The sequence below is a fragment of the Trachurus trachurus genome (assembly GCF_905171665.1).
Source record: "Trachurus trachurus genome assembly, chromosome: 10".
In the NCBI taxonomy this organism is placed as follows: Eukaryota; Metazoa; Chordata; class Actinopteri; order Carangiformes; family Carangidae; genus Trachurus; species Trachurus trachurus.
In genome coordinates this window covers 2,871,146-2,943,234 of record NC_139894.1, presented here as the reverse complement: position 1 = coordinate 2,943,234, position 72,089 = coordinate 2,871,146, and the positions used below count along the sequence as shown (strand labels likewise).

Here is a 72,089-nt window from a genome sequence, read left to right as displayed (position 1 = left end):
GATTATATTTAATCTTTCTGTCTCCAAAAACCATCAATTGCCTCCTGTGAAATGTTTCTACTGTGACAGTTTCCATAGCGCCTGTCACTGAATGTTGACTGTTTGTCCGAGTGAGTGGAGGGGGCGGGGCTTAGCCATAGGTCAATTAGGAAACCAGGTTGAATTTGACTGGAAGTGTCCTTTAATTCAGGGCATAAAACCAAAAACAACAGAATAAAATGCTTTGAAGTGAATGAAATCACAGACGGCAGGTGGAGGTCGGTGCGACTGCTGTCTCTGTGTCTCTGCTCAAAGGCACTGCGGCAGCTGCTGCTGTTCACTGTGAGACAAACTCCTCAGGCTGCCGAGGCTGCACGCAGGAGGAAACTCTCCTCTCCGCTGACCTCTCAGGGTCGGCTCGAGAAAGAAAAACACACACACACACACACACACACTCCAAACGCTGAAGAAAAAAAAAAAAACATCGCCTTCCCACAATCCTCCTGGGCGAGCGGCAGGAAGAAAACAGCAGGATGGAGAGAAAGGAGAAGATGAAAGAAGAGCTGCTGCTTCGCTGCCTCATTACTGGGGGTGTTAGTGTGTGTGTGTGTGTGTGTGTGTGTGTGTGTGTGTGTGTGTGTGTGTGTGTGTGTGTGTGTGTGTGTGTGTGTGTGTGTGTGTGTGTGTGTGTGTGTGTGTCAGGTATACGCAGCTTGTTACCCAGCATGCTGCGGGGGTCAGCGAGGTCAGAGGTCGCGGGTGGTGACTTCCAGTGCATTAGCAGGAGACGGATAAAAAAGGCCCTCATCAATCACCTCACACCTGGTCGCCGCAGGCAACGGTAACTAAGAGAGGTAACCAGGACCATGTGCAACAGGCGGGCGCAACACCGGGGGTCGACCTTTGACCTCCAGAGAGGAAGATTTTACTTTAACTGGCTGTAGACATACAGTATTTATTAGGGGTGTAAGAAAATATCGATACGGCACAATATCGCGATATTTTGAACGGCGATACTGTATCGATACAAGGACGCCAAGTATCGATATTTTATTATATAAACTGAGATGAAAAAAAGGTGAATTTTTTTTTTTTTTTTTGGTACTAAAGTAGTAGTTGCTTGTTCAGCCCAGTAGATGGCGTTGTTGGAGGCATCAGAGGAAGAGATCAGGAAAGCCCCATCATTGTTTAAATCAAACATAATGCACATGTTTTATAAAGTGTAGAATGTGCCACAGTGCGACCGACACCGACTGATACTCGTCCGTAGCAAAGCAAACCCCAGTGCAGTGTGCTGGATGAGCTCGGCTTTCTACGCCGTGGAGGACCAGGAGAGACCGGGGCTGCACCTGGTGCAACCCCACTGAGGCGTCACCTCAGGCGGCTTGTCAGATCACCTAAACGGGGCAAGCCAGGCTGCGTCTGTGCCGAGCTACATGCTAATCCACACACGCTAACAGCGCCTGCACTCATGCCACCAAGCGTCCGCTCCCTCGTCAACAACACGGATTACTGCAGACTGTTCACAGCTTCTCAGCGTAGCGGAGGAGCCGCTGTGTTTACATTGTCACGGAAACCAGGTAGAACCGGAGGACCGCGAGCGCTGCAGCCCAGCTGGAGGAGCTAATGCTACAGAGCTGACCATAGACTGTAGAGCCGACAGGCTCCGCTAGCCGCTAAGCTAACGGGAGCTGGTGTTGTTGTGGTGCGAGATGCCGCGGTAGGTTCCGCTCACTGCTCAGCACACGTGGAAATCCACAGCTGTTTGTTGTGTTTGTGTGACGGACGAGTGTCTCTCACTGCCAGTGTCTGTGTGTCTGTGTGACTGCAGCCTTTATTGCCAGACAGGACGTGGAAGCGCAGGAGTGTAAATATACAGCAGGTTATGTCAGTCTCAGATAATAAGGTTATTTCATTTTCAATTTAACATTTTTATTTAAATGTAAAACTACATATTTAATTTTATTTTTACTTGTAGGAGTGCAGCAATCTACATGTTTGTATTTAATTAATTTGAACTAGTATGAAATACAAACAATTTGTCAGATGCATATATTTACCCATTTTGCATCAATACAAAAGATTGAAGTGAGGTAAACAGACTGAGAAGTTTGTCTTATTAGAAAACACAGATGTTAACAAAGTTTTCATTTGGTGATGAATTACTACTATCATTTAATGTAAATATAGGCCTACAACTCGGATTTTAAGATGCATAATACATTCTTAGTTTTTCAGCGAACTATGTAATATCGCAATATATCGCACAATTTGGATATCGCAATATATCGCAATATATCGTATCGTGACCCAAGTATCGTGATACGTATCGTATCGTGAGGTCCTTGCCAATACACACCCCTAGTATTTATATATCTTTGGTGGTGCAGCAGCTGATATTCATGTACATTGACTTAGATATTGTTTATTTCTTCCCTATGATAATTATTCTTTTATTATTATCATTTATATATTTCTGATTGTTCATTTGTATTCTGTTTTCTTATATTTCATTGTCAACTATAGGTGGAGGCATCTAATAAGCTTTTTAAAGGTCCATAGTCAGTGTGTAATAATTGTCATGGTTTATTGTTAAAATCTGAATATGCTACCCATGAATATATTTGTGTAAGTGTATAATCGGTAGAAAGTAAAATCTGTTTGGTTCTCTGAACGCTAGATATCACGGTTTTACCTCTTTAAAAAGGTATAATATGAAGGAATTACCCCCATCTAGCGGTGCGGTTGCATATCGGAACGTATTCTTGATGTTGCATTCACGTGAAATCGGGCAGACGTCAGACAGACAACAGACGCTGCATGTAACAGGATAAACAAGCGTCTATGTAAACAAGTGGTCCGTCAGCACGAGGCAAAACAATACACCTGACAATATGTTGTCATGGCGATGTCGTATTGTTTACCTGACCCACGTTTTACCGGCTTTCTCTGGACTTCTGTGACTAAAATCTGGTTTGTTACCGACGGCCGTCTGCCTGACTGCGCGTGAATGCAACGCTCCATTCCTCCTCACTGCACTGCAAATAAATCTAAATCTAAAAATTTGGAATCAGATCAGCAGCACACAGTCTAGTGTGTCAATGTCAGTGCGGAAAAGTACTCAAGGTTTCAGGAATTAGTCAGGTTCATTCAGACGCAGCAGGCGGCTCACGCACACACAGAGTTTCCTCGCGTCACGTGCACAGATTGTAAATTTGGCTTCAGGGGATGGGAAGGATTTTAATCCATCACATCACATCGAATCCACCGCACCGTCCTGTCCTTCACATCCCGCCCTCTGCTCACACACACACACACACACACACACAGGTTTCCATTTAGACTATACGTGAGATGTGAAATCATTCATACACACGTCTCTCTCCCTCTCTCTCTAACTTTTCTCTCTGCGGCTGAAATCACAGCTCAGCTCAGTCTCTGTCTTTAATTTATGTGTTTGGTGAGTGAGAACCGGAGCTTCTGGCTTTTGCTTTGCTTTGCTTTGTTTTGATGCTGCAAAAAAAAAAAAAAGAAAAAAGAAATTCCTCTGAACTGAACTGGACCAAACAGGAGCAGAGACGGTTTAATTACTGCTCACAAACAACAACAACAACAACAACACAAAGAAGAAGAAGAGAGGAGGCGAGATGATTAGCAGAAAGTGAGAGAATTAGCATACACTGTGTGTTCGTGCTCGGCGTCTTTAGTATTCACTCGCCGGCCGCTTCCCTTTTGCTCTTTGTTCGCCTCGTTAGCAGAAGTTAGAGCATATATTTAAAAAAAAAAAAAAAAAAAAAGAGAATAAAAAAGAATCACAAGCTTCTGAAAAAAGGAACTTGTTCCCGTTTAGGTCAAAGCAAAAAACGAGATTTGATTTCACAGAAAAATAAAAGTCAAACGAGTTCCCTAAGTTCTCGTTGATTCATGTTTAAAGGGACATTGTGTAACTTCTCCTGTTATCTATTCACGAAAATCGATTATTTCATTCAAAAGTCTGTTTTTCATTCACCAGTAATCCCCCCCATCAACAAAGTGAAGTGTTCCTTTCAGCTCTGAATGAGCCGTTCATATCATTCATATCTCCATGGAGCGGGTAAGCTCGGTGCTGCTGCCATGTTGCGTCGCCATGTTTTTACCTTCAGTGGCAGCGTGACGGTAGGAAACCACGGAAACTCAGCGGAGACACCGGAGCTGTCGGCTCAGGTGGAGGTGGCGTCTGTGAAAAGTCACCGCGGTAACGCAGTGAGGAGGAATGGAGCGTTACACTGATGCTGCATTCACCTGCAGTCGGGCAGACGGCCGTCACTAACAAACCAGATGTCATTTTAGTCACAGAAGTCGAGAGAAAGCCGGTAAAACAATACGACATCGCCATGACAACATATTGTCGCGTGTATTGTTTTGCCTCGTGCTGACGGACCACTTGTTTACATAGAGGCTCGTTTATGCCGTTACGTGCAGCGGCTGTCGTCCGTCTGCCATCTGCCCAATTTCACGTGAATGCAGCATGAAAAATACGGTTCAGTTGCTTGCAATATACAACCGCAACGCTAGATGGGAGGAATTCCTACACAATGTACCTTTAAACGATCTGATGTGAAGCAGCAGCAGCGGCAGCGACAGCGGCATCTCTGTCATCGCCGTAGTAACGAGGGACGATAAAGATTTATACAGCGAACGGGCAACACGAGGCTGCAGGACGATCATTAATCTGTCACACACACACACACACACACACACACACACACGGCATCCTGGGGGCTCAATTGACAACATCAAAGGTTCAATCAGATCTCGAAGCACCAGCTCTGACCTGCTACTCATTGTGTGTGTGTGTGTGTGTGTGTGTGTGTGTGTGTGTGTGTGTGTGTGTGTGTGTGTGTGTGTGTGTGTGTGTGTGTGTGTGTGTGTGTGTGTGTGTGTGTGTGTGTGTGTGTGTGTGTGCGTTTGTGTGTGTCTGTCAATATAATTGCCCCAACAACAGCAACATCACATCACACTCGGCTGTTAAACAGACACACTTCCCACCCACACCCCTCCATTAGTCTGTTGTTGATGTGTGTTATCTCCTCCTTCATCAAAACACACACAGACAGACACACAAACACACACACACACACACAGCCAGTCTCTCATCATGGATGGATAACTGTTCCAGGCCGATCGATATTCAGATCGCCCTCGGGACTCTCAAACATGTGTCACTCCTGATGAAGAGTGTTGTTCTTCTGTGTGTGTGCGTGTGTGTGTTTGTGTGTGTGTGTGTGTGTCTGTGTTCTTTGTGACTTATTGTGCGTGTGTGTGAGTGATGTGTGCTCGCTCACTAACCCAGAAACTCGTGTCCAGAGTGTGTGTCCTGGTTTACATGTTAACCCAGTTGTTCCTCCCCAATCAGAAATCAATAGCGGCGTTGGTGGGGTTGGCGGCAGTGGTGGCAGATCGCTGGTTCGATTCCCCCGTTAGATTCACAACCTCACACTGGAAATGTGCTTCAAAAATATACCAGTAGAATAATATATTTAGTTTTCTTTTTTTTTGTCTTTATGGTTTAAAACGAAGCTGCAGCCGGTTAGGTTAGCTTAGCTTAGCATAAAGACTGGAAACCAATGGAAACTGCTAGCACTGGCTGAGGCTCATTGATCTCCTGGTTATCTGATGACAAAGTGTGTAAAAACATTTAAATGCGATCGGGATGATTAAGCAAAGTTTATTTTCAGTATTGATTAATGCCAATTCCTTTCTCAGCTGACTGATGAGCCAAACCCCAAACCACCTTTAGAAGTTTGGCTTCAGATCCACTTATTGATTAATCGATCACAAGCACAAAAAAAAATGCAAATGTTCACAGTTTTTAAAAACCAGTCATTAATTTGAATAAAGGTTTGAATGAAACTGCACAGTAAGGTTATTTCAGTGACATTTCCTTATACCGGAGGCTCTGAAGCAGTGCATCATGGGAAATGTAGTACTAAGAGCGACGAAGGAGCAAAGCCAGAGAAGTAACTGTTTCAACACTGTGAATAATTTCCGTTATTTTGACCTTAAAGGAGCGTTTGGGAGCGTGACGTCGGTTCAACTAATCACCATCTGTCCCAAAACACACACACACACACACACACACACACACACACACACACACACACACACACACATTGCCCTACTTCCTGTCATCCTGACGGCATCAAATGGGACAACACTGACATGAGTCATTAATACCTGTCTGTGGGTTTAAATTAAGACGTATCAACACTCCCAGGTCACAATAGTGCAGAAACACACACATCAAAACACACAAACTACACTCACTGGGATCCTAAAAACATTATTTAAAAAAAAAAAACGAAAAAACAATAGGGCCAAATCAAAAACACGGATCAATACGTAAATCAATCAGCTGCAGAGTTCCCTCATAAAACCTCTTTAATGCAGACAGTAGGCCACCCTCACTCTGATGGATGTCAACGACCGATCAATAAAGTTGTCAGATGACGTCGTAAAACAACAGACACACACACATCAGACTCTACTACACTCTAGTTGTATTCCATCATAGTATCTGTTGTTTATATGTGCCACATGTTTTAATTATAAAGCTTTTAGTATCTTTTTTTTTTCCCAATTAAACTTCATGAAAACATTATGAGGAAAACAAAATTTTAAAAAATAAAGTCACCTCATTTAGTTGGATTTTAGTGTTTTGTTGATGCTTAATTAATTTTCTTTCTCTAAACAGAACTGCATAAATAAAAAATAATTTGCTAATAAATTATTGAATATTTAATAGATATTTTTAAATTCATAAGATGCTAAATTTTAAAATGTTGTAATATAATAAAAATGCTTGTGTTGAAGAGGTTAGGTGTGAGTCAGTTGGGTCCTGAGGTGGACATACTACATGGTTGTTAGGGCGTTACAAAGTGGTTGCTAGGGTGGTTTCCAGTCCTCAAAACATCTAATCTTAAGTTTTAACAGGATTTATTTAAGTTTGTGGAGATATTTATTCTGTAAATTTGATTTTTACACCATTTCTGAACTTTCTTCACATTTAAAAACCCTCCTGAGTAAACACACTGAGTATATTTGGCCTAAAATATCTCGAATTCAGATATGTTGAGCTCTATAAATAACTGCAGTGGTGCGGTCATGAAATATTAATCAGTATTTAGTTTTTTGCCTGAATTCACAGAGAAGCCGTCGGAGGCCACTGACCTCACTGTCCTCGATGGCTCACGCACATCGTCCTTCCACCAAACTGTACAGCTGAATTACAGTTTTTACAGCTTCATGAGGCATGCTTGCAGCCACACACACACACAAACACACACAAACACACACAAATACACAAACACACACTCTGTCCTCCCTGCAGGCAAATATTAGCATTGTAAATGTGAGTGGCCACCCAGCAGAGCAGTAACTCTACAGAGGAGCAACGAGCTGCTGCTGCTGCAGAAGCCAGAAAAAATAAAAATGAGAAAACAAAAACAACAATGTGACGCCAGGGAAACAGGAAGTACACACTCGGATGATGATGATGTCACAGCGGCGGACAGAAGTAACCACCACCTCCTCCTCCTCCTCCTCCTCCTCCGCCTCCTCCTCTCGCCTCATCAGACTCCTCATGTGGACAAATCAATGGCGACGTTTGCTCAAAGCGCTGCGGAGTTTACTCAGAGTCTGACTGATCAATGCTGCAGTTTACTGAAGAGGTTCAATATTCATACAGACGGCAGAGTTATTATTAGAGAGGACGGATGATGACGAGCGAGCGAGGAGGATATGAATTAACAGGAGGGAAAACTATAGGGCAGAATAAATACATTTTTCCACTACTGATGCACTCAGCCGATCAATAACGCAACAAGTAAACACTCAGGTGTCAGCGCATTTAAGAAATACACTCATAACAAGTTAATAAAACTCTTATTCGTCTCTGGAAATGCATCCTCGTCTCATTATCCTCATTCATTTTGGATTTAAATCTATCTCTAATTACATAGGGTTCATAATGGAATGAGATTGTGTTGTGTTATATTATCATTGTCCAGCTCAGGAATCTCTTAGATAATCATCATTAATCAAATCGATTAGGACCAGTTTCAATTATTTCAGCTGCGTTCATTAGATATTGTTTTGATATGGGGATTGGATCCAAACACAACAATACCCACAATCCTTGGCAGCTGCAACAATAAATCTAGTATTGATCTTTTAAATATGTAAAGTGACAGAATCAGCATGAAAGACAAACGCTACGCTAATTTGCTGATGCTAGGCTAGTTAGCATGATTTTACAGGCCTACTTTTACTGATTATTTTTTACAGTGTACTGCTTTTCAACTCATTTGTCATTAAACTGTATGACCTGACACCTCAATTAGTGGACTAATACACTGAAAAACCTCAATTTGTGGACTGATACACTAAAAAAACCTCAATTAGTGGACTGATACACTAAAAAAAACTCAATTTGTGGACTGATACACTGAAAAAACCTCAATTAGTGGACTGATACACTGAAAAAACCTCAATTAGTGGACTGATACACTGAAAAAAACTGAATTGGTGGACTGATAGACTGAAAAAACAAACATTTCCTTGCCAGAAATGGCGGCCATGTAGAATTTCCAAGAGGCTAACGTGTTAACCAAGGAGGATTTGTGCAAAGTTCAGCATTAGCATCCACATTTTAAAAGATTTTAACTGTAATACTTAGTCAAAATGTGGAAAAACTTCCAAAAACTCAACCACAAGTTCTCAGGGTTAATCAAGTCCAGAGTTCATCACTCGATCTGCTGTCGTCTCCGAACCTCAGCGACATGACTGACATCACACGCCTTGGACTTACAAAGACAAGTGACACTGATCGACCCCCCCATCCCATCCCATCCCATCCCATCCCATCCCACCCCCCCTACACCACCCAGAACCGGGCTGTGCGTTATTGCCATCTGGTCTTGGATACAGGACTTTAAACTGGAGCAGAGCTCTCTTTGGCAGAAGTTTTGTCCCTTCTGCCGTGGCAGCCCAAAACAAACTGTGTGGCTGTACAGATCCAGACCCATCTGTGTGTGGATAACATGAGGGTATGTGGGCCGGGATGGGATGGGACGCGAGCGGGGACTAACTGGGCGTCCGTGGCGAGTGGAAACGTGTGCAGGCTTCTGAAAACAAATCTTTCATGGGCGACGACGTTAAAGGCGGCTTATACCTATCTGAAATTAAAAGTAAACTTCAGTTTGGAGTTTTGTGAAATAAAGTTTTCTCAACTGTTCTCAACCTTTAGCTTCCAGTTGGATCAGACATTTCTCGCCCAAATGCATCCTGGGAGTCGGAGATAGCATCTAACTGAAGCTGCAACCAAGAGTTATATGTCAGGAGTGTTTTAACATTATCTACGGAGGGAAATGATGAGAACTGATAGATTCTGTGGGTTTTTTCTCATCAAAATCCTGGTGCCTACACTACCCACAATGCAAATCCACCATCTTTTCCTCTTATGCTAGCAGCAGCCACGGCTTTGTTTTAACTTCTCCAACTTGCACTGTTGAACTTTTCTGTTGATATTTAAGCCGTCTGACCTGCACTACCTGTTCTCTCTGTTCTCTCTCTCTGTTTATATTTCTTCTCCTCTCGCTGTGTTTTTTGTTATCCACCAAAACACCAAAGCAGAGTCCATTGTGGACGTTTGAAAAGAAAAAAATAAACAAAACGACTTGGCAATAAACCAGATTTTAACGAGAAGCCAACACCAGACTTCACACAGCAACCTCTGGAAACGCTACAACGCTTCGTGCTGCACCTGAACACCTGGATTCACACCTTGATGTAGAGAATGAGTGGCGCTCCCCTTTAATCTCACCTACAAAGCTCTGATTGGTTGTTTTTTGGTTGCCAACCTGCCAAACAGGTGTCATTCACTCATTCTTCACAGCTACAGAAGCAGAGAGGACGGCTGCTACTTTGATAATGTGCATTTTGAAAAATACACTGTAAAACCAAATGTTTAAGATCTGAACACATTGTTAAACACTTATCCGTAACACTTTTCAAACGCGTCACGGTGTTTAGATAATAAACACGAGAACATGTTTATTCACGGTAACACTTTTTAAACACTTTTACATGTTTATTCAGGAAAATGTGTTTAGGTTTTAAACACTTTATTTATATTATAAAATTATATTATATTGTATTGATCTATTGATTATACTGTAAAAATTGACTGAAAGGAAACATATGAACACCATGATTCCTTTGTCCTCCTTTTCCTCCTCTGCTGCCACCCCCCTTCAAAAGCTGTAAACCTATAGGGAAACACTGGAATAATGGAATAATACAGAATATTGTACTTTAAACGTCTTTATTTTAACTATTATTATTCTATGTTACATTTTATAAAATAATATACACACATAAAAATATAATATTAGCCTATATGAAGAACACATTCATACATTACAGGAACAAAAAACAAGTGAACAGGTCATCTGAGAAGTCCTCGTTCAGGCCATAATCTTTGAAAAGAATCTGAAATGGAGAAAAATGAAAAAGAGATTGTAATAATACTATACATCAGTGGGATTTTGTATAACAGTAAACTGTTGCTGTGTATGAAAATAATGACCTGTATTTGGCTGATTTCGGGCCAGTGAACGGGTCCCCAATCATGTGGTGCTGGAGGAACCTGGGAGTAGGTGGGCTACACCTTCGGATAGTTGAGATGGCTCATGTAGGACACCCCCAGGAGGACAATGTGGCATCCAGGACGGTTTCTGCCTGGGTGAAAATGAAAAAACCCTCAGTCACTTCAGTTCAACATCAGTCATATTTGCCATGATGGCAGCAAAAAGGAAACAGTACGACCTGTAAGTTTGGTTGTAAAATTAGTGAACAAACCTCAGGGGAAGTAGCAGCCTCCAAACACACGTCAAACTGCTGTCCAGCAACACAGACGTCTTCCTCTTCACCATAGCCCGCTCCTCTTCTTCCTTCTGCTCACGTGACTGTACGTGCGACCTGCAGTCCATCCATGCCTGCAGTGCGTCTGTCTGTAAAGCAAAAATAGCGTTTTACTATTTAATCTACAAGCATAAAAGACAACTTACATAAAGATAGTTTAATAGCTATTCTACAAACTTTGTAAGGTCTGTTATTTCTATTTAACAGGCCGTTGCTATGTATAACAGACTGTTGCCAGGGGCCACTCAGCCGTTACTATGGACGCATAGCAACAGCTGTTTATAACTGCTACATGCAGTTTTTCTTTCAGAGGCAATTTATAGATCAAAAAGATCGCTTTTTAATCACAATTTGTCTTAAATTATTCATTTCACCCATAAACAGCATTACAATAACCGAGTAGCCTAATGAATGAGCAGAGCAGGTTATCCTCACTTAACTAGCAGTTAGCCGTTGGTTAGCCTACCGTTGCCGGCCATTAGGGTTCATATTAGAGACGATATGGAAGAAAATAAGCGAAAAGTAAACAGTACGACCTGTAAATTTGGTTGTAAAATTAGTGAACAAACCTCAGGAGAAGTAGCTGTCTCCAAACAATCGTCAAACTGCTGTCCAGCAACTCGACGTCCTCTTCTCCCCGCTCCTCCTCTTCGTTTGGCTCAACGGCAGACTGCTCACGTCACCGCGCGTAAACGTGCCCTGCGTCACGTCTATCAGGCGAGCTACTTTACTGAATGAGTTTGACCCGTGACCTGCGCTGTGTCTGTCAGGCTGCATAACCTGTCTCACTTACTCAAATGATATTCATTTAGGCTAGCAGAAATAAATAGGGTAAACTGGGTCAAAATTTCACATAGCTAATCACCATAGACACATTTTATTTCTCATTTTTGAGGCCATGTTTTTTTATTCTGTCAGATTTGGACTCAGCACCCCTCAATACCCCTAAAATGCCAAAACTTAGCACCTACTAAGCACTTAAAAAAGTAAAAAAAGTAAAAAAAAAATCTGCCATTGATTTACCATCAAAGTTGAGCTATACATTGAACCAGGAGAAAAATACAGATATGTAGCCTAGTTATTGTGCATCGGATCAAGTTGAAATCTAAATGCCAGTCCCCATTCACTTTCACCAGTGCAATAACACATGTGTTTATAATCAGAACACTTGTTGGTTTGAGGCGTTCTCAAGGTGTTAAAAAATACAAAAGTCTTGGCTGAAACATAAAAAAAAACACCAGTGTTGAAGAAGAGAACACTTCTGTCCATAGATAAACACCTGGTGTTTAGGTCTTACACACCGGTGTTTAAGTTTTAAACGTGTCACATGTTCTACGGATTTACAGTGTAGATGTTTCAATAAAAACAAAACAAACAGAAAAACAAAAAAGTCTGGCTCTGACGGCCCGTGAGACCAAAAAAAACAGAACAAAAGATAAGAATTTTTTACATTCCAGACGTTTCTGTGACTCTCTCATGCGGGAAAAAACAAAAAAAGCTTCAAATCAACAACATCACACCTCAGCGAGAGGCGGGGGGGTCAAAGGTCGCAGGTCACAGCACCCAGACAAAAGACCATCACACATTCCCTAAAAACCCTGGGAGTGACGATGATGATGGAGGAGAGGAAGGGCTCCGTGTGTGTGTGTGTGTGTGTCGTCCTGAAACCAGAGCTCATTTAAAGTTAATCAGGCACGCTGCTAACTTCTAACTTATTTAAATGTGCTGTTCTTCTTCCTCTCTTCTCTCCTCTGTGAAAACGGTGGCGGCGGCGGGCAGAATGATGGATGTGTCACCTTGTTTCAGACTTAACTAAGACACCTGAATACAGGTTCATCCTTACACCTCCAGCCAGAACTGCCTCCGCCGCTGACAGGCCAATTTAAACATAAGAAAGGAGACGGCAACAGCCAGACTGCAGATTTACAAAAAGGCACTTTTTCCATGTATGTTCAGTTTAAATATCAAATAACTATGAGTATTTAAATCAATGCAATTCAGCAAATTAGCTATGCTTCCTAGGAAAAATACAATATATAATATATTAACTCAAATGCACAGTTCACTGGCGACAGAGAAGCATGAAATAATTTACATTAGATGAGATGATTGTCAATCATCATGCAACTAATCACTGCACTAATAGCAAGCGTGACTTTGTTTTTCAGGATCAATATATGTTAAGCAGAGGGAGCATTTTAGCTTATTTTTCTGCTAAAGAGGAGGTTTGTAAAGTTGCTTTTATTTAAAAGAAGAAAAAAGATAATATTTTAAATTCTCCTAAATAAAAAATATGTTCTTTCCTCAAGGTATAGGGTGTCAGAGAGCAAAAACTATTTTCATATCTGTATTGAAACTTGTGTGCTGTATCAACACTATAGTTTCAGGGAGGAAAAAAAGGAAGAAATTCAAACAGCCAGTGATTTATGATGATATTTTGTGGCTCGCTGTGTTTCAAAACAGAATTCTGCCTCAGGACAGATGTGACTGAAAATGTGAGAAAACAGCGTACATTGCTATTTGTCTGTTTTCAAGCCTTTCTGGCCCTGAACCATCCATCATCTTCCCCTGCTCATCACTTCCCACAGAGCTTGCACCGTCTGAGGAGGCCGGGTTAACCTGTACAGGTGTGGCCGGCGTGTCACAGTACGGCCGCTATACGACCAGTCACCATCACGACTACAGGAACCATAAATAATGGCGTTAATGGCGCTACTTTTTATCAAAAAAGTTACTGTTTCCCCCGTTACAACGCTGTCACAGTTACTTGACTCAATAAGTCCCGTCAGAAAATAATTACACAACCGTTTAAGTGAAGGACGTTATATACACATTATTTTCAGTTCATCAACTGGTCGGAAAAAAGACGTTTATCTGGAACTAACCAACTCACTCAGTATTCCTCCACGTGCTGTATCGCTCCGCCACGCGCTGCTGGATCACTCCGCCTATCAGCTGTTTGGAGCCTGTCTGTGTGGAGGAATACTGAGTGAGCTGGTTAGTAGTGCAGTAGTTAGATAAACTGGAGGCTAGGGAGGGACGTCCAAGTGATTTGACATATTTGACCATTTTATTTTCAAACAAATAACGCTATAGTTACCTTTCCTGGTAATTAGTTACGATATGACTTCATATTAAGACAAAAACTGCTTAGTAAGCAAGATCCAAATAACGAATTGATGTGGTTGGACGATGCTGAGAAGCTAAAACATCTTTTTCAGTTGAAAGTATTTGCATTTTCTTTATTTCTTGAAAAGGCCTGGGCGATGAGACGAAGAGCGATATACAGATGAGTACTGAAAGTAATCTGAAGTTGTTTATTTATGTGTCGCACTGGTGTGGCGGGTAATACCAACAGGAAGGACTGTCTAGTTTTTGGTTTGTCAGTAAATGTGTCTTGTAATCCCATATGGGATGGACACGAAAACAAATATTCATTCATTCAATTGTTGGTTAATTCAGTTACTAACTCAGTTACTTTTTGGGCAAGGTAATTAGTAACTATAACTAATGACTTTATCAAAGTAACGTGCCCAACACTGATTTTAGTACCTGCCATGATGTGGTTAGTTCCAGATAAACGGGAGGTTAGGGTTATGGTTGGGGGGCGAGTTCAAGTAATTTGACATATTTGAGCATTTCATTTTTTTGAAAAGTAACGCAATAGTTGCTTTTCCTGGTAATTAGTTACTTTTATAATGTAGAAATTCAGTCACTAACTCAGTTACTCTTCGGGGAAAGTAACCAGTATAATTATAACTAATTACTTTTTCAAAGTAACGTGCCCAACACCGGTCTTCAGTGACCTCTCCTCCGGCTTTACGAGGTCTGAAACAGCCTCCAACGGGCGTTATGGGTCGAACCATAACGCAGAGGTCAAAGGTCAAAGGTCAGAGCGAGGACGACGACTCTCTATTATCACAAACAGGAGAACGTGGAAGGTCAAGCTGCAGCTCTGGAGGGACTCAGGTGTTAAAAGCCGTCATTACATGCAGAAGCACATCAGCCTTCAGATTATTACAGAGTATAATGAGACTGTTACACTCTGCACCGCTCACCTCTAATGCAAACACACACACACACACACACACACACACACACAACCACAACACACTCACTCGCCTGAGCAGCAGTGGAGGCAGTTAAATGTTTCTCTAAGGCGTTTAGGGACTTTCTGCCTCTTCTAGCTGTCAGAACCAAAACTGAATGATGGACGATGATTGGCTGTGGCTGCCAAGCGTGCGCCGTACACAGTGACACACACACACACACACACACACACACACACACATAAACACACACTCCTGAAGCTGCTGGTGAAATATTCAGTGCTGCTCTCACTAAAGGCAGCTCATCTGCCTCAAGACATTTACACCTCATTTTGCCAATTTAGTGTGGCATCCCTCCTCAAGCCTTATACACACACACACACACACACACACACACACACACACACACACACACACACACACATGCAAAGAGATATAGAAAGAGAGAGTAAAGCTGGTTAATTCCAGCCTCAGTGTACTTTCTCCTGCACTAAATCCACTCAATAGTTCTCTAAGGCGGCACTCATATACCAAAGCAAATCGCTAGGCTAAAATACACACAGACACATACACACACACACACACACACACACATAGTAGTTTTCCATGTATTAATGTGTGAAGCACAGACAGAAAAGCAGAAGCAGCATGTTTGAGCGTATTGCGAGGCCTTGATGCCAACCAGCTCTGTTAAGAGTCAACTCACCGGTTCACTTATGTGTTAAAATCATTATAAAAACTCTTTATTTCAGTGTTCTCCTATTAGTAACAGTATTAAAAGGTATTCCAGTCATTTACCACCATTATTTTTAATGCATTTTTATTTCGTGGTTAATCAGTTGTGGTGACTAACACATTAATTCTGACAGGACAAATGTTTATTAATAATTCATTATAAAACCACTTGCCACTCTGAAGCTATTTGAGATTTAGGCAGCCATAACACAACACACCTTGTAATTTAGTACAATGTAAAGACCAAATTTGATTGAGAGAGAAAAGCCGATCTGTTCTCAGATCAGATCTAAATCCTATCAGTGCATTTATTCTGAGGTCTCCTCCAGCTTTAGGCCTACATCTAACCACCAGCAAACTATCAACCTGTTAACTACAGATTACTCACTATCTAAGCAACTAAATATAGTTAACCTGCTACACAATCATCTAGATGCTAACTAGCCAAAACAATACACACACATATCCCTTATTAATTAAACTGCTAGATGTCAGAACCTGTTCAATTAGCAAGATAACCGGCCAGACCATCAGTTGCCTCACTTTACTAACCAGTTAGCATGTTAAAAGCCAACTGGCAGCTAACAAAACCACCAACTCACCTGCTAACTAACCAAACTGTCACCAAACAACCATCTTTTTAACCAACTTATAACAATCAACCTCAACCTGGAGCACAAACACATACTAACTAAACCAAATAACCTGCTAACCAACCTGTTAAACCACAAACTAAACACAGAGACAAACAACAAACCGATATGCTAATTAACATGCTAACTACCCATAGATATGCTAACTACCTAGCACGAAGCTAACGGTGTTAGCACTCACCTGTAGACAGGAACTCCCTCTGTAAAAGTCTCCATGTTTACACTTTGCAGCTGTACGACGGGAACCGGGTCCGAATCCGAGTCGGAACCGGACGGATAACTTCGTATGTTTACATGTTTGTTACACTCTGACAGCTCAGTGGCGCATTTTTTGGTTTGTTTATGTTGTACTTTTTTTTTTTAATCGGCGCAGTTTCCCGCCGTCCGTTGCGGCGCTGATCACGTGACGCCACTCAGCCAATCACCGTCACTCACTGAGATAAACAAATGACGTAGGAAACGGCGTACAATGGAAACGTTAGAAGAGAAAAGAAAGAAGCAAAGAGGAGAAAAACTGTAGTTAAATTACTTTTTTTTAACCCTCAAAAGAGCCTAGAGCCTAGTACTTGTAAAATTAAGCACTTTATCTGTCTGTTGATCAGATTTGAGGGGATAATAATAATCATATATTCTTGGTTGGTTATGACATGAAATATATAAAACATGTCATTTACAAACTATATGTTTAATTATTGATTGATGAGCTTTAATTAGGCCTATTTTAAATCAATTTTAATTATTGTTAATTATGCTGTTTAAGTCTTGGATACAATGACTTTTCTTCTCTTCTTTTTTTTTAAGTAGCCTGTATTTTTTTGGCTTTTCAGACTCTTACTGTAATCATGGATAGTAGAGAGACAAGAAATGGGGAGAGGGGGAATGAGATGCATTAAAGGGCCACCGATGGAATCAAACCGGGCAGCTGCTCTACCCACTGTGCTACACAACGCCCTGGATACAGTGACTTTTATGGGTGAAAATGCTCATTAAAGTAGGATTCCCTGGTTTTGGAACCTATCACGGTATAAATGAATCATCTTATACAACTTAAATTAGCCTAAAAGATCTTTAAGGGCTGCAACTTGTCATTGTATGCACCATTATTGTTACAGTAATCTCTTCATTAACTGCTTGTTTCTGGAGTCTGTACAGTGTTACACAGCAGAGAGACGCTCACAGCGGAGAGAAACAGGAGGATATTTGGCCGTTTTCCTCAGTAAATGACTAAAAATGTGAGTTGAACCTGTTTCACTGGCACAAAAAAACAACAACCCCCGAACAAAAACAGGATTCTGTGATTTCAGGCAGACAAACAAACACGCTGTGAAGATCAGCAGTCAGGCCGCACAGCGGATCAGTCAGACCAAACTACCCAGCAGCCCCCGGCCGCAGCGGCACGCTAACTCTCCATGTGTTTATTTATTAGTTTGAAGGGGGGGGGGGGGATTGCTCCATCGGCTGCTTGGCCACCCACAACATCACAGAGCGAGAAGGGGAGCCGGCGGGCAGACCGAACCGAACGGACACCACGCCATGATGGAGGACATGGACGAGTCCGGAGAGGGCAACACAGATTTCACCACACACACACACACACACACACACACACACATGGTTGTCACGGAAACACACGGCTTCACAGCATGACCTCAGGCGGTATGCAAAGTGTAATGCAAACACTGGTAAGAGGAGAGCAGCGTGTGTGTGTGTGTGTGTGTGTGTGTGTGTGTCCTGCCTGCCTGAACACGTTTCCCAACTCCCTGCACAGAAACTAAAGGGCCTCCTCCTCTTTTCTATTCCCCTATCTGGGGCTGGCGGCGCTGTCACCGTCACCACGACGACGGCGCTGACGAGCAGCAGTGACAGACAGTTTAAGTGCTGTTTGAGTTTTCCAACGTGGCTTCCAGATGTGTCGTCACTCCATTCATCTCTCCGTCGTCACCTGTTGTCTGCACACAGTTTCCCTCCTATTCCTCCTCATCCCTCCATCACTTTATCTGTTTTCAGCTGGAAATGACAGCAGCGAGGTGTGGTCTTGAAACATGAAACAACACACATATATATCCCTTCTCTTGTGTTAGGGTCACAGGTCCCGTTTTCAGGTTTTGAATGCAAAAAAGTACCACATAGATTTGTTTATAGCATCAAGGCTTTTTGACTTTGTCAGGAAAATAAAACCAAGGGTTAGGGTCAATTATGACCTGGTTATAACGATAAGAACAATAATGAGAGTTAAAACTCATAAATCATAAGTGCAAAACCAACCTTTTCATGTATAAGGAAGCCTAGCAATGTAACCAAGAGATGAGAAACAAATGGGATGATAAATAATTGTTTTAACTGTACCATAGATGGTAGCTGAAAGCTGACAAGAGGAAGGTTCAATTGAAGCCAAAGGGTATAGGCTACTGACAAAAAAAAGGCCAAGGGGCCGGACCAAAAAAATTAAAACCAACATTTTCATGGATAATGAAGCCTAACAATGTAACCAAGAGAAGAAAAACAAATACGATGAAAAAGAAAAGTTTTTGTGTATTTTACAGCTGATTTAAAACACAGGTCAAAACTGACCAGAAGACCATAGATGGTAGCAGAAAGCTGACACAAGACGAAGGATATACAAATGCACACACATACAGTGAGTCGATTCTTGAATCCCTCCAATCTTATTAACAAACCTTCAGCGCAGCAGTTGTGGATTAAAAATGGATCAAACTTCAGCAGCTGCTCGGCCTCTTTTCTCCGCTCTGATCATTTCGGTGTGAAGGTCTTTGGTGGAGGAAGTTCTCCGACTCCACCGGGGACATTTTAAACAGAATTATTAAACCAAATGATAGAACTTTTTCTTTTTTCTTACTTAGCACAAAAACTGAAAGTGCTTTTAACCTCTTCTCAAACAACCTGAGTCTGTTTTTATTTTCACTTTTGAGGCTTTTTTTGTGCATAAAACCATGTAAATTTTCCCTTTTTCACTTGCAAATGACTAAACTGACTCAGAATAAGACATATTGCTGTTTAATTTCACTTTGCAAACTGTATTTTATCCATTTTGGACTATTTTCAGCAACAGATTGGAGCTCTATTGAGTCTCATGTATTGAAATGTTTTCAAACTTTACTTTCAGCGTTTTTAAAACCAACAATCAATCTAATGATGTTCCGCAGAACTCGCAGACTTCCTGTTTGTTTGCTGTAACAGCTCGGATGGATATTGATTATTACAGCTTGTAACAGATGATTGATGCTGCCGATTGGTGTTTTGTTTTTCTTTCAGTGTGTGTGAGTGGATAAAGTGTCTGCTGTCTTCTTTGTGAAATGAACATTAAGAAGCGGCGGCTCAGCTCGTTTGCTCTCTGACAGCAGCTGAGGAGCGGAGATGAGCGCTGCTGTCCGACAAACATCCACGCAGAACAGATTTGTTATTTTCCGTTTCCAGGCTTCTGCAGCGGCTTTAACAGGATTCACACACACAAACCTTCAGGGAAATTTTCAGCTCCCGGACAAAAAAAGGAGAAAAAGGAAGTAGCAAAAAAGAAAAAGCAAAGAAGTAGAAAAAGAAGAAGTCACAGATGTGGAGCTGTGTGTTAACATCCGACCTCAATCCTCTAATTTAACCTCCAGAGATTAGGACAAACCACTAATCCAGACAGAGAGAGACAGAGAGTCCTGGTTTCTGATGCATTAGTTATGTATTTTTGTCTTTTTTTTATTAAAATATATTGTTATTGTTGTTTTTTCCCCCAACAGTGGGATCTCTTGTTTCTGTCAATAAAACAGATTGAAGTGAAATTACAATAAAGAAAAGATGAAATGGAAGATGACGAGCCGAGGTCAGCCGGAGGATTAGAGGGAAAGAGAGAGAAACAGCTGTTCACCCAGGGCGCACACACACACACACACACACACACACACACACACACATACAGACACACACACACACACATACATACAGACACACACTGGGCTAAAGTGCTGCATTTGAGGACCTGAGTGAAGATCTGCACGACAATCTGAACTCACTGATCCCACACATGTCCAGAGGGTGGGGACCTCTTCTCATCGCCATGGTGACACGTCATTATGACGTCACCAATATCAAAATCAGCGTTGGCCCACTTCTGGAAAAGTTACTGCTTCATATTTCTCTTCCGTTCTCTAATCAATGTTAATATAGGCTACAGGCTTTTATTTTGACATTTCCTGTGTCAAAGTTCATGTATCACATATAGTTCCCTTTATCAGTGGAGCAATAAAAACACAATAGATTCATTTAGGAACTCCTGCTAGTCGCCACAGTGTATTTGTCTTTTATCTCCAAGAGGCATAACATCTGTATTTCCGTGACAGTAAACTTGACTTTGAACGCCTCGCCATTGTGTGGGCTGGTTGTGTTTAGTATTGTGGCCTGGAAGATCAATGATCATTAAAACCAGTGATCGTTTGAAGTTATCTACGACGGAGTATTAGGGCCACATCGAGAGAAAAAAAAAAACACAGACTTCGAGAATAAAGTCGTAAATTTACGAGAATAAAGTCGTAAATTTATGAGAATAAAGTCGTAAATTTATGAGAATAAAGCAGTAAATTCACAAGAATAAAGTTGTACCTTTCATACGAGAAAAAAAGTCATATTACAAGAATAAAGTCGTACATTTACAAGAATAAAGTCGTACATTTCATACGAGAAAAAAGTCATAACATTACGAGAATAAAGTCGTATATTTACAAGATAAAGTTGTAAATTTACGAGAATAAAGTTGTAATTTACGACTTTATTCTCGTAGTTTGTGATTTTTTTCTTTGTCAATGTGGCCCTAATACTCCGTCGTAGTCATCTACTGTTTTGACTTGCAGTAAAGAAGAAACGAGCCCTTAGTTTTACAATAGCACAGTTGTGTTACGCTGATGGCTGTGGTTAAACAACCTGGTTGTAATGATTAACAGATTATTGATGTGGCCTCAGGTGAGTTTATCACATGAAACATGAGCCAGAAACAACACGTCCGTCTCCACAAAGTCACAATGTGGTTTAACTCTCGTCATCCTCAATAATTAATGTTTAAACTTTTCTCCTGGAAACTGTCAACTTAAAAAAAAAAAAACACTCCAGAAACGCGGAGTCACAGCTGCTGTTGAACCACGAACCAAAACAAACTGACAGAGGAAGATAAAGAACATGGTCGTATAAAATAAACTCATATATGATTAAAATAAACAGGAAGCTCCAGAAGAGGAAACTTTGAGAGTCTGGGACAAAAACAGAACAGCTGCAGAGCGAATAACAACAACCAGGAAGAGGAAGAGGAGGAAGAGAGGAAGAGGACAGGAGAGGAGAGGAGAGGAGAGGAGAGCAAGAGGATGAGGGATGTGGGAGGAGGAGGTGAAGGCAGAGGGGCGATGAGAGAGAGATAAAGGGAAGGAGAGAGGAGACGAGTGTTTCCCATCCAAACAGACACTTCAGATGATACGGAGAGAAAATGTCTCGTACAACATCTCTCCCTCTCTCTCCCTCTCTCCCTTTCTCTTATCTCCTCTCCACAGTCTGAGCAGAGGAAGGAGAGGTGGCTCAAGGTGAAGAACGACGCAGCCGTGTTAAATAAAAATGAGGCGAGAGAACAAGAGCAGGGAGGAGGAGGAGGAGGAAGAGAAGGAAGGGGAGGTTAGAGGAGAAAGGAAAGAGAAAAGGAGGGATAGGAGTGTGGAAAGGATGAGAAAGTAGGAAGGAAAGGAGGAAGGAAGGAAAGAAAGAAAGGAGGAAGGAAAGGAGAGGATGGGGAGGTTAGAGGAGAAGGGGAGGGAAAAGGAGGGATAGAAGTCCAGAAAGGTGGAGAAAGTGGGAATGAAAGGACGAAGGAAGGACGGAAGGAAGGAAGGGAGGAAGGAAAGAAAGGAGGAAGGAAGGGAAGAAGGAAGGAAGGAAGGAGGAAATAGGTTATATGGAAGGAAGGAATTCCTCTTGCTCTATAAACTCTCTCAGAGCGCTCAGCTGACCACTGCATCGTTTTCTGCCTCAGCGCTGAAGCAGTTAACCAACACACACACACACACACACACACATGCACATGCAAACACGCACACATGCACACACGCACACACACACACACACACACACACTCACAGAAACACACACACATCTCTGCCAGTCATAAAATCCTCGGACCTTGCAGCGCAGAGCGTGACGAGGGCAGAGGCCGTCCCTGTGAGAGAGTGTGTGTGTGTGCCTGTGTGTGTGCGTGCATGTGTGTGTGTGTGCGTGGATGTGTGTGTGTGCGTGTGTGTGTGTGTGTGCATGTGTGTGTGTGCGTGTGTGTGGAGCAGACAGAGACATATAAAGTAGCAGAGGTAAAACCAGTCTTTATGGTCGAAGTCTGCAGAGTGTGAAATCCTGTCAGGGCCGAGGAGGAAGAGGAGGAGGAAGAGGAAGAGGAGGAAGCTGATGTTGATGAGGATGAGGATGAGGATGAAGATTAGCAAGGTGAAGAAGATAAAGATGATGAAGGTGAGAAAGATGAAGAGGCGGTTGTCACTACAAATCAGAGGTTTATGATCGACTGATGATGATGAAGGTTGGTGAAACGATTCCAGCTCAAGGTCGAAGCTTTTTTTTTTTTTAAATGTATTTTACATTAATGATGAAGTTGAGGAAGATGAAGATGACGAAGAGTGAATGATATGATGGTTTAAATTAGAGTGAGACTCAGGAGGATGAGGCTGATGATGAAGATGAAGATGAAGATGATGCAACTCTATATTGATTTTTTTTTATTCCTAATAGTTTTAATAGTTTTATCTCTTTCTCTTTTCCCTTTAAACGTTTTTCATTTTATTGATTCCTCTTCACTGCTGCCGTCCTTATAAGCACTTTTTTTCTTCCTAATGCAGGTTTCATCGAATGCTGCTCTATAAATAAAGATCTTTATTGATATTATTTTATATCATTACATCTTATAAAAACCACAGCGAATGAAAACGACGAGTTTTTATCAGTAAAAATGTTCCAGTGACCAAGTTTCATAAGGAGTTAATGAAGGAAGACGACAGCGTCCCTGATGGGTTTTTATTGTTTAGTTTTTTATTGCAGATCTGGTGTTTCTGTCTCACTGGTGGAAAAAAGAAGAACCAACTTGTTTGTTGTGGTCGTATCCCTGCGCCACGTAAAAACTAGTTCCAGGTCACATCACTGTTTATCCAGAGCCATAGAAAACCAGCTATAAGGAAAAGTTTTTAGTCTTTCGTGATGGCAAAAAATGTGTTTTATGAGGTCACTGTGGCCTTGACCTTTAACTTTTAGCCACCAAATTTTAACCAGTTAATCCCTGAGTCTGAATGAATGTTTCCGCCAAATTTGAAGAAGTTCCCACAAAAGTTACTGAGATACATGTCCACAACAACGGGACGGACAGACCGCCTTCAGACCAATACACCACAGTGAACTTGATTCATTTTTATCAATAGAAGTGTTAATAAACAAGAATTAAGGGTGTTTTAACGTCACTGCTTCTTCCTCTTATTATTATATTTCTGTCCAGGTGGAAGTCTTAAAGCTCCTTGTGGTTGTATCCCTCCGCAATGTCAACTAGTTCCAGGTTACATCCCTATTTATCTCGAGTCAAATAAAATATGAAACATTTGAGGAATTGAATTGCTTTGTGAAGTTTTCACTTGTGGCTCAGTTCATCCCTGAGTGTGAACGAATGTTTATGCCAAAGTTTCTTGAAGATGTTGCTGAGATACACGTCCATTAAGAGGAGACGGACGACCTGGAAACAACGTGTCTGCTGCTCTGACCACTGAGTCATAAAACTGAAGGAAGATAAACTGATTATTTAACTGTCATACAAAACATTTGCCCTTATTGAGTTTTATTGATGTTGTAATGTAGTGGTTTTTGCATACAGGCCTGAGTCTGGAGAACAGAATATGCTCTGTTCACCGAATCTTCTTCCTGTTAATTTCTGAATTAACGAGCTGCAGGAAGTCAACACCAAACAGGAAGTTGGGAAGGAGACAACGTCAACAAACCGTAGTCTCCATTATATGATCAATTATTGTTCCCTGATGTCGTTATAATCAGATCAGAGGAGGAAGGAAAAGAGCTGCTGGTGATTCTGCTTTATTTTCTGAAGGACAAAGTCGTCTCTCTCTTTCTCTCTCTCTCTCTCTGTCTCTTCTTCTTCTCTCTCTCTCCGGTAGCTGTCACTTCTCTCGCCGTCACCTGTCAGTCAGGATGCAGATGGAGGCGGTTGCCGCGGCGACTTCCAGTAACTGTACAGTTGGCAGAGGGTCCTGAAGTCGCTCTGTCTCTCTCTCCAGAGACTCTGCTGACTGTCACTGACTGTCACTTAGCATCTGCTGCTAATTACTGCACTTAATACTACAAATACACCACCAAGTACTCCAGTATACTACTGATAGCCTACTGTTGGTGCAAGTATGGCAGATACTGTGACTGTTGCTACTGGAAACACTACTGCATCTACCACACTACTGGTACTATGACTGTTAGTAGAACTACTACTGTCAGTACTAATGCCGCTACGACTGCTAGTAAAATTACTACCTGCTACACTAGTATTAGCCTACTACTATTGCTAAAGATGGTTAAGAAACAAGACGCTCCACTACGAGTCAGTGTCCTGTCTCTGTGTCCCGTGGGTTTCTCCATGACTCCACCCCCTTTAGGAGGCCAGCAGACCATGACTCCGCCCCCCTTTAGGAGACCAGCAGACCATGACTCCGCCCCCTTTAGGGGACCAGCAGATCGTGACTCCGCCCCCTTTAGGAGACCAGCAGACCGTGACTCCGCCCCCTTTAGGGGACCAGCAGATCGTGACTCCGCCCCCTTTAGGAGACCAGCAGACCGTGACTCCGCCCCCCTTTAGGAGACCAGCAGACCATGACTCCGCCCCCTTTAGGAGACCAGCAGACCGTGACTCCGCCCCCTTTAGGAGACCAGCAGCAGCAGGTCTTGAGTCTATTAACTCCAATGGGAGAAGTGAACATGAGCTCAGATTATGGTCGATTATTTCGCTCCAGAGTCACTGAAGTAAATATTGGACTCATTTTTCACAAGGCACATCTCTTATAAACATTTAGACACGAAAATGGACAAATTTCAGATGGACACATCAGGAGAAAATGAACAGATCTCCTAGATAACGTCAAAAAACGTTTGCGAACGTAACGTTAAATATAACTGTTGTTAGCTGTGTGGACATGTTTAATGTTATCATAAGAAAATATAAACAGTTCACTTTCCTCTACTGATAACTTTTATGAATCCACACGCACGTTCACAACAGGAGGTGGAAATACGGGTGACCACGCCCACTTTAGGAGACAGGAAGTGTAGCTATAACAATCATTGGTGCAGCTTGTAATGAGCCATCTTGTTATATAGTAGAGTGTCTTTCCTACTACTACTAATACTAATGCCAATACCATGACCATTACTGCTGCTGCTACTAGTTGAATTGCTATTGCTCCACTAGCATCATTACTACTGACACTACGACTACTACTACTACTCTTTCAGCAGCTCAGCCTGGAAAACTACTTCTACTTTTTATTGTCATGTATAAAGAATATTCATATGAATCAGAACCAGGATCAATAAACAGAATCTCAATAAATAAAATATAATATATCAGACTATCTTCATATTTTCTACATTTCTATACTGTTACTGTGTGTGTGCATGAATACTGGCAGCATGAGCACTGATGCCACAGAAAACAACATGCAGTGTGTGTTTGTGTGTGTGTTTTCCCGCAGACAGGGAGTTCAGCAGCCTGGTGCACAGAGCAGCTGTACACAATCTGACCTCTGATCCCGCCTACAGGTGTTTGTGTGTGTGTGTGTGTGTGTGTGTGTGTGTGTGTGTGCGTGTCTGTGTGTCCATGTGTGTGTGTTGGAGGCCAGCAACCTCATCCTCTCTCTCTGAGTCACACCACCTGCTACCAGCCTTGTTTGAAACGCACACACACACACAGAGACTCACTACAGTAACATACATGCTGATATGTGGCGTGTGTGTATTTGTGTGTGTCTGTGTGGGTGTTTGTGGTGTTTTGTACCCTTCATCCTCCTCCTAATTTTTTCCTCTTCACCAAACCCACACTCCTCCTCCTCCTCCTCTCTCTCTCCATGCTGCATTTAATGTCGCCTGTTTTCTTCTTGTTTGTGTGTGTGTGTCTATGTGTGTGTGTGTGTTTGTGTGTCTGTGTGTGTGTGTGTGAAGCCTCAGGCAGGATTCCGTTCTACTTCGCTTGTGTTGTTGGAGCAGGTGGCAAGACAACACACACACAAACACACACTGAACATACAATGACACACTGACAAAATTATGTTTCTTGTGTTTTTATGTGAATTCTGGCTCCACATAAAACGCACACACACATATACACACACACACACACTGATCTTTGTATTGAGTAATCTCAGTGGCTCAAACACAATCGCGGCCCTGAGGGGGCGGCCGAGATAGACGGAGACAGACAGAGATGGAGAGAGAGGCTGAATAGGAGACTGAAGGAGTGTCTTCACGGTCCTCAAGGTTCTCAAAGCGCCGGTTAAAATAAAACTGAGACGTGTGGAGAAGAAGAGCCGAGGCTTCAGGAGGAGGTTTCAGCTCTTACACTGATTTTCTTCCTCTTCTTCTTCTTCTTCTGCTTCTGCTTCGTCGTCTCTGAGGATGTGGATGTTACAGCGTGTTCTGGTGCCAGTCCTACCATCACAACCCTGCGGTGGTCACGGTTCTGGTTCTTAACACATCTGTAGCAGCTCTTACATAAGACATGAGATTCTTTCTTCCTGTCTGAATAAATTAATAAGAGTGAAGGGCTGGCTTTTTTTTTCTCTTTAGCCAAAAATGACAAATTTACATGCAGTTTTTAAATGTAGAAGCTCGATTCTCAGAACGTTAAATCAGCTCAGGAACCTTTAAAGGTCGAGATTTATTCTTTTTTCGATCTTATTTTGAAGTCTTGATCCATCAGAAGATAAGAAACAGTTTTATATCTCCTCCCTCCAGTAAAATAGAGCAGATTTCAGAATAAAACACTCAGATAATCCAAATCCTGCAAGTTGTTGTTGGTGGATCCAGGTGGTGGTGGGCGGGGCTTTGTTGTGACATCACAAAGTGACAGGAAGTCCTGACGGCTGGTTTTAAGGCTCAGTTTCTGAATACAGGCTGTGTGCATTTCTCTGTGGACTGAGGCTTTGATACTTTCACAGTATTAATATAGAACCTAGAGCTGCTTTATAATCACACTACACATGGACATCTACCTTTATACTGTATGGAGCTTTAATACAAACATCTACCTTTATACTGTATGGAGCTTTAACACAAACATCTACCTTTATACCGTATGGAGCTTTAACACAAACATCTACCTTTATACCGTATGGAGCTTTAACACAAACATCTACCTTTATACCGTATGGAGCTTTAACACAAACATCTACCTTTATACCGTATGGAGCTTTAACACAAACATCTACCTTTATACCGTATGGAGCTTTAACACAAACATCTACCTTTATACCGTATGGAGCTTTAATACAAACATCTACCTTTATACTGTATGGAGCTTTATCCACAACTGAAATCCTATTTTTTATTCATAGATGTCAGTATGTTTTTATCACTAAAGGAACTAAAAAAGACTTTTGAGCGCCTGACTCAACCCTTGGGGTCATTTTTATGTTTTTATCCCATTTGTTCATAGCTCTGTGAAGAACTTTCCAACTATTTTTTTTTGTTTTTTTGCTTTAAAACTTCAGTGCGAACTTATTACTGAAACTGGTGCCGTTTGTTTCCTCTGCAGCTCGGAGCATCACACTGAGCCCTCCTCATTATCTGATATCTCCACCCGTCACACTGACATCCAGAGCCGAGCTGGTGGTGGTTCGGTTTTTTCGCGCACATGAAAGAAGTCTAAAGGCAGGGATGTGGTTTTAGTGGAGAACTAACTCAAATATGTTTTTTAAAACAGAGTCAGGACGTTTTATAGCAACTACACTAATATGTGTATCTTATAGCTGCCGGGTGTTAGCGACCGACCGGCCTCTCTAATGAGACGCGACAGTTAAGAGGATCAGGACTGAGGGAAAAGTCACAGAATAAAAGGTGGAAATGTGTCGAGCTGGAGTTTCCACAAATATTATTTTTATTTATTTATTTTTAAGAAATGATGAAGTGCTAACAAACTTCCTAGTTTTAGGACGAGCTTGAGTTACCACACATAAAAAATGAACAAAAAAAACACACGGAGAAAGTGCTAAAGTGCTAACTCACTTCCTGGTTTGGAGTCATGAGATATGTGGCTACGGTGGCCCTGAGAGGTCAACTCATTGGAGCTTAAAAAAACAACTTCATCAGTTTGACTAAAACACAAGAGCTCAATTAAGTCTGTTGTGTTGAGGGTTTTTGCCTCAACACAACAGACTTAATTGAGACGGACTCAGATAAAGGCTAACGCTACGCTAACAGTATAAATTATCAATAATATTTAATTCAGATGATAGCCTACTGATGTTAAAGCAAACCAATTACAATCTGCACAACTTGTTATGATTATACTATCAGCTTAGCATTAGTCTTTAGCCTGGTCCGTCTCTTTTTTGTGTCCCCAGAAACACTTAGCCTATAACTCGAATTTATCAGCTAGGCCTAAATAGTCTTAATTTGCAGTTTATATTGAGCTCTCAGGGCCACCGTAGATATGAAATTTGAATTTCACATCTGTCAATATCCGGTTCAGAGCCGAAACCAGGATCTTCAGGTCAATTATCTTGATTATATTTGAATTTACAGTCAGAGAATTGACGTCCGTCTCGAGAAGCTCCACCCCACTTCTTTATTGAACTGTTATGATGGAGGTTTTCATTGGTTTACAGCTGAACTTTGGACACTTTTTATCTATATAACACTCCTGCTCTGTTTAAATCACCTGCTGCTTCATGCAAACACCTGACCTGCACCGTTTGACTCAGCTCAGGTGAGCGTGACGACAGGCGCGACGCCGCTCTGACTCATCAAACAGGAAGTCTGACATATCTGAAGGTACAAAAATGAAAACATCTTTCATCTGCACGTGGATGTATAGAGCCGTACCTGTGTGACAACTAGCCCCGCCCACCTGTGTATATAACACACACACACAGAGCGGGAGAGATTACGCTGTGCTGAGTGATGTCCATGTTCAGGAATGTGTGTGTTTTTAGGAAAAATAATGTGGGCTTGTGTGTTCGTGTTACAAAGGGCCTCTTTGTGACCACAAGCCCCTCCCCCCTCCCTCCTCCTCCTGCACCTTCGTCACTGTAGATACAAAGATGCACACAGACTATCTGCATCTCCTTATCATACCTGTTCCAACCTGTGAACACACACACTAACACACACACAAACACACTCTAACACACACATGACCTGAGTATAAACTATCATGTATCAAACCTCTGTCACAGCCACAACAGCCTCAGGTTATTTACTCTCTCATCATCATGAACGACTTTACAGGTCGTTCTAGTTTTGACCTCGTGAGTCACTGACGAGACAAAAAAAAAAAAAAACAGTGAAACAACGACAACAAAGCCTCTAAAAAAAAACAGGATGTGAAAGTCTTTTTTGTTTTCCTTTGAGGTGCAAATCTATGAAAATTAAGCCGATTACAAGGAGTGTTCTGTCTTTTTGATGGAAAGTTTGCAGTAGAAACTTCCCTCAATAAACAGATACACTGCACTCACAGCACTAAAAAACACCTGTAACACAACTTCACTGCAACACGGGTAAACTAAACATCACAAAAGTACAAATAAAAATAGATAATGGACAGAAAATAAGCGTGTAATTAAAGTATATGTGGTAATATAGCGTATTATACGTGCTGCTACACTTCAGACTCACTCTGAGCTAATTAGCAGATGAAGCTAAAGTTTAATTTCTCTCTTTATCTTTATTCATTGCAGCCTCGGTCTCATGGAGGAAAAACACTTGTGTAAATTGTCTGTTAAACTGTTAAAGTGTCTATAAAACGACTGAGGAGTCCAGCTAAGTGCTAACACATGTGAGTGTGTGTGTTCGTGTTTTGCCATTGCCAACACCAGCACACTAACACACTCAACACAATGATGATGATGTTTTACCAATTACCGGCCGTAATCATCCGCTAATTAGAGCCAAACACAAAGACGACGTCATTAATTTAGTGAAAATATACAAAACATTCGACAAATTACTGATGTTGACTCAAAAAAAACATCAAACAGGCAGGAATGTGTGTTTTTTTTTTTTTTTTTTTGGAGGGGGGGTCTTGGCTCTGCCTGCACCTGTTTACATAAAACAGACACAGGTGACCGGTTCAGTCCAGAAAAACCAGCAGCACCTGAAGCAGCCGAGTCCATCTCATCTCATCTGCTCCTCCATCTCTCTCTCTGTGTGTGTGTGTGTGTGTGTGTGTGTGTGTGTGTGTGTGTGTGTGTGTGGTGTGTGTGTGTGTGTGTGTGTGTGTGTGTGTGTGTGTGTGTGTGTGTGTGTGTGTGTGTGTGTGTGTGTCTGACTGATGACAGACACCGTCCCTGCCCGACCACATTTTTAGCCGCCGCTGTGAAATTACTGTAATTTTCTAGGGGGGAGAAAAAGCCGCTAGCTGCTCGACTAATGGCTGCCATTACTGTTTCTCTTTCTCTCTCTCTCTCTCTCTCTCCTTTTATATTTATTTATTTATTTTTGTCCTGACAGCGAGCCACACCATAAAGAAAACAGGAAGTCCTCTGTCTGTCTGTCTGTCTGTCAATCGGTGCTGGACACATGTTGTTGATTTAAAACCACCTGTTTTAAATGGCTGATGAGTCAATGGGCCGTGGCTGCAGCTCGGCGCTCTGATTACCAGTGTTTAGTGTGAACATTAACAGGTCCAGTCAGATGGAAAGAACCTTTTTGGACGGTGCTACCTCACTGTTCGACCTTTTTTTTTTTTTTTTTTAACCAATAAGAGCCACAGTGACTGAGCTGGTTCAGCTGGCGTTCCTCCAAAACCAGTTTCTACCTTCCCACTGTGGCACGGAGCCAAGTCAGAGCCGCCGCGCTCCTCATACAGGTGCTGCTCCAGCCCGGTCCCACCTGCAGGTGTTAAAGCTCTGGATCGCAATCTAGGCCGGCCGACCAATCAGACCGGACGCTCTGGTTCAGGCTGAAAATATGTACAAACGACTGAGGATCGGGCTAAGCCTCGGCCTTCCTTTTTTTTTCTTTCTCAAGAATGAATGCTAATGAGTCGGGCCACGTCTGAAAAATACGATATATCTTTGTTGTAACCAGAGTGAATTGTGTAGTGCACTTGACCTGGTCTTTTTTAGATGTGGCAACTGTGTTTCTGTATTGTCTATGTGTTGTCTATTGTCTATTTGTGTCATTCTATGTATCACCCTTGTATAGTAGTTTGTAGTAAGTAGTGGTCTGTGTTTTCTGTGTATTTTTGTACGTTATATGTTGGGACTGCAGCCATCTCTTCATTTTCTGCAAATGATTTATGTCATTGCTACCTGTCCCCTTAATAAACTCATAAACTAAAACTAAACTAAACTAACAGCGACTATACGTTTTGACGGCGATATGTTTTGATTCTTAGATGAATTGCATCGATCCCATCGCAGTTAGACAAATGTAATAAGATATTGATAACATCTATGTACAGGGCTCCAAATGAACACCCATCAACCTGCCAAACTAGGGTTAAAATTCACTCTGGCAGGTATCAATAAAAGCTTATTGGTGATGGATGAGGTAACTGTATAGCAGCCTCTCGTTCAGAGCTGATCTCCCTGTAGCTCCGCTCCTGATTGGTCTCCATGTCTACGCTACATTTCCCATGAACACAGCACTATAACGCACAGTATCATACGCTTATTGGCTGCAGAGAGGAGCCAAATGGAACAAATTTAAAAGCAAATAAAGAAAAGAAGAACTTAAAATGTGTGGCGATGGTTGGGACAGACGCTCATAATCTGAGTTTCTGAAGTACTGACTCATTTCCAGGATTTAGACGTGACCTATGTATCATGATAAACTGTAGGACTAATCTTTCCAACGACATGTGGATGGATGGATGTTGGATATTGGATGTTGGATGTTTCCCCCTCAGGTTGGAAACTGTTGAGATTTTTGTTCTGCAGCCTCGGGGGGATTCAGGTGCCAAACAAAAACAAAAAAAAAAAGAGCAAAATTTGGAAACGTACAAAAGTGAGCAACAGAAATATCTCCTCTTGTTACGCAGACGCTGCTATAAATAGACTGATCCGACAAAAGAAGAAGAATCTCCTCACCCACTTAAAATTGGCTGCTCCTCATGATTTTCTCTTTTTTGTGTGTGCGTGTGTGTCCTTGTGCATCTGAACATGAACACATGCAGCCTCTTGCCGGAGGACGTCACATTGTTGAACTGAAGCTACAGCACATTCAAGCTGTTTTTTTATTTTTTATTTTCCTGCTTTTGCTTTTTTAGCTGCATCGCCGCGGTGATCCCATTCAGATCACATTGAGGCGAAGGCGTTTTGATTTGATGCGAGCGTGGGACGAGTTTATTCCACTATCTGAGGTGGATGGACGGACGGACGGACGCATCTCACATGAACATCCAGCTCGTGATGTGACCTCTAGAAGAATTTAACTTTTCTATTTCTCCATAATTTTTCTGTATTTTATTTTGAAATGTTGATCCACAAAAAAGAGATTCTACCTTTACACAAAAGCGTTCTTTATGAATCCACTCCAAAGTGACTCATAAGAAGAAAATTCAAGTAGTTTAGAGACGTTTACAATTGAATTTATACAGTTTGCTCCTTTAAAGTTGAAAGGGTTGAAGGTGAAGGAATAAAATTGAGACAAAAAGTCTCAGAGAAGCAAAAGAAAATGAAAGGAAATCCAAGGTTTTCTGTCGTAGAACTGTTTCAAACATGAATTATAATGTGTTGCTTTTGAATAATTCCTCTACGGTGGCTCGGAGGGCTCAACTCACTGCAACACATGTAAAATACAGAAACACATGAGCTGCAAAAACTCACAACACACCAGGATGTGTGTTTCCGGGAGTGGGGGGGACAGAGAAAAGTGACGGACCCGTCTGTTTGTCTGGTTCATTATAATGTGCAACACTGTAATAGTAATACATTAGCACACAGTCCGCCACTTTTTCATGTCCCCCCGGAAACACAACACACATCCCGTTATGTTGTGAGCTTTTGCAGCTCAAGTCTCCTTCTCTGAATTTGTAGCACGTTTGTGTCTCTTTTATTGCAGCGTTTTGAGCCTCCAGGGCCACCGTATCCTTGAATCTCACCTCATCACAACAACAGGAGCGCTATTACTGTAAGAACTACAAACGCCTTTTCTTTTTCTTTTTTTTTTGTACAGTCTGATCTTTAATAAAGAGCGCGTGGCGTCGTCACCTTCCTACAGGTGAGATTCCTCCTGATCGTCTGCTGCTGAGAAATCCCAGCACACTGCAAAAACTCAAAATCTTTCCAAGTATATTTTTCCTTTTTCTTGTCAAAATGTCTAATTTCTAGTCAAAACTAATCTCTTTCCACTTAAAATAAGACTCATCACCTAAAAATTAACTTGTTTTTAGATCATTTTCACTTGTTTCAAACAAATTTCACTGAAAACAAGTAGAAAAAACTGCCAGTGAAAGCAAGTTTTTTGTGCTTGTAATACAGTAAGAAAGAGAGAAAAACAATGAGATTTCTCTACTTATTTCAAGTGAAAATATGCTTGAAATAAGTGTCAAAAACAAGCTACTTTTTAATGTGATGAGTCCTATTTTAGGTAAAATGAGATTTGTTTTGACTAGAAATGACATTTTGACTAGAAATAGGACAAATATTCTTGGTAAGATTTTGAGTTTTTGCAGTGCAGCACTTTGTGTGAGAAAGAAATGCAGATGTGGATGGAGGTGTTCTGTTCTCCACCTAAAAGCTGATCTGCATAGTGATGTGTGCAGTGATACGAGAGCTGTGGTGAAGGAAGGAGATGGAAATGATACGCCGACAGATAACTGAAGTATTTCCAACAAGAAGCCATTGTTGTTGTTGTTGCAGGTGTTTACACTTCCTTATCAAATGTTTCAATGCGTCGCGGCTTGTTGTGTCTTTTATCTGGAGATCCTCCTCATGGAGCGAGGTCAGTGTCGCTGCCAGCTCAGCTCAGCTCAAAAAAAAAAAAAAAAAAAAAAAAAATCCCTGAACTTTAAACTCCAAAAATGAATGAAAAGAAAGAAAGAAAGAAAAAAAAAATCTGAAATCCTCCTCAACAATGAGATAAAACCTGAAACACTGAACTTTGTGTCTGTTGCAACCTGTGAAAGCAGCACAGCCAGAGTGTGGGAGAAACAAACACTCAACTCAAACTCGCTTATATAAACTGAACACACACACACACACACACACACATGCACGCACACACGTCTCTTCATTTAAAGGGCAGAGCTCTACATAGAAGGAGGGATTGTGTTGGATTGGAGGGAAAGGGGGGGTGGGGTGGGGGGAAGGTGGAGGAGGAGGAGGAGGGGGGAGGTGGTTGGTCAGTACTATGAGTCAGCACGCACACACGGGTCGTTGTGTTACCATAGAGACAGCGGAGTTGGTCAGCATAAGAGCAGGGAGGCGTTGCTGGACTGTTAATGTGGAGTCCAGACGAGGAGGAGGGAAGAGGGGGGAGGAGGGAGGGAGGGGGGGTGGGGGGAGGTTTCTGTCTCCATTGACCTTTGACCCCTTTACTCTCAGAGACTAATAACTGTTCCTGAGTGATATTTGACCTTTGACCTCAGCAGATTCTGCACCTGCTGCGTCGTGTTTTGATCTTCCTGTCCTTACCGCAGGTTCAAAGCCTTAAAGAGTGTGTCTTTGTGTGTGTCTTTGTGTGTGTGGCTGTGTGTGTATAGGCCACATGCCAACAGGTGGGCAGGTGCATTATTTAAAGCGACAGACCGGGACAGAATGGCTGATGGTGTTGTGTTAGGTGGACGGACGGTCGGGATGGGAGAGAAGATGCATTCAGGTTCTCAACGAAAAAAAGAAAACTGCTCTTTTTTTTAAATGCAAAAACTCAAAAAAAATCTTTTCAAGAATATTTGTCCTTTTTCTTGTCAAAATGTCTCATTTCTATAATTCAAAACGAATCTCTTTCCACTTAAAATAAGACTCATCACCTAAAAATGAACTTGTTTTTAAATAATTTTCACTTGTTTCAAACAAATTTTCACTTGAAATAAGAATAAAAATCTTTTGTGCTTCATACTAAGAATATTTGTCTTATTTATAGTCAAAAAGTAGCTTGTTTTTAGACACTTTTTTTTTACTTCTTTTTGTTTTTTTTGCAGTGTATATATATTCTTTTTAGTGTTGACAGTTTTTCTTTTATCTGTTTCACTCGTTCTGACAGAGAAAGTAAAAACTCTCCCATCAGGACGCCGTCTGATCTTCACTGACTGCACACTGACATTCATCCGGGACTCGAACCTGCAGCAGTCAGTTTCTCTTTCTGTTCTGTGAGGACGACTAACATGCATCAGTGTGAAAAGAGAAAAATAGATATTTTCTTTCCAAATTAAATTTTAAACTCCACTTTCTGAAAAAAAAACCCACATATCCATAATATCGACTCATATCTGTTTCTGTTCCGTCTCTAAACTCTAAACGTCCCGGAGTGGGATCAATAAGAGTTGATTTAATCTTATCCATCGATACGACGCACATGAAACGTGCAGCTGTTACATTTGTATCCGTTCGATATCTGCAGCAGCGACTAACTGCATGGCTTTCATTACTTTTTTAAGATGCATGAGTCAAAGCCACACGTGATGATGTAAACCTGTAAACCTGCAGCACATGAAACATTTTCTCTCCACATGTGAAGGATGAGCAATGAAAATGAAAAACCTTACCCCCCCTCCCAGTGAAAGCAACAAGGCGCCACTTTTAACATTTAAAGCAACATGTTTATTGAAATAAAATCTGCTCTTAGCTGTAAAAAACATGAACAAAAAACAAAATAATGAACACTGTACATTTATTTCCCCCCCCAGAGAAGAAGAGTTACATGATGCATGAGCATGTGTGTTGAATGTGTGTGTTGTGTTATGTGTGTGATGGATCAGAGCTGATGTGTTGGGGTTTTAAATCTGAGGAGAGTGAAGTGTGACGCCCGCGGGCTCGAGTATTAACAGGCTAAACATTAACCCAGCAGGAGCGTCGGCAAACAGCGAACACAGCAGGAACCGTCTGAACCAGGAAACACAGTCTGAACTCAGACTCTCATATATATAGAAACTGTAGATACTGTAAAATGGCATTGGCTGCAAATACGCAACTACTGCAAAAACTCAAATATCTTACCAAGAATATGTCTTATTTCTAGTCAAAATGTTATTTCTAGTCGAAACAAATCTCATTATACTTAAAATAAGACTCATCACATAAAAAGCAGCTTGTTTTTAGACACTTTTTACTTCTTTCAAGCACATTTTCAATTGAAATAAGTAGAAAAACTAGCTTTTTTGCAGATTTTTCTACTAATTGCAAGTGAAAATTATCTAAAACAAGTTAATTTGTAGGTGATGAGTCTTATTTTAAGTGGAGAGAGATTAGTTTTGAGTAGAAATGTTTTTGCAGTGTGTGTGTGTGTGTGCATGTGCGTGCGTGCGTGTGTGTGTGTAAGTCTTTGGTACAGGTATTTAGATGGTTGTTTTGTTAAGCACACACACACACACACACTTGCAAACACACACACACATGTATGACACAGTAATGTTGCAACACAAACAGCAGATGGAAAAAAAAAGCACAAACTTAAACAAAAATCATCTTGACATGTCGTTCACATATATGTACAGTCTGAACATCGCTACGACGACGGCAACGACGACGACACCTTAACGTGATTGTCTCTATGGTTTTCACAGTGCACATGACAGTTCCATATTCACACCCCAACCCCTCCCCTCCTCCGTGTTTCCCCAAAAGAGCCGACGTGGCGTGAAATCCCGTCACAATCACGCGGTTAATGGCCCTCGTCTCAACCCCTAACCCTCCCTCCCTCCCTCCCCCAGACGTTTTTGTACATTAAATAGAATAGAGCAAGGCACTCTGGGTAAAATAAGGCGGGCGTCTGGAAAATTACCTGCCATTAATCTGTGCAAACAATTGACTTTTTAGCCCCTGTGATTGGGAACACGGCGAAATTAAGTCGTATTTCAGCTGACCTGACAGGAGGTGCAGAGGTTAAGAAATGGTTGTATTTAGTCTTAGTGTACCTTTTCCTTCATAGTGTAGTGGTTTTTACAACCCCCTCCTCCCTTTTCCTTCTTATTCCCTTTCTTTCTTTCCTGTCTGTCGCTCTCTCTTTCTTTTTTTTTTCACTGCTTTGGCTCCCTGACCGAGCTGAAATTACCTTAAATTGGTCTGAACTGGATGGAAACACTCTAAAGTGCTGCTCAGCCAGTCTAGTTCCTGGCCAAAGAAAGCCAAGAAACAATAAAATGGGTACAAAAAAAAAAGAAGAAGAAAAAAAAAAAAAAGCTCAGGAATTCACAGTCACTCTTTGTCACACTTCAACAAGCTGATCGCGCCATAAAGAGCAGCTTTAAACCTCCAGACAGCTCCCCAGAACAAAAAAAAACAACACTGAAAATAAGGAATGAAAAGAAAAACATTGAGACTTAATGAGGATGTGAGTGTGAACCTTTCAACGGCTGCACAAACAACTCCACAATCAAAACAGTTTTGAATAATTAAAAAAAATAATTAACTCAACAACTCCTTCATTGAACCCGCTGTGAAAAGGTGAACACAAAGAAAACAAAACAAATGGAAAACATATAGAAGTTCAGGATAGACCCATATGGGATTTTTTGATCCGGGCATTTCAAGATTTCCATCTTTGTGTGTCCAAAAACTTTTCTCTTTGCAAGAATATAACATCATGTGCTTTTTTATATATAACAGTAACGCATCAAACATTATTATCGTATGATTGGACATGAAAAAGCAAAAACACAATCTCACTCAATCATTACAAAACCGCCCCACAAGCATGTTCTGGATCAGCAGAGTTCATTTTTTTTGTGGGGGGGTTGTTGTGGTGGTCTCCAAATACCAGTCAAACAACAACATCAGATGGTAAATATTGGTAAACCCATATTCGGTCTATCCCTTTATGTAAATCCTTCATGGTGTGATTATTATTGTGGTGGTGTCCATGTTAAGGTGAAAAGCGAAAAAACGAAACAAAAATGAACAGAACTGGTGAACAGAACCAAACCAAACCAAAAGACAAAAAAGGGGAAATGACAGTTTGGAGGTGGTGGGTGCTGTGCTGTGCGGTGGTAGTGGGGGGGTTGATGGGGATCAGTGCAACTTTGGTGGAGGAATAATAAGTCCCAGCATGACTACCACACCCGGTTGGTCCAATGGATGTCCCTGTAGTACATTGGCGTATTTGCGTATTCTCCTACCTGTTTGTTGCTGTATTTGGGCGGGTTGGCCTTGTAGCTGTAATCCGAATATTGGTCGGAGCCCGTGGAGTTGTTGTCGCCGGTTCCCACGAAGGTGTTGGTGGCGGGAAGGTCCTGCACGGCCTGGTGCTTCTTGGAGGCGGACGGCGACTGAGGCTGCAGCTGGATGGACGGCAGCGGGGAGTTGGAGCGGTAGTGGCGGCCCAGATCGGGGCTTCCCGGCGGGTAGTTCAGGGGCAGGTGGATTCTGGGACTGTCGTTGACGCTGTCGTTGATGAGGTTGAACTTGAGGCCTTTCTGCAAGCTCGCCTCCTCGTCCTCCTCCAGGGGTTTGGCGGGTTTCGGCGCTTTCCCCTTTTTGCTCTTTTTCCCTTTTCCGTTTTTGGGACCCTGCTTCGGAGCGTACAGATCCTTGCTCTCCTTCTTGCCGGCCTGGTAACCGCTCTTGGTGTCCTTCTGCAGCCGGTGTCTGATGACCACCACGGCCACGATGACCAGAATCACGCCCGCGACGCCCGCCAGGCTGCCGTACAGGATGTTGCTGCGCTGAGCGTGGGCGTAGTCGGGATCTCCGGCGATGTCCCGGTCCAGAGGCGTGTAGAGGCTGTGTCCGACCAGCGCCTCGATGAGGGACACGTTGGACTTGGTGTCGTTGACGAAGACGTGGACCAGGGCGGTGGTGTGTCGCGGAGGTTTGCCCTTATCGCTGACCCTCACGACCAGGCGGTGCAGTCCGGTGTGCTTGCCGTTGAACTCCTGCGCCAGCGTGATCTCTCCGCTGTCGGGCGAAATGTGGAACAGGCCGTACGGATTGCCACCCGTGATGGCGTAGTAAAGGTCGGCGTTGGGTCCGGAGTCAATGTCCTCGGCCTCGACCATCTCCACGCGGGTGTCCGGAGCGGTGCCGGGCGTCAGGTAAGTGTAGGAGGAGTTGGCCGGTTTGGTGATATAGGGGGCGTTATCGTTCTCATCCAGGACGTTGATGGTTACGCCGACGTAGGAGGATCGAGGCGGATCGCCGGCGTCCACGGCCTTCAGACGGAAGGTGTAGGTGCTCTCCTTCTCGCGGTCGAAGGAGATGCTGGACAGGATGGTTCCCGTGCCGTTCTGGATGACAAACTTCCCGTTGTCCGGCTCGACAAACAGCCTCACGCGGGCGTTTTCTCCCTTGTCGGCGTCAGTGACGGTCACCACGCCGACAGGATTGAGAGGAGGCATGTTCTCAATGACAGAGAAGCTGTAGCCGTTCAGCATGAACTTAGGGTCATTGTCGTTGCGGTCCAGGACGTTGATCACCACCGTGGCGGTGCCGGTTTTGCTGGGAAGGCCCTTGTCCGCCGCCGCCACCCGGAACTCGTAGCGCTCCGTCTCCTCCCGGTCCAGCAGGTTCTTCACCCGAACCTCCCCGGTGTTGGTGTCGATCTCGAAGAGCCGGGTGGCCGAGCGCTCGATGATGCTGTACGCCAGCTCCGCGTTGGTGCCGCTGTCGGCGTCCGTCGCCACCACGTCCAGCACCCTTTCGTGAGGCTGGTTGCCCTCGGCGAAGTCCACCTCGAGCACCGTGGGGGAGAAGACCGGCGTGTTGTCGTTCATGTCCGTGACCTGGACCTTCAGGGAGTTGCTGCTGGACAGAGCCGGGTTCCCAGAATCCACGGCGACAATTTCAATCCTGTAATCCTTAACGCGCTCGTAATCCAGCGGGGTCGTCGTCTGCAGGAAGTACTTCCTCTTCCTGTCGTTGGCCGACTCGCTCGCGGGTCGGAGCTGAAACGGGACATCGCCAGCGACCACGCACGTCACCACCGCGTTCTCCCCCTCGTCGCGATCCGACACCTGCACCAACGCCACCGCGGTCCCGATGGGCATGTCCTCGGAGATGTTGGCCACGCCGTCCTGGTGCGTCACCAAGCCGATGCCACGGATCTCGATGGCCGGAGCGTTGTCGTTCTGGTCCCTGACGTTGACGGTCACGAGGACCTTGGAGCTCTTGGAGTTGGGCCCGCGATCTTTGGCGATCACAAAGAACTTGAGGAAGTTCTCCTCCTCGCGGTCCACCAGGCCTTTGACGTATATGATGCCGGTGGAGCGGTCGATGCGTAGCAGCCTCTGGACGGTCTCCGACGCCTGATGGAGGCTGTAGTCGATCTCTCCGTTGATGCCGGTGTCTCCGTCATTGGCTCTGACCTGCAGAGGCGAGAAAAAGAGAAGGTCACCATTTCCTGAATAGGCTTCATATGTATTTTGGTACAATTATTGTCATCACAACATAATGATGTTTTGTATTTCTGAGAAAATGTCCAGAGTAATGCACCGTAAACATCCAAATTTCAGTCCCATTTGACCAATTTCTGTCAATTCATGGTCAAAATTGATGTTTCAGAGGAAACCGGCAGCCTGATCCCCCGCACTCCCATTATATCCATAATTTTATTGACTATTTAGATTCTTTGACTTACAAAGAGTCACAACCATTACTAATGCAAGACTACAAAGCCCTTTGTGTTTTCCTGGGTAGGAGGTTTTTTTTTCTGCTGTGTGAAACATAATAGAAGATCAAAGCTGAGTGCTCATACCCACACAACAACAACATCTAATGGCCGTGCAGCGGGTCATTGGCATCGGATGGGCAGATGAGTGAATGTTAATGTTCCTCTCATTATCAGAAAAAAGCCCCGGCTCCTCGGGGCCCATTAGGACACCGGAGAGGACGGACCAGCATCGGGCCACCATCACACACCCAAACCCCAAACTAAATGGAGGTAATTAGTCAATTAGGAGGCACGAGCAGTCAGCAGAATGTCACTTAGGATGTACTCATTAGGACGCCTTTCTATCTAAAACATCTAATACTTTTTAATTGTGCTCATTCAACGGCTCAGCTGCTGTGAAGAAATGTAGGTCGGTGTAGTGGTTTCAAATGAACTAGTTGTTGAACAGCTGATTTAAACGTCCCAGGTGCTGCTGGTTCAGCGTTTCCACGGCAGCAGCCCTCACCTGGGACGTTTACAGTAATGTAATTAGGGTTTTTAAATTTAAAGGCCATTTATCCCTTTAAAGTAGAACCGGACCGGAGCCAAGTCTGCACTCAGCAAAATAATCTCCTAAAATATAAGACCTAAAAATATATTGGTTTCTAAAGAATCAGACCAAAAAAAAAAAAAAAAAAGGAGAGAGATCTGCCAAAGGGGGGAGGTTCGATTATTTCAGCTTGTTTAAACAAACAATAAAACTTGTGTTGTTTTGGCCAAGGACACAGGAATGTTTTAAAGATTTACTCATTTCACTCACTGACATTTCAGGAAATACACTTACTGGCTTTTTTTTCTAAGAATTAGACAAGCAGATCGATACCACTCTTAAAAATGCAGGTATTCAGACTAGACACAAGTTGAAACTGTTTGATAAATAATATAAAATGTCTGATATCTTAAGGCTCACAGATTGATTATTGTGAATTTTATATGTTGGTGTTGTTTGGATACCAGGAGGATGTGATGCTTTCTGCCAGTTTTTTTAGCATTTTATTGAGCAAATGATTGAACAATAATCGTAAAAAAAAATTAAATGTTGATAATTAAAATTAGCTGCAGCCTGAGAAAACATCTGGATAGTGGAGCAGATTTAGAAAGAAACCAAAAAAAAAAAACATTAAGGCCTTGAGTTTTAATGTTTCACTTGGGTAAACATGACGCAGCTCCACGACGAGCTGAAACCAGACGAGGCTGAAAAAAACATGACAGAAAAAAGGATTTAAATGAACATTTTGAAGGAGGACATCAGGTTTTAAGAGGTTAACGCAGCAGCCGACAGAATCTCCAAGGGATTTTCCTTTTTTTTTTTTTTTTTTACACAGACTCCACTTCATTCTGCCACATAATAAATATCTGGTTTCCTGCCTGCTCAGGATCACAGACTGTGACAGACTTGTCACCGGCACCTGAGGGTGACCGTGGAAGTCGCTGATCCGAGTCACTGAGGTTAAGGTTAAAGAAAGCATTAAAGTGAAATTATAATTTCTCCTGCCCATTGATTTCCTTTCCTTCGGTGCGGCTTTAAGCAGCAGACATCACCAAACAGCGGTGAATTATTGACAGCTTCTGAGAATTGTGTATTGAACAGTTGAGCTGCTGGAGCACAGTGCCGCTGTGATGAAGCCAGGCTCTGCTGCTGCTGCTGCTGCTGGCTGCTCTCCAAGGCCGCTCTGTCCAGGCGCATAGCAAATATAAACACTGTTAACAGTTAACCAGCGAGACCAACTGGTTCCTTACAAGAGGAGACCAGATTCTCCTGCATGTTTTAGCTGCTTTACAACTGAATTCCTCGAATTTCTCCTCTCTCCAGTAACCGTTGTTCTGCAGTTTTCTCCCCCCTCTCCGAAACTATTGGCCTCATTTTATTCCTTCACCTCTTCCTCATGACTCGTTCTTTAAAGGAACATGCTGCATGTTTTAACCTATTGTCTTCTATTGTAACACTTTTGAGTGAAACCTTTTGCTTTTAAGATTTTCTATTGTTCAGTCACAGTGGGTTTTTAAAGCACATTGTGAAATATTTATATAAGTATATTATTTACATTATTAAAGCTTCATACAGTATAAAGGCAGAATTTTGTATTAAAGCTCCATACACTATAAAGGTAGATGTTTGTGTTAAAGCTCCATAGTATAAAGGTAGATGTTTGTGTTAAAGCTCCATACAGTATAAAGGTAGATGTTTGTGTTAAAGCTCCATACAGTATAAAGGTAGATGTTTGTATTAAAGCTCCATACAGTATAAAGGCAGATGTTTGTATTAAAGCTCCATACAGTATAAAGGTAGATGTTTGTATTAAAGCTCCATACAGTATAAAGGTAGATGTTTGTATTAAAGCTCCATACAGTATAAAGGTAGATGTTTGTGTTAAAGCTCCATACAGTATAAAGGTAGATGTTTGTGTTAAAGCTCCATACAGTATAAAGGTAGATGTCCATGTGTAGTGTGATTATAAAGCAGCTCTAGGTTCTATATTAATACTGTGAAAGTATCAAAGCCTCAGTCCACAGAGAAATGCACACAGCCTGTATTCAGAAACTGAGCCTTAAAACCAGCCGTCAGGACTTCCTGTCACTTTGTGATGTCACAACAAAGCCCCGCCCCCTCACCACCTGGACCCACCATCCAACATTAACTTGCAGGATTTGGTTTCTCTGAGTGTTTTATTCATTAAATCTGCTCTGTTTTTTATTGGATCACTTTAGAAAACAGTCAGCCAATCAGAAGAGGGGGTCAGAGCCCCCTCTCTCCTGATTGGCTGACACTGATCTGTTGTTTCCAGCTTTTAACAAAGATAAAAAAAACAACTGTAGGTTAATAAAATAATCTCTACTCAAGGTCCACTTACTTTGAATATGAATATTTAATTTCACAAAACAAAATCTTGTTGTAGAAACATCTCACAGCCTTCATCAGCAGATGGAAGCTGAGGACATTCATCCATTTGCAGAGGAGGACCTTGTCTAGTTTTAGTTTGTGAGTGGACCTTGAAAGCACCATGGAAAAAAACAACTGCAGCAGAGTAAAAAATATTGGACCTTTTAATAAACTCATCTCACAGAGACTCGGAGCAGAGATAATCCATCACAGTTAACTTCCTGTCTGGTTTATTGTTGACTTTATTACATTATAATTACATGGTAGTTCAGTGTGGACCCTTCAGATCACTCTGGGCCGCCTCCTTTTGAGCTGATTAATCGCCCGGTTGTCAGAGAAATATTCAGTGTTTTTATCATCGTTTTGGGAAATTAGTCATTAGAGATAATGACAGTCACATCTCTGTCAATTGTCATATATTCTTTGGTCTTTTAATGAGCTCTAGATTTGAGGAGATCCTTCGTCTCGGAGGGGACAATAACGCTGGAAAAGAACAATGTGACAGATTTTTCTTTTTCTTACAGTCGTCTAATTCATCAGTCAAAGAAATCTTATGATTATTAGTCAGTTAAAAGCCGTGAAGACATTTATTTCTCTCCATCAAACAGGCAATTTCACCACATCTGCAGAGATAGGGCGGCTTATTGGTTATTTCACAGTGTTTTTTTTCTTTTTCTGCTGGTTTGAAACGACTTCAGTGGACTAAGACTAATACATTCATCCATATCTGCTTTATTATCAATCAAATCTGATCAATCGGCAACAAGGAAATCCTGATGAAGCTCACTGATGAGTTTTTAAGTGTTTTTCCATGACACTTTATAGTAACTACACACTATGTATCATTAGTTAACCATTAATTCATCCTTTTATAGTAGGTCATTTATGAACACTATAATACTACAAGGTATGTGTCCTACTTAACTGGTTTGTCATTGATATAATACAAGTTTTATAAAGAATGAATCAGTCACTTATAAGTATAAAAATAGAGTCATTACACACATTGTACATGAGCTCTTTAATCTAGAGTTAAATATTAATAACTGTGTTTACAGACTAAATAGAATCAGTGTAGGAAGAATAATTAATAAATGATGAATTAAGGGTGTTTGACTAATGCTTAATAGTGTGTAGTTATTATAAAGTGTTTGCATTTTTTTTTTCCTCCAAAAGAGTGATTAATATAGAACCTAGAACTGCTTTATAATCACACTACACATGGATATCTACCTTTATACTGTATGGAGCTTTAACACAAACATCTACCTTTATACTGTATGGAGCTTTAACACAAACATCTACCTTTATACTGTATGGAGCTTTAACACAAACATCTACCTTTATACTGTATGGAGCTTTAACACAAACATCTACCTTTATACTGTATGGAGCTTTAACACAAACATCTACCTTTATACTGTTATTATACTGAGATGTAATCGAAACCTGTAAATATTTCAAAATAAAAGTATTTTAAGAATCTCTAGATTTTGTTTTCTGTGACTTGGAGGTAATAGAAACTTGTTTTTAAAATGTTGCATTGACAGAAAACAGTTTTATAAAGATGCAGAGTGAGTGTAAACGTGCGGATGAACACGTCTGTCTGTGCAGCCACTGGACTGTTTTAAACGGGTCGTGAGTCGTCGTCGTTGTCGTCTTCGACCCGTCGCTCCTCAAAAACGCACGTTAAGTGAAATGAATTGTGCCTGTGAAACGCGACGAGCCACATCCAGAGCAATAATACCCATAAGCCCCGTGGATAATCTCATGACTGACTCAGATTAAGTCATGCACGCCTCTCTCTCTTTCTCTCTCTGTGGAAGGCTGGCTGGCTGGCTGGTCGCTGCACCGTCGGCCCGGTGGCGGTGAGTGAGTTCGCTGTGACGCTGCAAAAGCAAACTGAACTTTCCCGCTCTGACGGCGACATCACGTACCACCGCCACCACCTCCCCCTCCTCCCTCCCCCCCGGTGCCGAGGGCTCAGAGGTGAAGTTGAATCAGTGGTTAATATGTGACTACACGCGGTGATCCCACGGCCCGCTCCACCTCGGCCTGCACCATCTGTCCGATCAGATAATTGAGCAGCAGCAGCAGCAGCATATTGTGTGCAGTCGTCGTGTTATCGCCGCCGCCGAGGCCGAAGGTTCCTGTGGTGCGTTCACTGGACGACAGGAAAGTCTGACATCAGCAGCTCTGGACAAATATGAGCGAGTGAAACTGAGCTGGATCCATGATGGGAACGTTAAACACCTGGTTTGGGCCCAACAGAGGATCTCAAACCAGATGTTAAACTGGTCGGTGTCAAACTGGACGCTGACTTTAAACTGGGTGAACACATAAACGCTGATTTTAAGATTTTATCGTTTGTTTATAAAGCTCCTAATGGGACAGTGTCACCTTCTATGTGTCCTCCACTTTAACTCCCTGTTTTAACCCAGGTGGAGCTGTTTTCTTGTTACTTACTCTTCTGTTTGTTTGACCTGGTTGTTTTTTAAATGGGCTCAATAAATCCATTTCAGGTTTGGTTGGATTTTTCTTCCTCAACAGTGTTTTTAAGTGGTAAAACATTTCAAACGATATCTCATAAAAGGGGTTAAAGTTTAGATGTTTAAACTTTAACCCTGTAAAACCCAAATATAGAAAAACGCAAAATAAAAATTTTTCAACCATTCAGATGTTGTTGTAGGAGGCCTTTGGAGCTGAAAATGGAGTGTTTTCAAAAATTGTATGTTTTAGTAAGGTTTTACGGAAATGTTGTAATATTGCAACGTTGGGCTTAATGGGGAGCAGAATCTCCTGTATTTCCACTCATTGTCTGAACAGCAATACAGAACTAAGGATTCATTTGCAGGGTTTTGCTTTTCCCAAGCCAGTATATAACATGAATAATAATCTCAGTCAAGTTGTTATGAAGAGTCATTTATTCCAACAAGAAGAACTTTGACATTTATTTATATTATTTACAGTGATAGTCCCAGAAGCAGTTCTTGTCCTCTGAAAAACAGAGGCAGACATCTAACCCAGTCTCACAGCATCACACTTGCTTTGGGTATTAGTATACCTTTTTGAATGCTGTACTGATTCGTATTTGTTGCCAGAGCTTCAACCATGTCTTCTGACACAAACTTTTGGAAGTAGTTGCAGTGGTGTGAGGAGGGAGTTGACATCATCAGTGAGAGCTGGACCAGAAAAATCAGTATTGGGACTGATAAAATCTATTTTTTTTGCCAGCGACATCTGTCATGGGGCATGATGTGTTTGTTTGATTGGGGCTCAATGTCCACATTGGCTGGGCAATCAGTAGGTTCTTGGTTTTCTTTGTCTACACAGGCATCGCTATCGGATTCTTCGTCACTTGCATCAGTGTCGTCGAAATCCATGTCCACATGTCCCATGTCCTCTCTCCGTTTTGGACGATGACAATTACATCCTGCACACTGTACCGATGATCTCTCCTTGCTGGTGGCATTCTGAAATGGAAAAAATAAAAATGAAACAAATGTATAGACAAATAGCACACAGCTTACTAGATTCTAGATGTCCAACAGGAAAGATGGGGTGATGGGGAGACTGATTTCATTATGAAGTGTTTACAAATTGCACTGAAGTAGCCTGTTCACACATTTCACTGGTCACACAATACTGACCTATTGACCTATTGGAGACTGTGATTATCATCCTAATAGGAAATGCATGTAGCCTCCAGCTTACAACCACACCTTACATCCATGCACATTAACACCTGTTCCAGGACAATGCAACAGATGCACCAGGAGCATCCCTGCATTGACTATGAATTGCTAGGAACATTTTCTTATCAATAGAGACTAAGACAAAGGGCAGACATGCACAAACTGAATTTCTTTGTAAGAAAGTCCTGCATTCTGTGATAAGGAGAAAATACTGAGTGTTGAAGGTGGTTAGAAATTAAGTAAATAAAAATGTCTAAATATGGCAATATATCTTTGCTCTTTAGTTTCTAATACAATACAAATGTGTAAACATGTAATCCAATATAAGGCTGAAGGCTTGAATGTGTAAATCATGTGTAATTTAAAGTTATATTGTGAAAATTTCAATTGAAGTTCCTCTCAAAAACAGGCTGTTTTGGCTACCACTCTGACCCAGCGTTGTAATATTGCAACAATTATAAAACAAGCTCTAAATAAAATGTAGGGCATATTTTCCACAAAAACTATATATGTTCTTGTTCTAGACATTGTAATAAACACAAAAAAAAATATTCAAAGCATTTTACTTACTTGAATTAGATGAATCCAGTCCAGTGAATCAAAGGGATGTTGCTCGATCAAAGAATTGGAGGTTGTGTGACTTCTTGACCTGATGGCGGGCCTTATATACAAATGTTGGATCTAATCGCAATGTGAGAACAAACTATAGGACCCAATGATCATGTTAATATGGTTGAACCAAAAAAAATAATAATAATTTGTCGTTTTTTGGGGATAACCAAAATTGTTGTAATTCTGCAACACTGGGTCTTACAGGGTTAAGCTCTGCTATTGGTTACTGCCTTTTGACGTCTGCAGTGACCAATGAGACCAAACCAGGAGGAAAAACAAAGATCAGATGGAATTTAAAATGTTTTTTAAGCATCAAAAAGCTTCAGTTTGTTTCCTGTTCCTTTATATTAAGGAATTAAAGCTGATTTTTTTTCTACTGTTGGTGAAAATATGAACTCAAAAGCTCCAACAGTCTTTTGTCCCTGAGGCCTTAAAAACTTCACACAGCAGTTTTCAATGAGACGTGATGATTTAAATAGTTCTTGTAAAAAGACGAATGTGACAGAAGAAGAGAAAACAAATCTGATGTTTAACAAGCAGCTTTTCACACACGACACGATGTTCAACTTTGAAACGTCGTCTCATAAACTCAACTGTTGTCAGCGTCTCTGTGTGTGTCTGTGTGTGTTCTTGTACTTACTACGTTGTGAGGGCCGGCAAGAGTTTTTAAAGGTATAATACGTAGGAATTCCCCCCATTTAGCGGTGCGGTTGCATATTGGAACGTGTTCTTGATGTTGCATTCACGTGAAATCGGGCAGACGTCAGACAGACAACAGATGCTGCATGTAACAGGATAAACAAGCGTCTATGTAAACAAGCGGTCCGCCAGGTACCGCCTGTTAAAACTGTCACCACTGTGTAGTGTGAGGAAGGACGGAGGCACTGGTGTTGCATTCAGGTGCAGTCAGGCAGACGGCCGTCGGCAAACCAACCGGATGTCATTTTACTCCACCAGAGAAAGACGGTAAAACGTGGGTCAGGTAAACAATACGACATCACCATGACAACATATTGTCACATTACCTGTATTGTTTTGCCTTTTGCTGGCGGACCACTTGTTTACATAGACGCTTGTTTATCCTGTTACATGCAGCATCTGTTGTCTGTCTGACCTCTGCCCGATTTCACGTGAATGCAACATCAAGAATACGTTCAGATATGCAACCGCACCGCTAGATGGGGAGAATTCCTACATATTATACCTTTAAGATTTAGGTTATCATTTGATTTAAGTTAGGTTAAGAGTAATGGTTAAGGTTTGGCATTTGTTTTGGATGGTTAATGGTTAGGGAATACATTATGTCAACGAGTGTCCTCATAAAGACAGCATTACAAGGGTGTGTGTGTCTGTGTGTGTGTTTGTGCGCTCACCTGCAGCACCGAGTGTCCCAGCGGACTGTTCTCCGGCAGCTCGGCCTCGTAGTGGCTCCTCTCGAACTTGGGCGGGTTGTCGTTCTGGTCGGTGACGGTGACGCGCAGCAGGGCGCTGCTCGCCCTCTGCGGGCTCCCGCCGTCCACCACGCGGATGTTCAGGTCGTACGAGTCCTTCTTCTCGCGGTCCAGGTTGCCCATGACGACCAGCTGCGGCAGCTTCTCGTCCGAGTCCACGGCCACCTGCAGGCTGAAGAGCTGGTCGGCGTCCGGCCCCGTCGTCAGCGAGTACTCGGCCACGCCGTTGGTGCCCGAGTCCCGGTCGGTGGCCATGGGGATGGAGAAGAGGGCGCCGACGTGCGTGTTCTCGGGGATGGAGAGCGTGAGGATGGGCGAGGAGAACTGCGGCGTGTTGTCGTTGATGTCCAGCACCTCGATGCGGCCCTCGATGAGCCGCGGCCCCGAGCCCTTCAGCATGTCGGTGATCGACACCTCGAACTCCAGGAAGCACTTGTCGCCCTCGAACAGGTTGCGGCAGTCGCGCAGCGTCTCGCGGTCGATGGGCACGTCGGTGGTGTAGATGTCGCCCGTCTTGCCGTCCACGCGCAGGTACGGCGAGCCCACCTCCAGCTTGTAGAGGTGGCCCGAGTCGGGGAGGCCCTGGTCCGCCGCCAGGCTGCCGATCAGCGTGCTGGGCGGCTGCTCCTCGGGGACGCGGTACAGGATGTCGGAGGGCGCCGCGTCACACGGGGCCAGCAGGACGGCGACGGCGGTTGCCAGGAACAACGGGAACGACCACCTCAGCGCCGCCATGTCTCCGCCCGACAGCAGCAGCACCGCTCTGGAAGAGACAAGAGGAAACGGAAACACGACGTTAGATCCAACAACCGCCTCCTGTGACCTTGAGTGTTTTTACCTTCGGTGTCAGATTTAAAGGGATAGTTCAACATTTTTGGCAAATTGGCCCATTGCCATAATCCCTGCACTGCAAAAACTCAATATCTGATCAAGAATATTTGTCTTATTTTTAGTTAATCTCATTATACTTATTTATAAATATACTACATAGTTATACATTAAAAAGTAGTTTGTTTTTAGACACTTTTGACTTATTTCAAGCAGATTTTCACTTGAAATAAGTAGAAAAATCTGACAGTGGGGCAAGTTTTTCTTTGTTATTACAAGCACAAAAAACTTGCTTTCACTGGCAGATTATTCTACTTATTTCAAGTGAAAATTAGTTTGATACAAGTGAAAATTATCTAAAAACAAGTCCATTTTTAGGTGATGAGTCTTATTTTAAGTGGAAAGAGTTTAGTTTTGACTAGAAATGAGACATTTTGACAAGAAATAAGACAAATATTCTTGGAAAGATATTGAGTTTTTGCAGTGATAGTCATAGCAGTAGGTTCATTACCTATAATTGTCAGTGCAAGCTACTTTTAGAACGGCGGAGCAGAGCCGTGAGCTGCTCAGAGCTACGCTACGGAGGCTCTTGGTTTCCCAGATGTTTCCAGATATTTCTCCCTGACTCTTCACCTGAACGTCTGGATTCTAACTAGTTCTTCCTCCTCCACCTCCGTCTCTCTGCTGCAGGTTGACGAGGTTAATCTGGAGAGCGCTTTCTTTTTCTGCTCACGTCCTTGATTTGTAGAGGAACACACACACACATGCTCACACAACCACACACACACACACATACACACATATACACACACACACAATGGGACCGGCATGCTGAGCAGGAAGCAAGAAGTCTTGTTGCTCGCCTCCTCCTCATCCTCCTCCGACTCCTGCAACACTGGCTTCACTGTGTGTGTGTCTGAGTGTGTGTGTTAATTCTCTCAGTCGAGCCTTGTTGCTCTTTCACTCAGTGACACACAGACTCACAAAGTCGAACATGAAGCGACGCTGATACGGTTATTTTCACACTGAGCTTGACCTTTGACACTTTGTCATGTGTCCTCAGGTTTCAATAAAGCTTTTCTCTCTTTGTCCACACACACACAAGCACACACAAACAAACACACACCTTCATCTCAAGGAAAGTCTGAAGTCTGATCGTCATAAATCATCACATTGTGTTTCGTTTTGCTTTTGATCCTTCACCAAGAGTTTTATTTTTTATTATTTACGTTAAAAACACAACGACAGAGTTCGTCAGTGTGTGTTGAAATAAATAAAGTTTAAAATTCAAATAGACAAGGTTGAATAACAAATGCATGAAACTGTAACGTCAGCTGCAACACACTTGGTAGTTTGAGTGTTTAGGTGACTTTATCGAGCTTTAATGCCGTTCACTTGTGGAATAAATTGTTTAAACTTAAATTTTTCTGTCATTTTCAAGGTTTTTGTGTCTAATCTTCAAATCAAAGTCAGAAAATCCATAAAATTATCTAATAACTATCTAAGTATGACTTTATTTACAGCTAGTCGTTAGCACTAACGGTTCTATCTGCCTCTTTTTCACAGTTTGTGTTAATTAATTTAAACTTTAAAATCATTAAAAAATGTTAAATTGTTTTTCTATGTGACAAACGTTGGACTTTGGTCTGTGTCGCCCTGTGTCTGTTTGACCAATGACATTCAAGGGAGAGGGAGAGGGGGCGGAGCTTAGGGTTAGGAGGTTTTATTTGTATGAGCCAATCAGGAAACGACGTCCGTTGCTTGTTAACAAACAGAAACTAAAGTTGTTGTTCTGATCTTTTATTTTACTTCCACTGAACTTTATCAAGTCGATTAGACAAATCTTATCATTATTGTATCATTATCACTGTGATATTGTGTATTTTCGTTTTGTTGTTGCTGTCGTGACGACCGATGGAGTTTAAACCTGAGACACCGAAGCTTTTATTGTGACGACGGCCTCGTAAATAAATAAAGGAACAACTGTAGTAAACAAGTACACACACACAGACACACACAGACACACATGAGGAGCAAATGTTTGACGTTGCTGTTGTGCAGTTGTTCTCTGCTCCCTGCTGTGACACACACACACACACACACACACTTAATTACCCTCTGCATGACTGTCAGTGTGTGTGTGTGTGTGTGTGTTTGCAAGTGTGAACGTGCATGTGAATACCTCTGTGTGTGTGTGTGTTTGTGTGTTTCTCTTCTCACATTTTTTCCTCCTGAGCTGCCAAATATCCCAAAACCACCGAACTCTGACCTCTGACCCCCCCGCGGCATTTCACACGTCACCGTGGAAACGGAGCCGAGACGACAACGACTACGACGCTGCTGTGCGCTGGCCGACGTCCAGTCTGCCCAACGCTCACGCCAAAAAAACACGACAGACACAACAGTGAGTCTGCAGAACCAGAACCAGGACCAGGACCGGACTGTTACTGTGTGTGTGTGTGTGAATAAATACACAACAGACACACAACAGCTTCATTTCCAGGTGTGTTTGTGTGACAACCAGAGACCAGTCTGTTTAACTGTGACCTCATATTTCTCATATTTTGCCGGCAGGTGAACATAAATCAGTTTCACCTCATGAGAGACAGAGAGAAGAGAAAAAAAAGAAGAAAAAGAAGAAGAAGAGTGTGAGGAACGTGAACTACACAAACCACCAGATCAGAAACGATCGATCATCAGCTGCTCTGGATTCAAGATATTTTAATCCTGGATAGGGCTGTTCAATTTTGCCCAAAAATAAAACCTTGATTTTCTTCCCTGAAAAATCGATTTCCGATTACGATTTTTTTGTTAAATGACAAACTATTTTGTGTGCTGTTTGTGTCTTTTTAAATGGACCTAATGGACCGTGAGAGCTGTAACTGTGTAGTGGAAAAGGGCCTTTGGTCTTTTTGGCAACGACATCCTCACTGGTCTTAGCAAAATGCCGACATGCTTGTTTCCAGTGTGAGGGGAGAGCAGTGGGAGAGCGTGATGGGAGGAAGGAGGCGGCAGTCATTACGGTAATTCAGCACAGCCCAGATTCATGAACGGGGGCTTACCGTAATAATTACCCTAGTTAGAATAAAAAATCGATTTTTACGATTCCAAATTATTGCGATTACGATTTTAAATCGATTAATCAAACAGCCCTAATCCTGGATTTCAACAGGAGATTTAGAAGTTTCACTTTTAGTTTAAGAAGCTTTAAAGTTGATAAAATCATCTCGTTTCATCTCTGTCCGGCTCTCGCTGATATAAATATATCCATAGATTTATGGATAAAATATCTGAAGTTTATCCAGAATGAAAACATTAAAAGGTCACATCACATCATATTCGTTCATATCTGGTCTCTTTTTAAAAATAAAGTTGTGTGAGTTTGAACCGGTTTGTGACGACGACGTCATCATGAACCAGAGTTTTGTCGAACTAAGTCACAGAGCATTTGTATTAAAAGTTAATTGATAGGTTATCAATAGATTATAAACTGCTGATTAATCTGAGCTTCAGTTGTGATGTCACAATGTTACAGAAATTTAAACTTGTTTTTTTTCTATAAAAAACAAAACAAAAGCTACATTTAAATGAATTGAATTAATTGATTAATCACCTCATTTGTTTCTCAGTTAGCAATTTGTCAATAAAATGTCAAAGAATATTGATTATAATATGATTAATGGTGTTTAAATGAAACTGATTGTTTCTTTTTCAACCAAACTCAAATGTTTTATCATATTAAACAAAGAAAGAAACGTCTTTTTGTGACATAAACAATCAATCGACCACGAAAAAAACAGCTGCCGATTCATTTTCTACCGATCAAATTGATCATGTGATCGCTGCAGCTCCACATTCATTCTCAATAAACAGGAAGGAAATCAGATGAGAGTAAAGTGTCAGAAGTCTGATGAAACCTCGACCTCGTCGGATCAAAGGAGACAAAGTTTGATGTGAAGTTTCACGACGTGATTTTTTTTTTTCTTTTTTGATTCTCGACTCAAAAACTTGTTTTTGTTGTCAAAGATCAAAGAAGCTGTAAAATCCACTCAGAGCGGCGGGAAATGAAAAGTGAGACACGCACAGATTCAATCTGACTGAGTGTGTGTGTGTCAGTGTGTGTCAGTGTGTGTGTGTTGTACAGTCTCGGGGTCGTGAGAGTTTCTGCTTCTAAATAAATCTCGGGGTCAAAGGTCAAGAGAGCCCCGAGTGAAAAAAATGTAAAGTGCAGTGAATTCCTGTTTGTTGATGTTCTGCACATGAACATATGTTCATACGTTTGTTCACATGTACTGTATCCTGTAGTGTGTGTGTGTATGTTGTGCAGCAGAGTGTGTGTGAGTTGCCTCCTCAGGGAGAGCCAGAGTTCGTCCAGCTCATTCTCTTTCCCACAGTCTCAAACTTTCTCACCAACCGGCCCATGAGTGTGTGTGTGTGTAAGTGTTGTGTTATGTTTGTCTATAAAGAAGCTGCATGAAACAGTTGTTTAAAGGGATAGTTCATATCCATATATATGCCATAATCCCTATCGTCATAGCAGTAGGTTCGTTATCTTTAATTGTCGGTGCAAGCTATTTTTAGAACGGCGGAGCAGAGCCGTGAGCTGCTCAGAGCTACGCTACGGAGGCTCATTATGGGATTTCTTGGTTTCCCTCATCAAACTCATCAAATACACAATCCAACAACTCCACAACGCTCTGGTGGACAAGTTGTGACCTGCACATTCACCACGCTATGAGATAATAACTGAACGTTACCAGACAGAGTTGTTTTAGAGGGAAATACAGAGACTGCTTGATGAAAAACTGCCCCTGAAGGCAACGTGCATCAGCGGTTTTGCATGTATTTCCCTCTAAAACAACTCTGTCTGGTAACGTTGTGTTATTATCTCATAGCGTGGTGAATGTGCAGGTCACAACTTGTCCACCAGAGCGTTGTGGAGTTGTTGGATTGTGTATTTGATGAGTTTGATGAGGGAAACCAAGAAATCCCATAATGAGCCTCCGTAGCGTAGCTCTGAGCAGCTCACGGCTCTGCTCCGCCGTTCCAAAAACAGCTTGCACCGACAATTAAAGGTAACAAACCTACTGCTATGACTATAGGGATTATGGCAATGGGCCAATTTGCCAAAAAATGTTGAACTATCCCTTTAAGAGCCGAGCAATAAATGTTGCTGGTCAGTTTGACTCCGGCTCACAGTTGTTGTTGTGTGTCTGTGTGAGACAAGACAAGAGACTCACAATAGCGGAGACACCGGGTGAGGGAGGGGGGGCGTGTCCAGACAACAGCCATGTCTGTACATTACAAAGCAGCTGAATGGTCCCGTTACCACCCACCGTGTGTGTGTGTGTGTGTGTGTGTGTGTGTGTGTGTGTGTGTGTGTGTGTGTGTCTCCATGTTAATGTCCCACCTGCATCACAGCAGCTTAACGACTGTACTTTACATCACATTAAATTACATTACAATACATTAAGACCCGAGCAGCTCCACAGCTACAGCCGCCCCCCACTTTGCATAAACCACACACACACACACAACAACTGAGTCTAATGTGTTTTGCACAACAACGACAACACAACTCATGTTTAATATAAATAACTGATGGAAAAATAGTGAAAATAGAGGAAAAATGAACTAAATCAAGTCAGAAAATTTTTAAATAAATCAACAAATTCACTCAATAATGTGACTGAATCATTTAACCATCCCACCGTGATGCGTTCAAGTGTCGCTCTGTTTGACAAATGCAACAAAACTTTGGTTCGACTTCATGTAAAACTAATAAAAACCACCAAACACCAGTTAATGTTGAACTATAAATACTTAAAAAGAGACTTTAAAGATCAGTCGACTATTGAAAACGATCACTTTGCTTCTGTCTTTATCGTCTCATCTCTCTGGGAGACGACGAGGTGCAGACGGACGAGCATGAGGCAGAAATCAAAGATCAATACAGAGATGATAGATAGCGATCGGCGAGAATTGGCTACACACACACACACACACAGACACACACACACACACACACACACACACACACACTGATTCTGACGTGTTGAGTTCAGCGTTAACAGACAGAAACGAGCTGATCAGGGATCAATATTGATGTTATTTCTGGTTAATTGAGTTGATAAAGACCAGAGCAGATTGATGCCAACGATTGATTATTGATTATAAACTCTCATCCTATCAGGAAACGTGGAGGATTTATCGCCATCAAATCAAAACAAACAAAAAAAACCACAATATTTCCCACTGACCTTTGACCTCTGAGCCTCGGGGGTTTTAACTCTCTACAGATCCAGGAGCTGCGCTGCTGTTGAACTTCTCCACACTGTTTGACCTGCTGCTGTTTGACCACAGGGCAAAACTCAACCATAAACGTAAGCCCCGCCCCCTCTCTCTTTTCATTGGTCGGTCCACATTGGCCCCGCCCCCTCCACCTCCTCCTCCTTCTCCTCCTCTCCCTTGAACTACAACATGAAATCCCTCCTGCAGTCAAACCTCGTCCAACACTAAATCAAATTTTAAACTTGATCTCTCTTTCGGTTGCGTTTCACATGCGTTGCCGTGGCGCTGGAGTCCACGAGTCCAGTCCACACCCCCCCCCCCCCCCCCCCCCCCCCCCTACTCATGTTAAAGTGGCTCAGGCTACTTCCTGGTGTGTCTGCTGTCTGCAAGGAAACACTCTCTCAGTCTCACAGCTGCTGGAGATGATTTAATAAATGAAACATAAAGTGGATTCAAACTGACTCTTTAAAGGAATAGTTCACCTAAAAAAGTGCATCTGGAGACCCGGGAGGCCGGTTCGTACTCCAACGGAAACTTTATATGAGAGTAATAATAGCGCCCGACACAAAAACATCCATAAAACGACACAAAAACCATTTAATATTCCTCCACACTGCTCGTCCACTGCAATCCAAGTGTCCTGAAGGGAGATAGTCCAGAGTTTACTGGAAACTACGCCATTGAGGACATTTTTACAGCCTAAACAGTCCTGGATTGCGCTCTGACGTTCATGCACGTGAATTGGATTGCAGTGGACGAGCAGTGTGGAGGAATATTAAATGGTTTTTGTGTAGTTTTATAGACGTTTTTGTGTCGGGCCCTATTACTCTCATATAAAGTTTTGGTTGGACTAGGAACCGGCCTCCCGGGTCTCCAGATGCACTTTGAGGAATAAAAAACTACTCCGGAGTATTCATCAGCATGAGAGGGAGTCAACAATGACTGAATGAATTTCATTTTTTGGTAAACTATTCCTTTAACGCTTTAATCCCCAGACCTGACGCCACAAGGTCTGTTTACTGTCGCTATGGAAACACTAACAGCTGATTAATTAAATGACATGTTGGACAAGCCCCGCCTCCCTCGTCTGAACTCAAGCTGATTGGTTCACAAGGAAAACTTTCAATTAATTAAAAATATATGTTTTTTAAAGGGTGAGAAAGTTTGTGTGTGTGTGTGTGTGTGTGTGTGTGTGTGCGTGACAGAAACTAGAACGATGTCAGCGTCACGTCATGTGATCATGACACAGGTGTTCAAGTATGACAACGATTCAGCAACACAAAGGAGTGACTGGACCAGTTCACAGACTGGGAACCAGTCAGGTGAGTCTCAGTCGTCTCACCCTGCAGCTGTGTGTATGTGTATGTGTGTGTGTCTGTTGGTGTGTGTGTGTGTTTTCATACCAAGACCTGTGCTGAATAATAACACACACACACAGAGACACACACACGCAGAGAGAATCAAAAGATGCTTTGATGTTTTCAGATCTCAGATGGATGTTCATGGCTGAGGTGAAGCTCTCTGGACAGTCCAGAGTGTGTGTGTGTGTGTGTGTGTTTGTGTGTCTGTGTGGGTGTGTGGTCCTGCAGCACAAAGGGGATTACTCTATTCACTACTATTGTTTGAGCCAGATTAGCACACACACACACACACACACACACACACACACAGACACACACACACACACAGCCTCCTTCTTCAGAAGCAGCAGACCGACAGAAGTCGACTCGTCCGACTCAGACGTGACTCAGTGAACGTGTCGTCCAGTTGAAGCTCCGCCCACTTCCACCTGCCGGCCACGTGCACACTTTTTTTTCACACGTGCACTAACGCTGCAACACACACACACACACACACACACACACACACACACACGCTTCTGTTCGATTTCTGGTTCGAAACACAAGACGAGTCGACTCTCGGACAGAAACAAAGACCTGGACCGAGACCGGAACAGTTCTGGTTCGATATGTCGCCCTGTGATTGACAGCTGAGCCCCGCCCCCCAGCCTATGTCAGAGGGGATTGGCTCCGCCCCCAACGACCATATATGGACAAGAAGTATAGACAATAACTGCTCTAGGCCTTTCAGATTGTACTCTATGATTATAAGTTTATCTTTGTCTTCTTTGTCTCGGGAAACTAAACATAAATTGACGAAGAGTTGTTGATTAAAATTCAGAGTTTATCCAAGTTCCCATAATGTTTCCTACATCTCACCTTCAGAAGAGGAAGAGTCAGTTTAACATTTAACATTAAACAAAAGAAGCAAAAGTTTAACTGAACTTTTCGCTACAAGAGTTTATTTAACTTTACATTCAAATCTACAAAACCGTGATCAGAACTGCAACGACTGATCGATTTATACGAGGTGATTGATTGTTTGTTTGGGGCGCCATCTTGAGCTAAACAGGGATTTTTCACTATTTTCTCACATTTTACAAAACAAAACGATTCATAAACTGAAAAAACTGAATGATGTCATCGTGTTGTGTTCAATTGTTCGACGTTTCCTCGAGCTTTTTGGACGTTTTGCGTCAAACTTGGGTTTTTTTTTGGTTTTTTTGTATCCTGTTTAATGTGAAGCAACTCATTGAACATGTGACAAAGACTTGGGGACAATAAAGTTTATTCTACTTCTTCACCTGACTCTGGTTTACACAGTTTAAACAGCTGTGATGCGTTCACTGTCCGATTTCTACCTCGTCATCGTCATTGTCGTCACTGACTGAACCTGTGGTTAATAGAAACCTACAAACACACCTGAACCTGTGTGTGTGTCACCGTCTCTGAATGCGGCCGCCGTCCGTCCACACCCTCAGCACACACTCTGATAACACACACACACACACACACACACACACCCACACACACACACACACGGTCAGACGCGACACAGGAAACTTTAGCGTTTCACCACCGTCCTCCTTCCTGTTGTTTCAAGTCTTGCTCAGAGGCAACGTGGCAGGAAATCTGACTGACTGTTGTTGTGTGTTCGGGGGGATCAAACGTGTGACCTTCTACTGACAGGATGTGCTGTCTAACCTCTGATACACACACACACACACACACACACACACACACACACACTGATCCTCTGGCAGCAGCAGCAGCAGCAGCAGCAGCAGAGAAAAGGGGGGAGGATTATGGGAGTGGATGGCAGATGAACAGCCGGGCCGCTACGAGGTAAAGATCAGGACGACGCTTAAATCCACAGCAACATATTTATTCCACATGTCATGACTACGGATACGGCTACGGCAACAGCACGGGGACAAACTGGACAAACAGACCGAGAAGACTGCCAAAAAGACGAAACCGACACAGATTTTTATTCTAATTATAATAAAATAATGAATCTCACGCCTCATCAGTCTCTCATCAGATGATCAGCTTTGACGATTTAATCAAAACAAGAAACAGATCTGGTGTGGAAACTACGGCGACGGGACTCGACGGTGTGAAATGACACCTGGTGCTCAGAGTGAGGCTGCAGGTTTCAAATAATCAAAACCATTTTAACCCCCCCACCCTCACTTCCTCCATCCTCCCTCCTACTTTCTACTGACACCACCGGTAAAAAATCAATAGAGCAATAAAGCGTCGGCTCAATAAAAGTGCTTTTAGTCCCATTTACAGCAGGAAACGACGACAGGAGAAACAACCGCACAGATTTTACATGATGACCCTGGAAACCATGACGGGAGTCACGTTTAATTGCTGTCACGGGCGGTGAGTGGGCGCTTCTTTTCCACACACTGCAAAAACTACAAATCTAAACCAAGAATATTTGTCTTATTTCTAGTCAAAACAAATCTAATTCTACTTAAAATAAGACTCACATAAAAAAGTAGCTTGTTTTTAGACACTTTTTCCTTCTTTCAAGCATATTTTCACTTGAAATAAGTAGAAAAATCTAATAGTGGAGCACGTTTTTCTTTCTTATTACAATACAAGCACAAAAAACAAGTGAAAATGATGTAAAAACAAGTTAATCTTTAGGTGATGAGTCTTATTCTAAGTGGAAAGAGATTAGTTTTGACTAGAAATGAGACATTTTGACATAAAAAGGAGACATTTTATTGGAAAGATTTTGAGTTTTTGCAGTGCAACTAGATCGACTAATGGTGGGCTTTCTTTTTTTGCATTGAAGACAGGAGGAGGAGGAGGCTCAGCTGACCTCTGATGCTCTGGAAAAATTGGGGGAAAAAAACCCGAATGTGGAGAGCAGCAGCAGAAGAAAAGAGAGAGCGAGCAGAAGGGAAACGAAATGGAGCCGTCACCTCGACCCTGCTCGTCCTTAATGGACTGAAATGGAAGTAGAAGATGAATAGTCTCATATGAAACGTTCACAAATACAGTCTGAATGGGAGCAGAGATAATGTTTTCTTTACAGTTTCTGTCTGTTTCATCTTTATTATTTTCACGTTTCCTCTTCAACTCGTCTGTAAAACTCAATACGGCCGATTAGAGTTCGATTATAGACGACAATGTCTCTCTTTTTACGACCTGAGTCAGCGTTTGTGTTTGAGATGCCACAGATGATTCACATTTCTCTCTCGTGACTCAACGGATATGGAAAAGAACGAAACAATGGGTGGTTGAATTCCTTCGATTGATCAGTCGACCGATCGGCAGACGAGCCTTTGTCCTTTTCTGTTTTCTTTTTCCTCACAATTGAGCTGCACCTCTCTCTCTCTCTATGTGTGTGTGTGTGTGTGTGTGTGTCGGTTTCTTGTCACACCTGAAAAACTAAAAAGCTGCCGTGAAAACTCTGAAATGGGAGCGTGGACTCTCTCTTTTTTCTGCAAAGCTGAGAGGTGAATGTGTGTTTGTATGTGTGTGTGTAGAGTGTGTAATGTAGTGTGTAGTGTGTGTGTGTGTGTGTGTAGAGTGTGTAGAGTGTGTGCGCTTCCATTTCACACACCAAACCCATTTCCACTCTCCCAGCTCCCATTTTAATGACGGGCATTAACAACACTGCTCGCTCAGATCTCCAATTTCTACGCAAAAATGTGGCAGAACGGCCTCCTCCTCCCTCCTCTTCCTCCTCCTCCTCTTTATCCCTCCTTCTCCTTCTCCTCCTTCTCTCTCTCTCTCCCTCCCTCCGTCCTCCTTCCTCTCCCTGCTGACTAATCCTCCACCTCCCTCCCGCCCCCTCAACCTGCTTCCTGCGGAGCCGCGGATGACTGTGACATTTCTTGTTGTTTCATCTGGTCAGAATTGGACGGATGAGCCTCTGAATGAGAAGGAGAGAGAGAGAGAGAGGGAGGGAGGGAATCCCAGAGCTGCATGGGGATCGACCCTCAGACCTCCTCGGCCCCCCCGATGACACCGCGCCGGTGGAGGAGGATCTACTGGACACAAGCGATCCTTGCTTGGGCGACTTTGAACTGTTTTTCCCCTCTCTTAGTTATTTTTTTTTTTCCTTTTTTTAATTTAGGTCCAAGTCATTAAAGCCTCCGAGGCTCCGGCCTGGTGGTTTCTGGTCAAACTGGAGAAGAAGGAGGAGAAGAAGGAGGAGGAGGAGGAAGAGGAGGAATCTCCACCTCAACCCCTTGGTGCTGCAGAATAAAGCTGAAGATGTTTACAGGTCTGAGATCAGGAGGGACGGGGTTCTTCCTCCTCCTCCTCCTTCTTCATCTCCAGTTTGACCAGAAACCACCGTCAGACCTCAGAGGCTTTAACGACTCTCTCTCAATTCAATTCAAATGGCTTTATTGGCATGACACACATTGCACATATTGCCAAAGCAAGCGTTTGGAATTAAAAAATAATAATCATAGTCTACTCAGTCTATGGCAGGCAGAGACAAAGACTGCTGCTAATTTATTATTCTTTGATTCTTCCTCCAGCAGGATGGGCAGTTTTTCCTCATCTGATCATTTTATAAAAACCTCTCTCTCTCTCTCTCTCTCTCTCTCTCTGTGTGTGTGTGCTCGTACTAAACCGTTTTCTGGCGATAAACCTTCAAACCACGACTGTGTGTGTGTGTGTGTGTTTCCTCACGTACGCTCATGGTTTCACCAAGAAAACACACACAGACACACACACCAACGATGCAGCAGCAGCAGCAGGTGGTCGTGGTGGTAGTTGTGGTGGTAAAAGCTCCAGGAAATAGACGGGACCCGCTGCGCAGAGACTCCGCGGAGGCCGAAGAGGAGGAGAAGGAGGAGGAGGAAACACTGTGGTGGTGGTCGTCTGAACGAGAGCGGGGTGACATGGGGTTAGGGGAGAGTAGAGTAGAGGTAGAGGTAGAGGGAGGGGAAGGGGGGGTGTGGTGTGGTGTGGTGGGGGGGTCGGGGGTCAGAGGTCAACAGCAGGAACAGGAACAGTTTCCCTTCAGCGTGCAGCGTTTACTACCAGAGGAGGACGAGGACGCAGCTTGCATGTAAATACCAGACTCTCCCTCCCTCGTTCTCTCTCTAGTGTAGAGCAGGTCGGACGCCCACCCTCCCTCCCTTCCTCCCCCTCTCCCTCCTTCCACCACAGCAGCAGCAGGAGGAGGAGGAGGAGGAGGAATGAGCCGGAGACCGGAGGGACCGGACGGACCAGATTCCCCGGTGGTGACACATGCAGCAGCAGCAGCAGCAGCAGCAGCAGCGGTGGTGGTGGTGGTGGTGGTGGTGGTGGGTATCCATCACCAGCTGCTTTTAACAGTTTACACTGAAACTCACATAATCGCTCCTCGAGGGGAGAGGGGGGGGGGGGGAGAAAGAGAGAGAAAGAGAGAGAAAGAGGGAGGGAGGGAGGGGTTGATGAACATGCAGGGATGGGGTGTTAAATGTGATGCTACAGGTTCCCACGAGGCCTCAGGTGCAGAGTGGAGCTTCATCATACAGACACAGATATGGAGACTGATACTCCTCCTCCTCCTCCTCCTTTGGTTTATGAGGAATGGGCAGTTGTGTTGTTATTTGCCCCCCAGGAGTCCCCCGAGGGGTAGATTATACCTCCAGCTCCACTATTACCACTGTTACAGTGTTGAAGACAAAACCTCTGATTATAATGATGACGAGGAGCTCCTTTTTAAACTGCCATTTTTATTATTTTTATGATCTTCTCCTGGCTTAGACTCCCTGCAGAGTCCCTGCAGAACTCTTAGAGCCGTAATGAAACCCCGCTGTGATGATGCTCCTATGCGCACTATAGGGAACCGTGCACGGATCCTGCTGCTGCTGCTGCTGTAGCTACTCCCTCCGTCTCTCTCCCTCTCTCTCTCCCATTATACTGGATTACTGTAGTGATTTCTTTCTCTTGGCTGTTGCAGGGAGGTTAGAGAGCCCGGACTGACCCACAGGAAGCTGTATTTTATTACTGACAGGCGTGGAGGTATAATGTTTGAGACGGAGGAGAAGGAGAAGGAGGAGGAGGAGTGGGGAGGGAGGAGGGGGGGAGTCGATACGGATCGATGGCTCTGTAGTGTAATATAGGTAAAATACCCATCAGTGGAGATTAGTCGCTGGATATGAACATCCAATCGCTCTAAATTGGTTTATTTTGCCAACAAGTGTTTAAAAAAAAGAGAGAGAAAAAGAAAAAAAAAGAAAAAAGAAAAAGCAGCTGCTCGATCTGCGCCTTCAGAGACTCATCCTCCATCGAGTCTGTGTGCTTTTTTAATTAAGGCACAAGTGCTCATCCAGGCGAAAATTGTGAATAAAGTGAATATACTCAGTGTGTTCTCGTGCGTAAAGCGTCTCCTACACAGAGCAGCGCGTTGACAGGAGGATTCACATACAACATATTTGTATTTATATGTATATGATGAGGCGTTTTAACACTAATGTTATGTAAAAAAAAAAGATGAAGGAATGAGATGCTGCGTGAAGCGGCTCAGTGTGGAGACAAGTTCCTACCTGGACCGGGTGAGAGCCGCGCGGTTCCCCAGCTTTGAGCGCTCCAGCCCGGCTACAGGCTCCGCTCCTCCTCGGTGCCCAGACGGAGCTGCTCCAGACCTCCGAGGGGAGGGGAGGGTTGGGGGATAAAAAATTTGAAGAAGATGAAGAAGAAAAAAAAATTAACAATCCACAACGGCGCGGGTGAAAAAAAAAAAAAAAAGACCTGAAAACAAACGAAACAATCCAGTCGAGCAGGTGCAGGGTGGTGGTAGTGGAGGTAGTAGTGGTAGTTGTGTGTGGTGGTGGTGGTGGTGGTGGGGGTAATTATTCCTCTCACAATTTTTCTGTCCACTTTGACTGTCGTGACCAGCGCTGCGCGTCCTTTTCCTCTCTCCGGGGTAACGGCTGGAGCTCGAGCCCGTGTGTGTGGTAGTGGTAGTGGTGGTGGTGGTGGTGGGGAGAGGAGGAGGAGGAGGAGACCTGTCTGGACAGGGGGTCACTCACTCACTCACTCACTCACTCACTGCTACTCCGTGAAGGTGCGAAAACGTTTCCACCGGCGAGACGAGCAGCAGTTCGCACCGAGCATCCCTCCGCTGATGGCACGTTGGTTGGTTGGTTGGTTTGTTGGTTTGTTGGGGTGGAGATGGAGATGGAGGAGCAGGACGGAGGAGGAGGAGAAAATTAAAAAAAAAAGAAAGAAAAAATAAATAACTAAGAGAGAGAAGAGGGGTGGGGAAAAAAACGGATAAAAGTCGCCCAAGCAAAGAATCACTTATGTCCGGTAGGTGCAGTGCAGTGCAGCAGCGGTCGTCCGGTTAGTTTCCACCCCGACGCGCGGTCTCCGCTCAGCCGCCACAAACTCTGTCTCTGTCCGTCTCCCGGTCCAAGCGCGGCTGCACTGTGACTGTGTGTGATGAGAAAGTGGAGTGAATCCAAACGACTGCGCTCGCTCTACCCGCTCTCTCTCTCTCTCTCTCTCTCGGTCTCTACCAAGCCCTCTCTCTCTCTCTCCCCCCTCCCCTCCTCCTCCTCCCCCCTCCCTCATATAGCTACACTATACCGGGGAGGCGGAGCGAGCATCTACCCCAACAACTAACTCACTCAGTGGATTTCCCAACATTTTCTCTCATTTTTTTCCCCTCTTCTCCCTTCTTTACAAAGCTGTGTGAACAACCTATATGTATGTGTATGTTTATGTGTGTTTTAGGATTTTCTTTATCATCATCATAATTATTATTATTATTATTATCATTATTAGTGTTGTATCGGTTAAAGCGTGAGTGCGCACTCGGAGCCACAGGTCCGATCGAGTCTCTCCATCATCAACTAGAGATTAAACATGAAAAGGAGAGAAAACTGTGGTCAAAGCCATGACACACGCACACGCACATGCACGTGCACGCGCCTATGCACGCACTCTTTGATAGGATGTTTATCTGCCACACTCTCCGATTCAAACAGTCCAAACCTCGGCTCTCTCTCCACTTCCTCTCCTATATACAGTAAATAAATGCTTCGATGCCTCTTTCTATTTTTTTCCCCTGTCATCCCTCTCTCTCTCTCTCTCTCTGTCCCTCCCTCTCCCTCTCTCTTTAATTGCCTCCCTATGTCTCTCTGCCTCTCTCTCTCTCCAGCTCCGTCCTGCCACAGGAGGCTCGAGCTGCCGTCTCTCGCGCTCTGAGCGCCACCTACAGGCGACAATCGGCAAGTGGTGCACGAGAGGCGCAGCTCGAGCTCAGCCCGGGCTTTTCCTGCCTATGTGTGTGTGTTTGTGTGTGTGTTTGTGTATGTGTGTGTGTGTGTGTGTGTGTGTGTGTGTGTGTGTGTGTGTGTGTGTGTGTGTGTGTGTGGATGGATAGAGCCGGAGAGAGACAGAGGCAGGGGGAAATAAAACAAAATGGAGTCTAGAGTTGAAAAATATACTGATATTTACTCGACATTATGGGCTGTTATTACAGCTGCGCCTATTATATGAACAAAAAGCAGCATGGGGTGGATGCAGGCTGTTATCCAAAGCAGCTTACTGTACTCTGATATTACACACAACACATATGGATTATGTTTTTTGCATATGGCTGCCTCCGTCTCAGTGCATCTGCTTAGTGGGCTAATCCAAATGCATCATTCAAAGAGAATTAAAAAGGCAAAAAATTCATTTCACCTTTTTGCTTTTATTCAGATACACATTACTGTGTTGCACTGTAAAAAAAAAAAAAAAAAAAAAAAAAAAAAGAGAGACGAGAGAAGAAGAAGCAGCAGTGGGAAACACATTGTAGAGGGAGTTTTCAAAACTGATGAGTGGGTAAACAGAGAGGAAGAAACAAGGCAAATAAAATTAGATTTTAAAAACAAGCTCTGGTTGAAAGAATATGAGCCTTTAAGAGGGGAAATGACTTTGTGAGGAGATTATTTTGCAGTGTGAACCGACATAAAGGCCTGTAGCTGTCACATTATAATCTCAGCTGTTTATAGAAGCCTGCAGCCACTCCATGCGTTAAGCAGTGTCACATGTGACTGATTGTTTTAATAAGAAATAACATTTTCCTCTCTGAAGTTGCACAGATAATGTGATGTCGGCCTATTACAGCGGATCCAGTGGTGGGAGACGTTAATGAACTTCAGTACAAGTGCAGAAATACTCCATTAGAGGTATGAACATAAAAAAAACATGCACAAAGTAGCACATGTAAATGTATTTCAAGTGCAAAATGATCCATTTTAGTTACTGGATGGCAAGTTGTCATTGACGTGTGCATGTAGAAGCATAACTTCCCATAAAGGCTGATTTTAATTGCTTTTTTTAGGCTGCTGTGTGGCTTAATTGGTAAAATACATCATTAATATATTGGTAGAAGTTCCTTGTATTGATGTAGTGAAAATATAAAGAAGCAGGAAATAGAAATACTTCATACAGCTTATTATGAACCATAGTCAGGTTTTGCTGCGACGTCATATAATGATATAGCCTTAGCACCGTTAAGATGATTGATGCTATGATGATGTCACAACCAAGTTAAGTGCGTTTTGGGTAACAAGTCAGGAAAGCAAGATGGACGCCTGCAGGAGAGAGAGCTTCTGTTATTGTTGTTGTGTTGTTAGCTAATAACGACCTACAACACTACGCTCTAGTTTGCGCGTGAAAACAATAACATATTTACAAGTGAAAGGTGGACAATAGCTACTGTAAGTAGCCTACGTCTGATTTAAAACACACAATGTATGTGTGTCTGTAGGCTAAATATATTTTCTTATTCTTATTATTCATGAAGTAGCCTACTCTGTTACAAATAGTAGCCTACTGCTTTTGTTTTTGCTGCCCTTTGCTACTTGTTATTGTCTGTGCTATTCATTTCTTTGCTGTTGTGTGTTACTTCAACCTTATAAATTTCCCCACTGTGGGACGGATAGAGTATTATCTTATCTTATCCTATTTTATCTTACTAAACAATATAATGTAGCTACAATTTGTTGAAGTTCGGAGCGGCCATCTTGGATTGTGAGCTCAGGAAGTCAGAATTTCTGATGATGGAGGCGACTGGGACAAAGTCAACGTCAGGAGGAAGTTGCGGTAGATGGATGGACAGTGAAAGAAGTGGTAGTAAAGAAGTGGTCGTCCGCCTAGTTAATGTTGTTTCCTTCATGCGTAACCGTTCCACAGCTTTGACCATATTATTGGGTTACAGAAACCATGACAACAGTGTCTAATTTACTAGAGTCCAGTCTTTTCTTCAGTCTAATCACGCCATGGCCGTAATGTAGCCTACTGTAGCAATACTTCTGTACAACAACCTACTGCTTCAGAGCAACGTTATCTAACCTTTGGCTAACCGTAGCTAACCGTAGCTACCTTTAATGTGTCTTGGAGGATGCGGTCGTCAAAGGTGTGGCCCTTTGTAGCTATGAAAGACCATGAAGACCGAACCAAAAGGAGTCTACGGAGGATTTATTGCATCACAAAGCTCCTTGCAACCTCGACAAAATGGAAAAAAAAATTGGATAATTGACTATTTTTGGATAGCATTAGCACTGCTGTTTCTTATACGTCCTAACCAGGTGTAGCTATAACGTTATTTGAACTACCAGGGTGTTGTTGTTGTAAACATTAGCAACAACCTGTATGATCATGTATATTTCAGAGCAATATTTATTTACTGTGTCCTGTCTTTTCCCTGGCTGGCTAATTACGCCCTCTCTGTAAACAGCAGTTTGTACTTTTGGCTAATTACAGAGACATGAACGTCGGGCGGGTTGATGAACTTAGAGCTGCAGCACGCACATACCAGGACTGACACACCCTTTACTTTACCCGTTATTTACCACCACGTCCCCCGATCAAAATACTTCATCCTGCAACTGGAGCAGACGTTGTTTTTCCTATCCATCCATCCATCCATCCCTCCTCTCCCTCGGTCTTTCTTCAGGCACAGCTGGACACCAGCCACACAGTCGGGTGTCGCTTTTTGCCCACAAGAGTGTTTATTTTGTCATTTTCTGCATTAACAGGGGCTGGTTTGCATGTTTGGGAGCCTTTGTTTCCGTGGCTACAAGGACATTTTTCATCAGATTTGCAGCGTCTGATCGGTGCAGAGAAGCGAATCTGTTCTCGTTGTGTTTCTTTATCATGTATTTTGCTCCAAACTGTGTCTCACAGCGAGGTTTCCTCTCCACATCTTGCACTTTTATCTGCAACAAAAGAGATCCAGTATATTACTAAAGGCCACTCAATAACATCACCTTCCCCTTGTTGAACGTCTATTGAGCACTGCACCGTTTCTGGCTTGAGCCTCTTTTCTTAACAGTTCAAGAATGAGTCCAGCTTATCTCTGTCTACAACTGAAGGGACAAAGGTGCTGCCATTATCATCACCATCATCATCATCATCATAAACATCCGCATCAAACGGCAGCAGCATGTACCTGTTGGTCTTCAGCACAAAAAAATAAAGAAAAAAGAGAAAAACATGACACGAGCTTTTGGACTTCAACTGTTTCCTCATAACTTTATTTCATTTTCTTTTCTTTCTGTTTCACTCAGATAAATGTGTTTCATTTGTGTTATGAAACCTGTTACAATAAGCTCAGCCGATTTTCTCCGGATAGAAATGGAAGACATACGGTACATACTGTGGAGATATTGTTTGATAGACAAAGGTGATTTTGTTTTCCACTCCAGCACTCGCCTCATGGGTGGCTGCAGAGTTTGATAAACACACCAGCTGCAAGAAATGGTTCAAAATACAGAGACACTATTTTATAGATATATACACTACAAATCACTTGAACAATACATATTTTTTATTAATACATTTTACAGACTCCTGGTTCGGGGATTTATCTACTTTTTCTTTTAAAATGAAGAAAAGCTGCTCTCAGTTATCTAAAAATAAAACAGCACAAAGCAAAAGGAGCTTTTATACCAAACTGGTTTTGCTCTATATGTCAATCAAACTCTGGTGCTGACCACGGCTCGACTGCCCATTGGACTGAGACCTTACAAAGGTCTGTTGCTGTCGGGCAGAAGTCTCTGCTGAAGTTCATCTGTGGTTAAAACCAAACAAACCGAGATATTATGTTTCTATAGAATAACCTGCAACAGCAAAACAAGTTTATACAGGAATATTATTCTGTTTTCTATCAATATAATTAAGAAATGTATGTAACTTATGAAAATTGTACAGATTCAAACTAAATCTCGATTTAAAACTACAATGACAATGTGAAAAGAGGTTTATCATTCTCCTTAAAGCCTCACAGCATTTGGTAAGGATTAGGGGAACATCAGTGCCAGCCGACGTTTACTGACAGACTGAGTGATCATATTTTCAATATTGATCAGCTAAGAGTCTGATGGAGAGAGGGAAGCCATTGCTAACTGCTAAGTTAAAGAAACAGGTAGAGCTAAAGAAAGTGAATCAACAGAAACAGCAGCAACTGGAAATGGAAATGAGACATAGATAAGGCTTGTCCACTCTTGTCTGGCTTTTAATTTAAAATGAAGTTGTGAGTGTGCAGTTTTTATTGACATGTAATAATAATGATGAATGAATAAATGTCCCCAACATTATAGGATTCCTCTCACACTAACGTAAACATAAACATATTTGCAGCCGGTACAGTGTGTTAGCCTAGCTTAGCATCAAACCTGGAAACTTACAATTACTATATTGAGTATACGTCAGTGCGTTAACACTGGCAGTTTACTGTTAGTACCCAGATGCACTCACAACGGTCAAAAAGTTGGGTGTGGAACGATGGACATTTCACTTTAATGACCGCTATGTTGGCTACGTAGCGGACGTGGGACTACTGCTATGCCGCACTGTACAAGTGTGTCGGATAGAAGCCATTATTGGGTTCATTTAGCCTTCTGAACTGAATTACTGTCTGTGGCTGACTATCACTGGCTTAACGTTGCCCACCGAGCTAATGCTAGCTGTTGCATTTTGCGCATATTTACAACTTGTTAACCCATTAACAACAAACATGCGCCATAACAAGCTGAATGCGGCAGCTATGATTCATCAGCTGGTGGTAGCTGGTAACTCAACGCAAGTAACGCAAATGTTGTGATCGTCATTTGTGGTTGTGAGCAATGACCATATTTGATTTGAGACAACATTACTGTCGAAATACCCGCACTACATGGAAGTGTACTTTGGGTTCAAGGAAACTGTTAGCCTAGCTTCAGCCAAACAGAAAACGAGCAAGTTAACTAAAATTTCATAAAAAGCACCTCATCTTTGTTTTTGTCAAAAAGACATGGTCAGAAATGTGAACCTTCCTTCCCACGTAGCTCCTTTAATGTGCTTCTCTTTTTTCACTCTTTTAACCTCTCGGTGCTGCAGCCTGGACCGATGTTTCACGCCAGTACTTTCTCTGACCTTTTTTTTTTGGCTGTGACCCACTAACATCACTGAGTGGACATGAGCTGTGAGCAGTTCAACCAAAAACCGTTTCTTTTTTTTCCTTTGCAGATTGGTTTAAAAGAGGTTTTAGAGGCCAGACGAGGAAAAGTATTAGATCCCTGAATCTTTTTTTTTTTTTTTACCAAGAAACACAAGCATAAAAAAAAA

The 72,089-nt window shown here is 42.7% G+C and overlaps 1 protein-coding gene across 1 annotated transcript; it reads right to left on the bottom strand.

Annotated features, from left to right (window-relative positions):
* Positions 1 to 36,361: 36,361 nt before the first annotated feature.
* On the bottom strand, positions 36,362 to 65,921 carry LOC310992587 (protocadherin-1-like). The gene is made up of 3 exons (XM_083980676.1): positions 65,033 to 65,921; positions 49,981 to 50,821; positions 36,362 to 41,075 (listed from the first exon to the last, which is right to left on the bottom strand). Exons 2-3 carry the CDS (start codon positions 50,791 to 50,793, stop codon positions 38,826 to 38,828), a joined length of 3,063 nt encoding a protein of 1,020 aa, XP_083836802.1. The 5' UTR covers positions 50,794 to 50,821; positions 65,033 to 65,921; the 3' UTR covers positions 36,362 to 38,825.
* Between the last annotated feature and the right edge of the window lie 6,168 nt (positions 65,922 to 72,089).

Coding starts and splice junctions, on each gene's coding strand:
- LOC310992587 (XM_083980676.1), bottom strand. CDS start 50,793: ATGGCGGCGCTGAGGTGGTCGTTCCCGTTGTTCCTGGCAACCGCCGTC. Junction 41,076..49,980: donor TGGGACACTCGGTGCTGCAG/GTGAGCGCACAA, acceptor TCGCCTCTGCAG/GTCAGAGCCAATGACGGAGA.